Source organism: Hibiscus syriacus, unplaced genomic scaffold (assembly GCF_006381635.1).
Source record: "Hibiscus syriacus cultivar Baekdansim isolate YM2019G1 unplaced genomic scaffold, ASM638163v2 tig00116971_pilon, whole genome shotgun sequence".
NCBI classification, from domain to species: Eukaryota; Viridiplantae; Streptophyta; class Magnoliopsida; order Malvales; family Malvaceae; genus Hibiscus; species Hibiscus syriacus.
Window position 1 is genome coordinate 6,372,434 of NW_024063495.1, and position 72,089 is coordinate 6,444,522.

The 72,089-nt window shown below is 33.0% G+C and overlaps 4 protein-coding genes, 1 long non-coding RNA gene and 2 pseudogenes across 6 annotated transcripts; 2 read left to right on the forward strand and 5 right to left on the reverse strand.

Moving 5' to 3' along the window:
- Nucleotides 1-7,903: 7,903 nt before the first annotated feature.
- On the reverse strand, nt 7,904-9,256 carry LOC120191870 (annotated as a pseudogene).
- An 8,116-nt stretch (nt 9,257-17,372) lies between these two features.
- On the forward strand, nt 17,373-20,864 carry LOC120191955 (annotated as a pseudogene).
- Nucleotides 20,865-24,228: 3,364 nt separating this feature from the next.
- LOC120191683 lies at nt 24,229-26,740 on the reverse strand. The gene is made up of 9 exons (XM_039194598.1): nt 26,663-26,740; nt 26,476-26,538; nt 26,288-26,338; nt 26,082-26,140; nt 25,909-25,984; nt 25,722-25,823; nt 25,385-25,429; nt 25,169-25,272; nt 24,229-24,406 (listed from the first exon to the last, which is right to left on the reverse strand). Exons 4-9 carry the CDS (start codon nt 26,135-26,137, stop codon nt 24,382-24,384), a joined length of 408 nt encoding a protein of 135 aa, XP_039050529.1. The 5' UTR covers nt 26,138-26,140; nt 26,288-26,338; nt 26,476-26,538; nt 26,663-26,740; the 3' UTR covers nt 24,229-24,381.
- Nucleotides 26,668-29,228, reverse strand: LOC120191682 (protein TPX2-like). Its single transcript, XM_039194597.1, has 8 exons — nt 28,883-29,228; nt 28,536-28,771; nt 28,334-28,429; nt 27,922-28,081; nt 27,635-27,731; nt 27,111-27,161; nt 26,830-26,919; nt 26,668-26,741 (listed from the first exon to the last, which is right to left on the reverse strand). Exons 2-7 carry the CDS (start codon nt 28,723-28,725, stop codon nt 26,830-26,832), a joined length of 684 nt encoding a protein of 227 aa, XP_039050528.1. The 5' UTR covers nt 28,726-28,771; nt 28,883-29,228; the 3' UTR covers nt 26,668-26,741.
- A 6,396-nt stretch (nt 29,229-35,624) lies between these two features.
- On the forward strand, nt 35,625-39,453 carry LOC120191811 (65-kDa microtubule-associated protein 9-like). Its single transcript, XM_039194722.1, has 12 exons — nt 35,625-35,714; nt 35,878-36,084; nt 36,168-36,419; nt 36,514-36,723; nt 36,815-36,970; nt 37,081-37,234; nt 37,335-37,486; nt 37,570-37,657; nt 37,815-37,888; nt 38,143-38,217; nt 38,356-38,590; nt 39,005-39,453. Exons 1-12 carry the CDS (start codon nt 35,643-35,645, stop codon nt 39,397-39,399), a joined length of 2,070 nt encoding a protein of 689 aa, XP_039050653.1. The 5' UTR covers nt 35,625-35,642; the 3' UTR covers nt 39,400-39,453.
- Nucleotides 39,454-43,022: 3,569 nt separating this feature from the next.
- On the reverse strand, nt 43,023-45,574 carry LOC120191757. 2 transcript variants are annotated; one of them, XR_005522726.1, is made up of 5 exons: nt 44,903-45,574; nt 44,690-44,762; nt 44,552-44,613; nt 44,312-44,378; nt 43,023-43,300 (listed from the first exon to the last, which is right to left on the reverse strand). It is a non-coding gene; the product is annotated as an uncharacterized LOC120191757 (long non-coding RNA). The 2 variants fall into 2 exon arrangements; XR_005522725.1 differs by having other exon boundaries at nt 44,118-44,378.
- Nucleotides 45,575-70,121: 24,547 nt separating this feature from the next.
- LOC120191652 (protein ASPARTIC PROTEASE IN GUARD CELL 1-like) lies at nt 70,122-71,865 on the reverse strand. The gene has a single exon (XM_039194563.1). It carries the CDS (start codon nt 71,840-71,842, stop codon nt 70,373-70,375), a length of 1,470 nt encoding a protein of 489 aa, XP_039050494.1. The 5' UTR covers nt 71,843-71,865; the 3' UTR covers nt 70,122-70,372.
- Between the last annotated feature and the right edge of the window lie 224 nt (nt 71,866-72,089).

Consider the following 72,089-nt stretch of genomic DNA (forward strand, 5'->3'; position numbering starts at 1 on the left):
TACAACCTATATCGACACTTTATAATGTTGTGTCGGTACTTTATGTCCAGATTGGAATAAAAATGTGTCGATACCATTTAAAAAAGTGTCGGTAATTTGAAGTAACGCGGTTTTTCTTCCTTCATTCAAAATATTTATATGTACATACAATAGGAGTGATGTTGATACTTACGATATATTATATGGAGATCGTTGTCATTCCATTCCGTCTTCGAAAAAATCAGTTGATGTAGGCTGTGTGCTTGTCCTCAAACTAAGCTTGACTTGAGGACATGTTAGTTTGTTATGCCCCTCACCGTTGCAGTACCCACATCGCCTAATTTTCTTCTCGACCTTGTTCTTCGGCACTTCTTTTCGCTTGCGTGTTTTCGTTGAGGGTCACGAACATTGTTTACTACAATGCTCTGGTTGACTGAATGATTCAAACCAAACGAGTTTTCTAATTCTTCTTAGTTTTTCATCTCATCTCTTGCGGTTTTGAAAGACTCGTCTGTCTTTGATGCAATGTAGCATAACCTACTTGACGTTGAACGTAGAGCAGCGAACCTTGCTATTTGCATCACTTCTGGAGACATTCAAATCAATATAGCTGGTGCAGAAGCCTTCGCATCATTAGTCCACCTACTTTGAATCAAAGTCCCGGGCAAATATGTGTAGTCCAATTGCTTCAAAATGTGAAGTTGATGGCGACACGGAAGTCCAACGGTCTCGAATTTTTTGCAGGAGCAAATTAGAGTTTTCGTACGAGAATCAAAACTAATTTCAAATTTCCTATTTTTTTCTGCGTACTTTGACAAAATATAATGTTGACATTCATCTGATAAGGACTTAATCTCTGCCTCAATCCGGTACAATGTCTCCCGTATAAGTTTGGAACACACGAAAAGATTCGCGGGTAAAAATCGCAGCGGCATGGCTTTCAAGGTCGACCAGTTTTGTGATCTGGAAGGGCTTCGTATGGGAACTTAAGTAATCCGCTTTCAACTCGTTCATACGCATTCTACTAATTCCATCTTCAATTGCACGAACAGCATCTAAATATGTCTTCTTGTGTTTCAGTGCAATAGCTAGTGAATCATTCATAGACTCGCACCTTTGTGTTGAGCGAATATTGGCAAAGAAATGACCGGTTAGATATGCTTGTGCCCATAAGTGTCGTGTATTTCCCTTCTCAATCACCCATGGATGCTTTTGGACGTTGAATTCTGAAACAATCGAACGCCATTGAATATCAAATTCCTTGGTTGTCCACCAGGAAGCCATGCATTTTGAGAATGCTGCTGTAAACTTTGGGTCACCAATGTTAGCTTGTGCATTGCGAGAAAGATGCCAAGAACATAATCTGTGCTTAGCATAAGGGATAACATATTTGATAGCCCTCTGCATTGCCCTATCCCCATCGGTTACAACAGAAATAGGTGATTTATTCATCATGGCTTCTAAAAAATTCTGTAGCACCCACTCGAAAGATTGAGACGTTTCGTCAGCGATTATGGCAGTGGCAAACACAATTTTGTTATGGTGATGATTGACACCAACAATAGGCATAATTGGTCGACCATACAAATTATCTTTGTACGTTGTGTCGAACGCAATACATCACCGAAGCATGTGTAATCCGATCTCGATGTAGAATCCGACCAAATAAGATTATACAATGCCCCCGATTCGTCTACCGAGTATGTCATAAAAAACCCGGGATCATCATGTTTATAATCAAAGTAGGCAATAAGCGCATTCACATCCCATCGACGATTTCCTTTGCTTTACCTCTTTGAAGTGCATGTAGAGGTCTTTATGTGTAAATCCAACATTATGATAGCCCCCTGCCTGCTGCGTTAAATAGTTCATTACTTGTGACGTGCCAACACCGACCTTTCAATGTTGTTGCCTCATCGATATCAGCCTTACTTACAGCTCGATTAGAACGCATAAATGGTGTCATAGCAGATGTGCACAATGCATGATTATGTTTCTGATCAGACTTACTATAACCACTGATCGTTTGTATTGTTGCTGTAACTACGACTCTAGCCTTACATCCTGTTCTTGTGACTGGCGTATGAGCACGTTGACGATCAACAGTATTGACTTTTGATACTCGAAACCCTTCTTTGGAACAACAAAATTCTTGTGTCTTCACATTCCCTTCCACGTCAAGTCGTGTTGTTCCCTTACGTGCACTAAACCCATGTTCCCGTGCGAATCCCTTGTAAAAGTGCCAAGCTTGATCATGTGAACAGAAGAGCTGACCAACCAATCTGTCAGATTCATCAACATTATGTACTTCATGGCATTCCTCGGTTGGCTTAACATTGTCTACATCAGTATTATCCATGGCAAAATTTGTTGTGCAAGTTCAGTGCTCCAGGAGTTGATGGATATGTAAACGAAGGTTCATTTTGAACATGTTTCTGTCGTGCTGCTTTCAATAGGATGTGGCATTGGTAGTGGTAGTTAAAGGGGGGTACAACATTAATTCGCAGTACATATTTAGGTATGTACAATAAACTACAAGTATATTATCATTTTAAATTCGCAGTACACTGTTAAAAAAATTGAAACATAAATTACATAAGTTTTAAAAAAAGATCGATCATTTTTATAAAAAGTATGGACACTTTCAATATAATAGGTAAACATATGATGTAATAGGTAGTCCTTATATAATGTAATAGGTATCGTTATAATGTAATAGGTAGTGGTTATTGTAAAGTGTCTATCCTTTTTATAAAAGTGTCCATACTTTTTCACTGTGGAAAACATTAATTTAAGGTTATCTTTTGAGTGAGTTTTAAGATATTAATTTAGTATTATAGGCGTCTAATGATTTATTTTTTACGTTACGGTATATTATTATTAAATTAAAATTCTAAATAAATTTTATAAAATATAAAAAAAATCAAATAATTTTTTGTGCAAATGAAATTATTAAATCATATTGTAGGTGGAAAACATGAAACACTGTTAAAAAAATTGAAACATAAATTACATAAGTTTTAAAAAAAGTATCGATCCTTTTTATAAAAAGTATGGACACTTTCAATATAATAGGTAAACATATGATAATAGGTAGCCCTTATATAATGTAATAGGATCGTTTATATAATGTAATAGGTAGTGGTATATTGTAAAGTGTCTATCCTTTTTATAAAAGTGTCCATACTTTTTTCACTGTGGAAAACATTAATTTAAGGTTTCTTTTGAGTGAGTTTTAAGATATTAATTAGTAATTATAGGCGTCTAATGATTTATTTTTACGTTACGGTATATATTATTATTAAATTAAAAATTCTAAATAATATTTTAAATATAAAAACAATCAAATAATTTTTGTGCAAATGAAATTATTAAATCAATATTGTAGTGGAAAACATGAAACACTGTTAAAAAAATTGAAACATAAATTACATAAGTTTTAAAAAAAGTATCGATCCTTTTATAAAAAGTATGGACACTTTCAATATAATAGGTAAACTATGATGTAATAGGTAGTCCTTATATAATGTAATAGGTATCGTTTATATAATGTAATAGGTGGTTATATTGTAAAGTGTCTATCCTTTTTATAAAAGTGTCCATACTTTTTCACTGTGGAAAACATTAATTTAAGGTTATCTTTGAGTGAGTTTTAAGATATTATTAGTAATTATAGGCGTCTAATGATTTATTTTTACGTTACGATATATTATTATTAAATTAAAAATTCTAAATATTTTTTATAAAATATCAAAACAATCAAATAATTTTTTGTGCAAATGAAATTATTAAATTAATATTGTAGGTGGAAAACATGAAACACTGTTAAAGTATCGATCCTTTTTATAAAAAGTATGGACACTTTCAATATAATATAATGTAATAGGTAAATTTGCAATGCTATCGGTATAAATATACCGGTTTACTTATAAAATAGGTAAATATAAGCGCTACCTATTACATTATATAAGCGCTACCTAGTATGTTATTGTACTTTATAATATTTCCGGTTAAATAATATAACATAACGGTCTAAATTTTAACCGGTCACTTGTTTAACCGGTCACGCCGTATATTAGCCGTTTTTTAGGCGCCGCACCGCAGAACCACCCGCAGTTTACTCACACCTTTCTCAAAGGAAAACTAGTTTTATTATTATAGAAAATAGAGCATTAGGTTACATGAAAAGAAATTCACCGCACCATTAATGAGGGCCGTTGGACAGCCCTTAATGGTATGCCTAAACACATATCTTTACTTGTAGATTAATTTAACATCTAAGGACCGTCCACCCCTACATATATACGAAAAATAAAAGGAATAATACTTATGGAAGATAAAATATTTGAAATGAAGTCACTTCTCTATAACCGAAAGAATTTTTCTTCTCGAAGTTTCCTCTATCCTACCACGAGGCCCAATACATGGATAGCCAACTAGAGGAAGTTTCCTTTACTCCTTGCTACTCGAGTAAGCTGCGCCCAATATACCAAATTGGGCCGCTCAAACTCCGATATAAGTGAGCGTTTTAACATCCAGGGATATCACAACCTGTTTATCAAAACGTCAATGCTAATTAAGTTCTAACACCAGAATCTCACACCAAAAAAGCTTTAGGTGAAGTATGCAAATTATATCTCGGCTATAAGATATTACTTTGTTTAGTCTTCATAATATTAAAAGTTATAAAATGATCTTCCGATTATAGGATATTGTTTTATTGAGTTATTCGCATATTAAAAGTTACAAAATGACCTCCTGACTATTAATATGCCCCAAACTCGTCTTTTTCCATTAAAAAATTGATGACTGTCTGAGTTAGATGTTAACCTGTTGAGTAGAATAACAAAACAACATCCTATAATCGGGAGACTATTTAATAACTTTTAATACTCAGAAGACTCAACAAAACAATATCTTTTAGTTGGAGGGACCATATGTATACTTTACCCAAAGCTTTTTGGTTGTTGTGAGATTGGGGTGTTAGAGCTTAATTAACATTGACGTATTGATAAGCATGTCAGTGATATCCCTGGACGTTAAAAGGCTCAACTATATCAGAGTTTGAGCGGGCCAATTTGGTATATTGGGCGCGGCTTCCTCTTGAGTACCGAGGACCTATTAGGAGATTATTTTATAATTTTTAATAATCAGGAATTTAATAAAGTAATATAAAATTGGCCCAATATACCAAATTGGCCCGCTCAAACTCCGATGTAGTTGAGCCTTTTAACGTCCAGGGATATCACTGACATGCTTATCTTATAGCCTGAGTACCATTTATGTATTTTACAAAAAAAAACTATATATTATTTTTTTATGACAAAAGTATGAGATTTTGGAATGCTTTAGTTCATTTCTTTTCTATTCTTCCATATTAATTTTAGTATACATTCGTTTTATTGGCAAGGAGAGAGATCTTAGAGCTAGAATGTTCATTCGGTTAAAATGGTGGTCGACTGAACCGAATTAATCGAACTTTTTTTTTTAAAATATTAACCGAACCGAATAAATTTCGGTTAATTCGGTTAATTTTTGAATTAACCAAAATTTTTAAAATTTTCTAATTTATATAAAAATTAAATATTTTTTAATTCAAAAAAATAATTTACAATTAATTTAAATAATATATAATTATAAAATAAAAATTTTATATGGATTTTTTAATTAATTGATATTGATTTAGATTTAAAATTTATTGGATCTTAAATTATTAATTGAGTTTTAAATGGTTTGGGCTGAGCATATATGTTATATATAATATATTTAATATTTAAAATTTAATTTCGGTTAATTAACCGATTTTGAATCGAATTAACCGTTAACCGAATTCTAAAAAATTTATTAACCATTCTCTGACCGAACTAATTCGATGACCGACCAAATTAACTGAACTAATTTAGTTCGATCGATTAATTCAGTTAAAACAAAAAATGAACACCCCTACTTAGAGCAAAAAGGCCAAATACGAAGCTTTTGGACCCCTAAATTTAATTTAAGGGTAAAGTATAGTAATGGTCACTGAACATTTCTGAAACTTGCATTTAGGTCCCCCAACTTTTAAAACTTATAATACAGTCCCCCAACATTTATTCCGTTTGCAATATGGTCCCCCAACTTAAACCATTGTTAGAAAATTAGGGTAAATTATATAAACGGTCATTGAACTTTTCAGTCACTTGAATTTAGGTCCCTAACTTTTAAAACTTGCAAAACAGTCCCCCAATAATTTTATTTTCTTATTAAATATAGATGTATAGAAAATATAAATGATTCAATTTATATTTAAATGTATGAATCATTATATTTTTGATAATTTTATTTTTCTTGTATAACTAGTATTTAAAATGTTTATATTTAATCAAAATATTTCAATATACGAATAAAAATATATTTATAAATGTATATTTATATTTAGATGTATAAATAAAAATATATATTCATATATTAATGTATGAATCATTATATTTTTTGAATATTTTATTTTTAATAAGAAATTAAAATTATTAATTATATTAGAAATACTCAACTTAAGATATATATAATCATGAATTATAAATATGAAAAATATAATTATTAAATTTAGTTTAAAATATATAAATCTTAAATTATTCTTTTAAAATATTGTATCAACTAATATTTAAAAATATATTAAATCTATCAAACAATTTATCAAATATAATATTTTTTATTGTAAAAAAATATAATATTTTCCCATCATTTATTACTTTTAAATTTTTTGCCGAAGTTCAAATCTCATTATTTCCATTTTCCATTATATTCTTTTTTTTCTGGCATTGGTCATACTATTAGTATATGTATTATTGTATATCTCTTAACACAAACGATGGTGTAGCTTAGTGGCTCCACCCTGTATCTTTAATTTGCTTGACTCAGGTTTGAGTTTGCCCAAGACCCAAATTTTACTTCTTTGTAACTTAATTTTCTTCTAATTAGGTGGTGACATGTGTCACCAATAACACATATCATGATCATGTGTTAACACATGTCAGATCCAGGTTAAATGATTAATTTTTTAAATTTTATTTAATTTAGGACCAAATTGATAGCATATATAAATAATTAGGTGGTGACATGTGTCACCAATGACACTTGTCATGATCATGTGCTAACACATGTCAGATCCTAATTAAATGATTAATTTATTAAATTTTATTTAATTTAGGACCAAATTGATTATATAAATAATAAAGACTGAATGTATAATAATGTCAATTCCTTTTAACTGCCACATCATCATTTTTATCAATTGATAACGACTAGTGGCTTAGTTGAAACAGTTAAATAATTATGTTGTATGATTGATAAATTTAAAAGATCGATGACAAAAGTAAAAAGGGCTAGATAGTTAAGTTGTCAACCGAGTAGTTTACACTTTTATTTATACGTCAAAATAATATTTTATAAATTTAAAATTCGAATTATTTTAAACCTCTTCTATATCCTAACTACTTTTTTTAATTAAAAAATTTCTTCAACAAATAAGAATTATACTATTATATTTATATAAAAAATACGTATCACATGAAATAAGATGAAATTAAATAATAATAAATCTGACATAATTGATTTGAATTGAATTATTTTGGAATTTAGGGTTTAGAATGAAATTGAATTACTTTGGAAATTGGGGTTTAGAATGAAATTGAGGACTGTTTTGCAAGTTTTAAAAGTTGGGGGACCTAAATTCAAGTGTATGAAAAGTTCAATAACCGTTTATATAATTTACCCTAATTTTTAACGGTGGTTTAAGTTGGGGGATCATATTGCAAACGGAATAAATGTTGGGGGACTGTATTGCAAGTTTTAAAAGTTGAGAGACCTAAATGCAAGCTTCAGAAATGTTCAGTGACCATTATTATACTTTACCCTTAATTTAATCCAACATCTTCGTGACAATATATCAGGTTGGAAACCTTTGATCATCGGCCTCGACAGGATAAAAATGAGTACAATCATTCCATGGGTTACTTTTAGACACCCCAGCTGTTGTCCTTAAACACTTCAAAATCAAGCTACTGCACTTGAGCCCAGTACCCAATCCAAGAACCCAAACTTTATCGGCTTTCTTCACTCTCTCCTTGCCTTCCATGTAAGCCAGTTCATACCACAATGAAGACAATGACTGATTCCCGAACCTATGCAGTGTCATAAAAGCAGCTTCCACATCTCTTGCATGAAGCTTTAACCCTTGGGCCACCTCACTTATCAGTGCCTTCCCTGAAGTTGGCAAACAGAAGTGGTGAATCACACTCTTGAAACTCGGCATGTAAATTTCCCCCGATTTATCAAATAATTTCTTCCTTATGATCGACAAAACATGCCGTAGTTTCTCTGCGAATGGCAAGATTTGAGAGCCGAGGATTGTCATGTGTGACCTGAGAGTTTCTCCCACGGCTTGTAGTAAATCTTTCTTGAATGTAACCCCAAGTTTCCCACAGGAGTCTTCTTCACGGTATGCCGCGAAGTAAGCTCTATCGTCGAAGGCTCTTTGGGTTCTTAGACTGGATAAAACTTTATATTTCGATGTGTTTTTCGCTTCTTTTTTGTTCGTGAGGAGAATCCCAGCACTGCCCATCCTGAAGACCGAATTGAGGAATAACTTAGACTTCTCGTTACCGGGATCCCAACCGGAGGACAAAATCTCGGTGCTGAGAACAATAGCATTGGAGTTTTCGTGAGTTTTGAGAAGATTTAAGGCCAAATCAATACCATTAGCTCCTGCACTGCACCCCATACCAGAGAGACTATAGCTCTTAACATCACTTCTCATGGTGTATTTATTGACCACAAGGGAACAAAGAGATGGTGAGGGACAAAAGCCACTGCAGTTGACGATGAGTATATCGATGTCAAGAGGAGAAAGTTTGGTTTTTGATAAAAGATCATCCATTACAGGGAAGAACACCATTTCAGCTTCTTTGATCGATTCTTGGTGATGGGTTTTTGGAGGAATTCAATGTAAAGCTGGAGGAAGATATGTCTCTTGGCCTAGTCCGGAAGTGGTCAAGGTTTTAGCCATGAATTCTACACTTTGAGTGTAGAAAGATTCGATCACGGAGAGAATTTTTATGAAGTCAGAGAAAGAGACTTTGCAATTGCTTGGAGGTTTGAAACATGAGAAATCTACAAGATAAACAGGAAGGGGTCTAATTAGGTAGGTTTTGAGGGTGAAGAAAAGGAAGCAAGAGAGGGAGAATAAGTGGAAAAGCAGATTCCATTTTTGGAGGATACAGAAATCTTCAAAACAAAGCATGATGGAGATGGAGAGTGTTCATTAAATTTGCTAAGATAAATAGGGTTTGCTTAAATTCAGAAACAGCAGCAGTAGAATTTGAAGATATTGTGGAACCGAGTTTTCATTGCCTTGGAAGAAGGGTTTTAAATAGGGTATGCATTGGGATATTGTATGCAACATTAAAAAACATACATAAATATTATACAAACATATCCATCTAAAAAAACGTTTGACGGTGTTGTCAGAACCTTGACATGTTCAACACATTCCTAAAATGATGGATTATATCCATTTTGACCTTTGAGGGTCTGCACCAACACTTTCAAATGGTGGTTATATATACATGTTAACCTTTTTTCGGTGACTACTTAAGAAAGGTTTAGGCGTATTTCTTAAAGCATAAGGATCAAGTGGTTTTAAACTCAAACAACTTAATGCCCTAAAATGAAATACGAAAAAGATTAAGCAACTTCGAACTGGAGTATTGCTTGGGTGAATTCAATGAGTTTTGCAAAAATGAAAGAATAGAGAGACAATGCACTATTCATCATACACCACATGATCCTAAAGCATGGTCCCCCTTGACTAAAGCATGGCTTCGTCCCTAGGGAGGGGGTTTCTTCATCATCTCCATCATAGAGATCCCTCTTTCCACTTCCTTCTCCTTTACTCATATATCCCTCATTATGACTTCATCTCTATCATAAAGAAGCATCGACCATCAGTTGTTCCCTCACCCGTTACGGTTCTCCGTCCAAATTAGACGGGATGACTTATCAACAGTCGATGAGACAAGCTTGTTCCCATCAACAATTGGTGCAATGACCATGAACGAGCCGCACGGCTAAGAGAATTAGTCGAGATCCAGCCGAAAAAATAAAATAATTATCCTCGTAAACCCCAAAAATCAAAACAACCATCTCCACCTCTGGTCAATCCATTGTGGCAGACAAGAGCTACATATGACATAGAGAAGAAGAGAAAATAAGGGGACAGTACGAGCGACACCGCTTATCCCTCTCAACAAGACCGCTCCTCCAACGAATGGAGTGGAGCGTGTAAGCAACACCATTTTGAGCCTTACTTTTACACGCCCTCGAACCTTCCCAATTTAGACCTTGAACAACTCTGCTTGCCTAGTGGTCCGACCATATGAACGGAGAGCTTGTTTTGCAAAAAAGAACGTTACCAAACAAGCAACGGACGCCAATGCCTCGTCATGGTCATGGGTAGCATGAGAAGGCTTAGTAGAATGTACGAGGGAGCATCATTCGAAGCACAAGGAATCACACCTTGGAGAACAATATCTACAAGGGCAATATGGAAAGGCACGAAAAAATTCTACAACGAGCTTCCACTTTACCTCACAGGAATCAGCGAGCATCGCCTCACAGACATGTAATAATAGTTATTGCCTAACTTGGTCATCTTGGTACAATTTTAAGCTAAGATGAATATTTGTCAAAATTAATGGACTGAATTTCACAAGCTAATAAAAAGTCAAAACGGCATAAAGCTATTATTGGTGTTAGGAACCGTTTTTACAACTTGCCAAATTGAAGGAAAATTATCAATTAGATAATTATTTGTTTGATCCCTAAAGATAATGATTTATTTATAGTTTAGTCCCTAAAAGTCAACTATAAATACCCATTGTTATCATTTATGGAAAATGCACAAATCAAGTAAGGGAGAACAAAGAGTGGGAGTTTGGAGAGTATACCCTCGGGTATTCTTTCGAGTGTTCATTTAGTATGGTGAAATTTCTGGTCTTCTCTGCTCGTGGAATAAGATTAAAAGCTTAACCACGTAAAGTCTTATATCCTTTAATTTATTCTTTTCAGCACATATTTTCTTTTTACTTGCCTAAATTTGAATGTTGTCACAAATAATAAAAGTTAAAGAGTTTAAATTAATATATGATAAAATTAAATTTTAAAATTAAAAAAAAGTTATATTCTTTTTCTAAAAACTGTAAATTTCTAAATTAATATAATAATAAAATTATATTTTAACTTTTATAAAATTTAAAAATATCTGTCAACTTTGCTACTACAAATAATATAAGAGTAAAGTACACAAATTATCTCCCGATTATAGGACATTGCTTTGTTGAGTCCTCTGACTATAAGACGTTGTTTTGTTTAGTCCCCTGACTATAAGACACTATTTTTTTGAATCTTTAACTATTAAAAGTTACAAAATGATCAATCGACTATTCATATATTCCAAAATCGTCATTTTTCGTTAAAATTTTGACGCCGTCTGAGCTGGACGTTGACCTGTTGATTGAGATATGATAAAATCATGTCTAATGGCATCACCTTTGCTTTCAAGCAATGCTTCGTCAACGTGATGTTTCAAGAACTGACTCAACGATATAGTATAAACGAAGATTCGATCCACAAAATAAAACTAAAATGATTCTGAAAAAAGTCAAAATGTTAACATCCATCTCAAATAGCCGTCAATTTTTTAACAGAAAATTATGAGTTTGAGATATATGAATAGTTGGGTGACCATTTTATAACTTTTAATAGTAAGAGGACTCAAAAAAGTAACATCTTATAATCAATGGACCATTTTATAACATTTAATAATCAGAGGACTCAATAAAATAATACCCTATAATCAGGAGACCATTTATATATTTTTACCCTTAATATAAATACATGAAATTCAACACAAACAATCCTATAGAAAATTGGGTGTAAATTTATGAGCCCTGAGCAAGCATATGTGATGCATAGTTGGCGGTGGCTCAGCACATTTAATCCAAGACTCGTAGCGGAAACAACAGCCAAAATATTATATTACTACCATATAAGATGTGAACAATTTGTAAATAATTTAGAGTGAGTAAATAAAGGTTTTCGGTTAATATTTTTTTTATTTATATCGTAATTCATTATCTATTTTTCATTTAGATTGTAATTTGATTATCTATTAAAAATAAAATTCTTTTACCCTCTTGTAGATGAAAATCGTTAAGAAAAATGTCAACACCTGTAATAGAAATGGCATTCATGCGGCATGAGTCAACAGGCAATGGAGTAGTTAAACCTTAATGGCAGGATCGGATGCTATGGAGTAGTAAATTTGCTTGATGCAACGCAACATACATACACATTGATTGATGTTAGGATAAATTATGTATTTTTTCATCCAACTATTACTTTAGTTTTATTTTGGTCATTTAGTTATTATTTTTTAAATCATATTTAAAGTAACATTTTAATTATCTATTGTTAAAAAATTAATGATAACACTGATATATACTATGAGATAATATCACATTATCATTGAAAATAATTATATTACATTAATAATTCTGTTTATTTTCTAATAGCGGATAACCAAAACGAAATTAAAATACAACATTAAGTATACTTTTAAAAAAATAATTGGATAGCTTAATACGAAATTTATCTTTAATATAATTGCAAGGAGCTTTATCCCTAAAAAAACCAAAAGATAGATAGCAAGTGAATCGCGTAGAAAATGGTGTCAAAGACCATGCATGCTTTCTTTATGCTCATAACTCAGTTGGCGTATAGCTTCCACGAATATTAAATATCGGTCAAAATCGGCATTATTTGTACTTCTATTTCTTCTTCTTCTTCTTCTTCTTTTGAGTTTCCCGGGCTGTCAGAGAAATAAATATGTTGGTTGAAACATTGAGATATGGGAAGCAAATGCAGGATCGTGGAGGTGGATATGTATCAGAAATAAATACTGTGTATAATGGAATGAATCTGCCTGTCTCGAACCAAGCATTTCCTCAATTCTCTAAACTTCTGGGGTATTACTGAGAAAAAAAATATTTATCAATCTAATATTTGTTTTGCTAGAATGTTATCATATTCACACCAAAAAGAAAAATACAATAAAAAATTATATTAGAAAAAAGTTTAAAATTTATAACTGAAAATGTTACGTACAAAATAATATTTTTAGTATATTCAATTTAAAATGTTATGTTATTAAAAAAATTTAATTACAACTAATTTTTATTATGTTAACAAATTGTATTTTAAAATTTCTTATTTTCATACGATGCTGTTATGTCTCGGAAGTGGTCGTAGACCGACAACGAGTTTCACGGATTAAAGTTTATCATAACTCAATTTCGTAACATTACTAGGATTCTCTACCAAGAAAACCCAGATGTGAGGACGAGTTTTTTTTACTGTTGAAGTAATGAAATTCGATTAGTTCATATCGAATTTTATATAAATTCATTATGAAAACAATATTTTTAATTTAATTTACTTCATTTCATTCGCAACGTCAAAATTTAAACTGCTTGTAAAACTCCACAAAATTCTACCACGAGCCAACAAACAATTAATAATACAGCCCATACAGCCTTGGTAAACCGAGGGCTTTCTAAAATTTTTAAATCTTTTGTCTGATTTAATTCCTTTGATTAGGTATTTCTGTCAATGTTTTATTGATAATTGGTATTCGCTTTGCTTTTGGAATGGCAAGGCCAGGTGTGTTGTTGATTTATTATATTTGTAATCTTTTAAAAGTTTATGTTAAACAAACGATAATCCGAATAATAGATCAGTAAATAATAATTAAAATAAGTAGATATTGTTATTAGATTGAACAAAATAAAATAAACACATAACTAAATTAAAGAATAAAATTATTTATTTGTATATAGAAATAGAATCAGATGAACAAAGTCAGATAAACAAAAGAAGATTTTTTATTGATGTATGTATAAACAGTTTCTTTAAAATAATTTGTCATTTCCTCGGTGCTTTGAGTAATGTTGGTCATTAGTCTCTTAGGATATGACAATAAGTAATCATAAGCACAACAATAGTAAATAGTCAAGCACAATCTTACTTTTGTCTATCACTAGAAAGAATGAATTTCGAAATAATTTTCTAAGCATTTTTTCTTTTCTCAAAGTTGTTTCTAAATTGTCTCAACCAGCGTTTATATAGTGGAGAGGAAAAAAATTGAAAGGTTAAAACCGTTTGATGAAGAGACTCGACCTTTGATGGAGAGAATTGTTAAAAATCTAATAGATATGATTAAAAGGATGCACCTTTGAACTTAAATTTAACAAGTCTATTCACCAAGTGACATGACTTATTATTATCATTATATTCACCAAATTACATAACTTATTATTATCATCAATATTACTAATTTATCCATTATTTTTTTAACATTCCCAATGAATAATTGATGATTCAAAAGATTAACTCATAATGATAGATTTGCATTTGATATTTACATATAGAATAGGTAGGCCCCCTTTAAACATTCCCTTTTAAAAATATGGTTTTATTCAACCAGCGTTTATATAGTGGAGAGGAAAAAAATTGAAAGGTTAAAACCGTTTGATGAAGACTCGACCTTTGATGGAGAGAATTGTTAAAAATCTAATAGATATGATTAAAAGGATGCACCTTTGAACTTAAATTTAACAAGTCTATTCACCAAGTGACATGACTTATTATTATCATTTATATTCACCAAATTACATAACTTATTATTATCATCAATATTACTAAATTTATCCATTATTTTTTTAACATTCCCAAATGAATAAGATTGATGATTCAAAAAGATTAACTCAATATAATGATAGATTTTGCATTTGATATTTACATATAGAATAGGTAGGCCCCCTTTAAACATTCCCTTTTAAAAATATGGTTATATTACTAGCTATCCAATAAACGCGATGTCCTTAAATTATCATATCATTTGTGTAAGCGATGACATATATTACTGAAAAGGCTTCAGTTCTCATGGTTTTATTCATATAGTCATGGATATCTTTTGGTTCTGCAATAGCTTAGAGAATTATATCTCAATAGTCTCCTTGAAGCGACTCCACTTCACTCTCACATAGATGATTTTTGTTGTTTGACTCATCGAAATACATAGTAATCATTAAAAAGCATTGGTTAACCTTTTTTTTTTTACATTTTAATCATTGTTTTCATCATAGGAATAAACTTGGGATAAAAACCTCACAATGACCTCACAAGGTTTTTGCAAGTAGATTGTCTCATAGAACCTAGATCTTGGGATCTCTAGTCAAATAGATTGAATTTTCCTTCATATTGTGCCTTAACAATTCATTGGGTTCTATTATATTCCTCTTAATATTTTATCAACTTTATCTCGATTTAACCCTTTCATTAGTAGATCTGCAATGTTATCTTATGATATTACAAAATCAATGAAGAGAACTCCAATGATATTGTGTCGACTACGTATGTGTCTTCACTTACCATCATTCATTACGTTTCGTGTTCTACCAATTGTTAATTGGTTATTATAATACATACATATTTTAGACCTACGCTTTGGTTATTTAAGAATATCCTTAAAAAATTGTAGCCATTTTGTCTCTTTTCCTATATTATCGATAAAAAACCAAAATTATGTTATCATAAATGACAAGATCAAACTATATAAAAATTGAATAAATTAAAAAGTACCACTTCTCCTATATTGAGAAGAGTATCATGAATCAATATTTGCTTCCACTTATAAAGTATGTTTATGAAACATGTTTGTTTTATACTTAAGGTATATTGAATGATAATCTTCGTTTTTGTGATTTGAATGATTAAATCTTTAATTTGATTTGTTTCCACTCAATATGCAGATTTAGGATCGTCTTTCGATTCGCGTCGGGGTCTAATGTGCACTCAAAATATTCGGGTTAACTGATGTGGCCGGGTATAGAATATTACGTTGTCGGTAATCAAAATTGGAAAACAAATAAGATTGATGATGTTTTTTTTTGCATAAGAAAAATTAATTTGGTGACTAAAATAGAAAAGAAGCAATAAGTTGATGACTATTAATATAATTTACCCTAAAAAATATGATGAAACTTATTAAAATTTAAGTGTGACTTATAATCTTTCTTAGTTATTGACAATGTATACATAACTACTTAAACTCAAGTATTCAAAAAAGAATAACATTATATTTTACTTTTTATACCCCAATAAGTTCAAATATTGTTTGAACTTAATTATCCTCAAAATAAAAATACATCTGGTTTGTAGTGCAAGCAATTAATATTGGAAAAAAAAAAACTAAAAAGATATTCGATGATATACCGTGAGGATAAATTACACCTATCATCATTTAATTATCTTTTCATTCATATTTTGATTATTAAAATCTAAAACTTTTTAATGCAATCATCCATCTTTTGAATTAGTCTTATTTTAGTCACTCTGTCGTTAAAATAATTGACGACATTATGACATGACAACTAATACCAAAACGACATTGTTTTGATCTAAATAAAAAATTATTCATTTTCTTTTCCCCTCATTCCTTCTTTATTCTTCTTCTTTATTCTCCTATTTTCTTTCCATTTCTCTTCTCAACCTGAACAAAATCATATTCAAGTCACCACAATGATTGTAGTTCTGACCACCACCAACCACTATCGTCGGAGGTCGATAACTCTAAAGAATTTCTCACTAAACGTGTCCTAACATTTTGAATGTGAATCTGATGTTCATTTAACTAAAAAACATCTTGAATTTTATAAATTTAACGTTATACCATCTTAACTCTCTAACCTTCAAAGATATGAACTATTTTTGGGTAATTAAACTTAGAAGACGTAACTCCCTAAAACATTATGTTCCAAGAGCACCATATAGAATAACAACATGACCCATAGTATATGAGTTAAAATGAACGTGATCAAATTCATATAATTCATCTGCTGAAAGGAGTCTCCATTGTTGGCAACCAACAAATGAAAGCAAGACGTATTCAATGATAAGCAATTTTTGGCCATTTCAAACTTAAAAAAATGATTTTTAATAAACAAAACACTCATACATAAAGAGCCACATTTCATTTTCTACATCAAAGAGCAACTCCTCACCATTCACCAATGTCCACCCAACAACGTTTCCCACATCAACGGACTACTATTGAGAAAACGAATTAATGGGTAAATTTAATTATTAAATTGAAAAATTTAAACTTGAGGGACCAAAATAGGATTGTGAAGAAAGTAGAGTAGTGAATTAAGTAATTTACCCATACCGTCATAATTTTCCACGTGGCATACTAGAAAGAGCGAAGGAAAAGAGAGTCAGAGTCCGAAATAGTAGCGCTGCGTAACTTGAAGAAATCGCGATTCGCCTCGCTTGGCTTCCGAATTCCTCGCCCTCACCTGAGTCAACCGAGTTATTGAACTGGGAAAAATCAGAAGGAATTTTAACCAGCAAGACAACAGCATTTTCAAAAGCGTTATTAATGGCGGAGCAAGCTGTTGAGCTTCGGTGCCAGCGAATCGGCTGCAACGCTACGTTCACAGAAGACGATAATCCTGAGGGTTCCTGCTGTTTCCACGATTCGGTATTTATACCCTCCTCTAATTACCCGTTTTCAGCCTATATTACACTTTTTTTTCTCATAGCCTGTGATGGAGATTTTAATTTCACTGGGTTACTTGTCGTATTGAGCAGCTAATTGTAATGCCCAAATCAAAAATTAGATATATATTATTCCTCTTGATAACTAGTACTTAGTTTTGAGATGCAACAATTTGAATCTTCCCCTCGGTTAGTATTTGAGATTAGATTTAAATTGGTTGAAATACTATAGAAACCCTAGAGACTGCTTTACCTTTTCTTAATCTGGCCTTTACTATGCTTTGAATTGTACCCAAATTTTCTTTTATTCAAATAAAATGGATTTTGGTTAATGGTTTATTAAGGTATAAATAGGAGGTGGTGATTTGGGTGTTGTCGAAATGGAGATATAAAGTTCAGTCTTTTTATTATTATTCTGGCCTTTGATTTATTTTGCTTGCATAGATTACCCTTGCAATATGATAGTTATACCATCTATTATCTTTACATTTTGAATTTAGTGTATTCTTAAAAAAACTAAAGTTAACCCTAGATTTGTTTAATTTAATATTTGCTTTTCCTCCCCATTTATGCTTAAAATCATGAGGGTTTCTGCTTATGATAGTTATACCTCCCTCCCTTGCAGTTTAAAAAATATATCTTGGATTTATGTGGTATGTTTTTTACAGTGATTATTATCAGCTTGTATTTATCCATTTCACCCCTTCCTGATATAAGGATTTCTTAACCATAGAGAATAATGACTTTGCAGTGCCTGTCACGATTAAGTATGGATTTCGGAATGTTATTACATCTTGTGAATCATTCTGATTTTTTTCCTTTTTTTTTGTCTTGCATGTTGGCTCGATTCCTTTGTATTGGTGAATTTATGCAAAAAGGGTGTAAGTATAAATTTATTAAAATAAATAATTTTTTTTCTTTTGAAATTATCTTTTCTACCATCAGTTTGAGCTAATACTGCAAACTTACATTCCTTTCCAGCCAATATTTCATGATGGAATGAAAGAATGGAGCTGTTGCAAAAAACGAAGTCATGATTTCAGCTTATTCCTAGAAATTCCTGGGTAAGTATTGCTCTTAATTCTTTTAGGTCTTGTACTATGATTTGTACTTCTTTTCTGAGTAGGTAATAATAATATGGAGAAGGATTGAATGTTTGGGATCCTCAATTCTATGGAGAAGGAAGTTATCTGCTCGATTAAATTTAATCATTCGTTTGCGTCTAGTCATTGTATGTTTTTTCCTAATGCAGATGTAAGACAGGTAAACACACAACGGAGAAGCCAGTGTTGAATAAGCCAGCTGCTACTAAGACGCTTCGAACTCCTACTCCTGTTGCAACTCTTTCAGCCAGTGCAACATCAAAAGAATCTTGCCCTAGGTGCTTTCAGGGTTTCTTTTGCTCTGATCATGGTATGGTCAAAGTTCTTTCTCATGCTGTTTTTCTCTAGATTATAAAAGAAATCATGTTATTAGCCATATTAAAAAACTAAAAAATGTTATTTAGGTCTCTTACAATGAATATTATCTTAAATAGGGCACAATGGCACATTATAATCTTAGCAGGGAAAATCTTAACATATCGTTTTATGGGCATTCCTTTACTTTGGTCAATGTATTTACATCATGCCTCAAGTGGGTTAAATGAAATTGTAAGAGCATCCATCACCCCCCCATACACACAAAAAACCCCCCCAAAAAAATCCAGTATTTATCTTGAGAAATTGGCACGGCTTTTAGTTATCTCATGAAATTAACTATTTTAGTTTCCCTTTCTACTTTATGATTATCTTCCAACAATTTTTTGAGTAAAACAAAACAATACATGCCAGAACAGGAAAATTATTGGAGTCTTTATGTCTGAACCATGGAGTCTTTCAGAAACCTGATTATTTTTAGTTGCTGGTTTCCAAGAAAAGCAAAAACGTTACTGGGCCATGTTGTTCAGCTTTGAGCTTTACATTTTGCAAGCAATAATATCCAGAATATTTTATGCGTCTTAGAAGTTGAAGTATTCGGAAACCTGGATATGATTAATGGTTGGTTTCTGAGTTCTTCAGTTTTGGGCTAAAAATATGTTGGCAGTCCCTACTGAATACAGTAATCCTTGTAGATTTGGTATTGGTGCAAACAAGTAAAATTGATTTCAATGTTAATGGAAAAACCATCTACATGATGACATGGATTTCTAAGTTCTGACAAAGCAAGAGTTGGAATCTAACAATAGAGACAGCTCAACATTTAGATTGTTTTTCATTAATATTGTTATCAAATTTACTTGTTTGCACCATATGATGATGAAATTACTTGGTTATATTATATAAATTAAATTGTACTTTTACTGTGGTATGCTGACTGCTTAGGAACTTCAAACTAAGTTTCTGAGGTTTATATTTTGCAAGCGCCAAGTGTAATATTCAAATATTATGTGCATCTTAGAATTTGCAATCATCAGTTATTTCTTAATAGTAGATAAAAGTGGTGATCTTGTTCTAATATGTTGCTATACTATCATATATAGAGCTGAAGTTGTCTATCTCGTAGGTTCACAACCCAAAGCACAGAACCCCAGGCCGGTTGCACCTGCAAACAGCAGTGCAGATGTCAAGGAGTCTTCTCCACTCAAGAAGATAGTTGACATAAACCATCCTCAGACATGCAAAAATAAAGGATGTGGTAAAGTTTTCAAAGAAATTGATAACCATGAGACTGCATGTAGTTACCATCCCGGACCTGCTGTTTTCCATGATCGAGTGAGAGGGGTATGCTATATAATCCGTTTTTATGATTAAATGCTGCAATTTAATAAATATTTTAAATATTGTTTGCTATCCTTTTCTATTCTTACCCTACGTCATTCATTCTTTTTTCTTTGCAGTGGAAGTGCTGCGACATGTATGTAAAGGAATTTGATGAGTTTATGACCATTCCCACCATGCAAGAAGGGATGGCATGACGCAGATCCAGTGCCTTAGCCCTTAGGCCATAAGCATGAGGAGTACTAAGTTCTTGTCATCTTAAAGAGGTTTCTTTTTTCTTTTCCTTTGTTTCCTTATATTTTTTAAGGCACTCTCCGATTACTTACAGCAACTGTAATCTAGGATATGCATTGTCTGTGTTGGAAATGTTCTTTTTGCACTCATCTCTCAACTAAAACGTTTGAGACTCTACAGTGGTTAATTGTTTTATATGAACATGGTATTCGAAATGTGAAATTGGATTGTTCATGTCAACCACCTGATATTCAAAGAGTTTCCAAAGGGTTGAAGATTTTGTGCATCAGTTTGAGAAATTTGTTTTGATACATCTATTTTCGTCGGCAAATTGTCTTTGAGAATGTTTAAACTCAGGACATATATATATACACACACACACACACACACAGAGAAAAGGGATCTACTTGCATTTTGACAATTTGATCATTGCATTTTTTCTCTATTTATATAGATTATGCGTGTCAATTTTTACACTCATCCTTAACTTTTGTAATTGTTTGCTAGTTGGTGGCTACAGTTTCCCTTACCGTTGCACTTAACATTTACCTTCCCCTAACAAAGGAACCTTGTCCTCAAGGTTGCCCTGCCCTATATTGTTGTTCTCGAGCATGAGTGGGAGAAGAGTGATCTGCTGAAGTGGATGACCCTTGAAAATTCACTACCAACCTTTGAAAAGTTTTGAGAGTTCCAGCATGTACCCCACTGACCGAGTCATGAAACTCCCTGAGTAGCAGCTGGTTCCCCAGGAATAATATTTCTTCCTTGAACCAGTATCAACCCATTGTTGTCGCTAAAATTTTGATAATCATTTGTCCCTTTGTTGAATCTGCTCTCGAATCTTTCTCATCTCTATATCCTACTTGCTTTGCATGTCTTCAAGTATCCCAAACACAGTTATAAAGGATGCCATTAACGCAACATTACCTTCTTGTGACAAAGCATCGACCATCGCATTTAATTTTCTTGACTTGCGTACATCTCCCCCCTATGATAGGTTGATGCCCCCTATTTATCCGTGCACTAAACGTCTGGTTTTAATATGCGAGTGATTGGTTTTCATGCGTCAAAACTGCCCCTATTTTTGCACCTGAAGCATCAGTCTCTACCATGAACACTGTCAAAGCGGGGTAGCCTTGATACTAGAGTAAAACAAAGACAACTTCAGTTGATCATAAGCCTTTTAGGCTGCGTTCCATTTAAAGGACTGCCTTTTTCTAAGGAGGTCAATTAATGGTACAGCCACATTAGCATACCCTTCAATAAATCTCTGGTAGTAGCCGGCAGTGCCCAAGAGTCCCCGAATATCCTTTACTGAAGTTGGTACTGGCCAATACTGTATAGCTTTTATATCGTTTCGATCCACTTTTAGGCCTAGACTTGTTACTATATGGCTTAAGTATTATACTTTCGAAACTTTTAGCTACAACTTTGTATCCTTTAGCACTTGCAGAACAACTTAAATGTTCTTCACATGCTTGTGCTAGTCCTTACTGAACATCACGATGTCCTCCAAAAAATTAAAACAAATTTTCACAGGACTGGATAGAAATTTTCGTCCGTCATTGACTGAAACGTTAATGGTGCGTTGGTAAACCCGAATGGAATTATGACCAACTCATAATGCCCTTCATATGTGCGAGAGGTTGTCTTTGGTAAATCCGCTAATAGAACCTGATATGATGATAACCTACCAAGAGATCACAAGATTCAAACCTTAGAAAAATAATTTGCTGCTCTAAGTTCATCAAACAATTCATCTATCATCAGGATAGGGAACTTATCTTTAACGATAGTTGCGTTTAAGTGTTTTGTAGTCTATGCAGAACCTCTATGTGCCGTCCTTTTTTTACTAGCAAGACCGCTGAGGAAAAAGGGTTGTTGCTCCTTTGAATTAAACATCCTTCCAACATTTGCTTTACCCGTCGCTCGATCTCACCCTGCTGAAAATTTGGATACCGATAAGGTTTCACATTGACCGGTGGTTTTCCTGGTTCCAAGTAAACAGCATGACCAATCTCCCTGATAGGAGGCAAAGCCTTGGCGCAGCAAACCCCTCCCCCCCGGACTCTTTTAGCAACTGAAGTATTTCTTCTCGATCTTCCTCGACTACAAACTCAAACTTAGGTTGTATTTGTAATCGATAGAAACCTGCAATGGCATCGGTGTCAATCATTTGTAGTCCATTGTAACTCAAATGTCAAATTGGAGAAGTCCATTGTAACTACTGCTCCTAGGGCGGCCATCTAAGCTACTCCTAAAATTAATTCAGTTTCTTCTAATGACATGACATAAAAATTAAATGAAGCTAATGGCTGCTCCCCTAAACTCTTTTATAAAGCTCATCAGTTGCCAACCTTCTACACCAAATCTATTACCTCACCATTTGTCATTCTTGCTCACTCATCATCATTTATAAAAAAAATAGTTGAGGTTCCTTGCATTTATACCTCGGTACTAATGGGGCCTCACAGTAGTAGCACACGTCTTTGTCGGGTCTAACTTGTGCTTCAGCAGCAGATATTCGATAAGGAGCAAGGGGATTAGCTTGTTGCGTCTAACTTTTGCTTCAGCAGCGGATGTGGCAACTGACATCACAATAGTAGCACTGTCCTTTGTTGCATTTAGGCCTGATAACCCCTTTGGTTCGTTAGCAAAGTGTGCGGGGCATGTCAGTTTTTACCTCATTTAATTTCTTCTCGTGGAAACCGACTTGGGCGAGAACTTCATGCATAGAAGTGGGTTGTTGGGCCAATACCTCATTCTCAATGTCCAATCGAAGCCCAGACATAAAACATTGTGTTAAAAAATCTACGACTTCCACGCTTGATTAAACATGTTCACGCCCTAATCCTTGAATCCTTTGGCTTATGAACGAGTAATGGAACCCTTAGGTAGCTTTATTGATGCGTACAAGGTTCCATGAGTTTCTTTATCAGCCGTACTCGCATCACATGACACAAGAAGAGAAGTAATTTTCTGGAGAAAAAAAGAAGAAACATCCTTTATTTAAATATTTTTGAATATACAATGAATGTGGTGGTTGCCTTTCATCCCTATATGATTCCTGTGAATCTAAACTCTCCCCTTTGATTTTTGCAGATGCTCTCTTTCTAAATCTCGGCTACCTATTTGCATCAAAGAGGAATTCTAAAAATTTAACTCTCAATATTTCAATATTCTATCAATTTAACCCCTCTTCCTTTCTATTCTTCTCCCTCACCATCTTCACCCTTCCACTATTCCTCCATTAATAAACACCATCTTACTCTATTTACATATTTATTATTTTGATTAGAACTATTATCAAGTGTATGACTTTACTTTTAATTAATGCTAAAGTTTCATTCGACTGATTACAGGAAATATTTTAAACATTTTATCAATTAAATTTGGCTCAACTTGATGGGGATATTTTAGCATGCCTAGTGTGTAAAGATGTTTCCATAAAGAGTGGAGGACCAGCTTTACTAGTTTCCTCAAATTTAACATTTAGACACGTATACAGCTTTCATGATGAACATTTCATGCTCCTTTTCTCCTTTTCTGGAAATCATGAAAAAAGCTAACACAAATCTCACGACTGCTGTACATTGCTATATCTTCCAAAAGTCTTTATTTTCTTATCAAGGAATAGAATAAATACAATTCAATTATTTATGTACAAGTATCCACTGTTGTCAACAAAAACATGCTTGCTGTTTTGCCCGCTTTCGAAGCGTGAGAAGAAGGTGACAACCGAAACTGCTGAGGGACTTCAGACTACATCAAGTCTCAACCTCCTGTGACAAAAAAAAAAAAGAGTAAATGAAGATAATATGATTCGTGTTCTTAAATGCCATATTCAATAGATCATTCATTTATCCTCTATATGCATCAAAATGTGAGTACATATATAAATACATATCTATAAACTTGTCAAAGATATGCAATGTAAATACTAGCTGAAATATATATGTTAATGAGTGATGAATAGAGAGATGATTTGGTTTCAACCATAAATCAGAAAACATGGCCTAATGGCCTAATTCAAGACTATCTTGTTCATTTCAAACACTCTACCCTTCCCCAAAACCACAAGAAAAGTGCTTCAGTTGCAGAAACCAAAAAATGGCAGCCTGGTCAGATTAGAATGTCTTGGGCTAAGTAAGTCATCAAATGTTCATATGGATTTAATTATTGAATTTCCGATGATAAGAAATAGTCATCAATCGTCAAGACACTGCAGAGCCCATAATCCAGATATCTGACCTGTTTCACATGTGAAAATCTTTAGATGCAAGAGAATTCTAAAACTAAAAACAGAACTGTTTTTGTCAACAGGCTAGTTTGTGTTTAATTATTGATCCATCAAGCTAAATTACAAACAACGGCATAAATTTAACTAGCACAGCCTTTAATCTCGGAAAAAGTAGCAAAAGCTGTTGAGGCCAAGATGTTATAGCAAAAAAGGAAGAAAAACAAATTGATAGATCGAAGTTACTGACAAAAGTAGGGAGGAAAAAAACGAGCATCTCAAATCCTACAGGGTAAATAGGCTATACCTACTAATGTTATCTTGTCGCCCTTTTCCAATATTCTTTTCTCTTCTACACTGGTACTGCATTTGTCCATTCTTCTGCAAATGTTCTTTGACCACTTTCACGGTCTACAAATTCCACATTTTATATTCAATGTTAATGCAAGGATCAGGAGGAAGATGTGTCAAATTACTTCAATTCTGTGAACTAGTGGGTGAATATAATCATCATTCAATGTACCTGATGCTGCAGAAGCAGAGTACCTGGCTCATTTTCTTTCAATCCCTTAATTCAACAAGTGGAAGAACTTAATAAGAATATAATTCATTGACATGTTTTAGCTTCCGAAAAATAAAAAATTTGATGGAACCGACTTCAGAAATAGCCATTTTTTCTTTGGACATTTCAGAAGATGGTGAGAGGTGGATATGCATGCAAGCGAGCAGCAAAATATTATCAAACCCAAATCAAGAGCAGATTAAGGATGATTAAGGTGTGGATATTCCAAAAACATTTTAGATGGTTCATTTCAGGCTAAAGGTTGCTGAATAAATATTGGAAAAAGTAAGATGTATACCTTATTTAATAGCTCCTTTGCTGGTTCATTTGGAAGCCTCGTTGTGGCTGTTTTTTGGTTCATATTCTGAAGGACACCATTTGCACCTTTACTAGAAGTTACCTGAAAAGCCAATAAAGTGTTTCTGCATTCAATAATTACTTTTAATAAAATATCTGTAGAACAAGAATTGGTACATCCGAACAACCTTCTTATCAGGAGAACAAGCTTTAGATTTGTTAACAGCTTCATGTTTCTCCTCTAATGAATTGATAGACTTGAAGCTTTGCAAACAAAGGAAAAGAACATCAAGAGATTGAAGGAAAACAAAAGCTTCAAAGAGAAAAAACTGAGTCAAGCTAAAAGTCAAAGTAATATTACCTTCTGAGGCCTGTGTTTTCATTTCTTGAAGTTGACACATACATAGCTACTTTCATTGCCTGCAAAGAGGATTGTTAACTCTTAAGTCCCAAAAATTATAAAAAGTACTGAGTACTGACATGTAGAACCCAAATTGGGTTAAAACTTGAGAGAACACTTAAAAATAATACGAGAGCAGTATATAAATAAAATTATAAATAACCCACCGTATTATATGCATGCTGCTTGGCTCTCTCAGATGTCCTTAGATGAAACACCTAAAACAATGAAAAAAAAGTACATTCTATGTCACAAAATTATCCAGAAAAGGGTCATGCAGGATTTCTCAATAAAATGCCAATAAAGGCAACCATAAGAGGAGACAAAATAGTAAGTTCCTTTGGCTATCAAATACCTGAAACTCCGGTGGCTGAGGCAGGCTTTTCTTGGGAAGGGGAAATGAAGGTGCCTCAAGAATCTATCAAGTCCAAATAAAATATTGAGACTACACATTCAACATCAAAGATCCTAGAAACTTCTCCAAAAAATTATGTTCCAGAAAATTTCAAGTAAAATATTTTTTTAGATCTAAAAGTACTAACTTTTTTGTTTAAGGGGAGTGCTTTAAACAAATGAACATTTGATTTTGCATTTCCATCTGACTCTGCCTTATCTTTAGACCTGAAATTATCACCATTTGGTTATCAGCTTTTATGCAAAGTAAAAAAAAAAAAAAATCTCGGGGTGAATGATAGGAAATCAATTGCACCTATGTCTCTGAGCCCTTCTTGCTGTTTGTAGCTCTGGTTCTCTTGGTTGTGACTTTAGGTTTAATATGAATATTATCAAGAGATTGGACCTGGACAACAAACTCAGAGAGTTTAGAAAACTGATAATGTTAACTCAATCGTTATTACAGATTTATTGTCCCTGCAAACACATACACATGGTGATGGCATGTTTAAATAATCCCCGGGTAGTTAGCAAAAAAAGAAAAATACAATTGACATTAGTCTAACAAAAAAACACTTTCTTAATTCAACAACTTACTGTTTTCAGTTTCTTGTGCACAAACTTAGATTGATGCTTCAAATGTGCAGCCTGCTTTGCAAAAAATATAATTATTGAACATCCTCTTAGACCAAAATCCAATGGTTAGCAAACAAATTTCAGCTATATATGCAGTTTCAAATAAAATAAAAAACAATAGTGAAGTAACATGTAACACTAACAAAAAACCAAAGCAGAAACAAAGCTATATGTCATGATACATACAACTAAGAAGGAGGGGGACAACAATATCATCAACCAAATTACAGCTTGGGTTACAATATACTCTTGGCCATAACATATTCAAAGTGTATATTGCTTTCTTAGAATCCCTATCACTTAAAATCTGACCAGGCAGATTATTTCCATTTTCAACATCACATGGAAAATTATAGGAGGTAAACTCTAACATTCTCACAAGTGAATCATAATGATTGGTCTGGTTCCATAAACACAGACCATTTGAACCACAATACAGGTAAACAAGGTCCAATCTTATATGAGATAAACATAAGTGACAGCACCTTGCATAAGTAACCTTCTTCCAGCTTTTGTCTTTTGGTAGCATCATCTTCATTGCAGGAAGGACTCTTATTGAATCTGTCAGCAGGCTTTTGTAAGCTGTGTAGTAAAGGAACCAAGTTAAAACCTTTTAATTTATCATGACTACAATAGAGATTTTTTTTTTGGGTTGAAAATAACTACAATAGAGAATTAAACCTTGAATTTGAGGCCAAAATTCAAATTAAAGAAGATTTCTAACAACCAATGTCAGAGCATATAATGGTATCCAATAATAATAGAGTAATACCTTTTCTGAAATTGATTGGAAAGAACCATTCGAGATTGATTTTGCTTCGCCAAGTAACTTGCTGTAGGTTTCATCAACGTTGAACTCCTAGATAGAGATGCCTTGACCAGAGAATCAATTTTGGCCCCCAGATTACCTTCGTGGCACGGATCACATGCTTCTGATCCACAAATAAAACGAGGGATGGAAGAATATTAGTACATTGCATTTCTAGGCTCTCTTTTATTTATCATTGATTTTTTGGCAGATTATTAAAAAAGATCTTTTCTTCAAAAAGAAACCATATTAATAATCTCTACAAATTGACTCTGCAAAATCAAACAAAAGTTGCAAAGAAAAGCACCAATTATAAACTACCATCCTAATTAAACAAAAAACAGAAGAAGAAAAAATCATGAATACAGGAATATACCTCCATTATATTCATCACATTCTGTTGAGCAATTGTCATATTCTCCATCCTCATTTATATCACATTCACATCTCCATTTCAACTTTATTACCAAAGCTGAAAATTAAAACATATTAAAAGATTATCAGAAGAGTTACCAATAAAAACGATGTGATAGCGTAATGATTCGATCATAAAAAACAAAACACAAGAAAAGGCTTACGCGAAGACGGATAGCTTCCAGCTGATTCAAACCAGAGTTCGGCTTCTTTAACCTCCCAGTCAGTTTCTGGGCAACTGAAATCATAGCATTGCGGTGCATCAAACTCGTACTCGATATCAAAAAACTGTCCAACCTCAATCGATTCTTCGATGGAATAAAATTGCTCCTCTTCAGCGATTTCAGCAACCATTCTTTTTCTTTTCTGTGTGTGTGTGTGTGTTTCACCCAAATCTTCTCTGCAAAACCACGGAATTTAAGACACCCACAATTAATGGACAAATAAGAAAAAAGGAATACCCACAATTCAAACATTTCTTTTCATTTTTATTCGTGCAATATTTTCTTACATAATCTCGATATACTTTTATTTCCTTTAAAACCGGAGCTCGTTGATTTGTTTGTTTCCCAATAACCAACAAAGAAGAAATCGTCGTGAAATTGCGAAACCACTCTCTCTCTCTCTCTATCCGTCGAACTTGTTCCAAAAATTGAGAGAGAGAGCTGTTAAACTTTCAAAAATCCATTGGATTTGGCCTTTCCCCCTTCTGTGTCTAAAGTGAGAGCAAACTAGGAAGCAAGGAAAAGGAAAGAAGAGAAAGAAATGAACTGGATTGATGAATTGAATGGGTGAAACCATAATTTTGTAAGTGGAGGGAAGGGGTTGTTAGTTGGTACAATACAAAATTGCTTCGTAGTATAGAAGGGAACGGCGAGAGAACCGGCAGATGAACGAAAGAAAGCATGGAATGCGAGAAAAGTCAATAAGGCAAAATCAAACCGATGTCCATTTTATAGAAAAGCCAACGAAGCAAACAACCAAGGATAATTTATCCAAAACAAAAAGGATAGTGTTATATATTAAAATAAAATAAATAAAAGAAATGATTTATTCTAAGAACGGGCCAACTTAGCTAAAGTAATCCAGGATGGTGCTTCAGGCTCCTTAAGGTGGCCCAGGGTGTGCTGGTGGCGCCCAAGGTGGCCCACCATGGTACAAACATCATCTTGGCTGATCGACTTGTACTTGACCTCGATCGCGGACTGGCGATCCATGACATTCTCCCCTATTGGATCTAGAAACGTCCTCATCGTGTGACTAGAGTGGTACTGATCTATCTACCTCTTGAATTGTCAAATGCCATCTGCTTGTTGCGTCCCTCCATATAAACCGCTTGCCTCAACTCATGTTGCCAAATAACATCACAACCCCTGGCGTCATTGCATACAAAATGCATTAGCCATCCTTTTTCCATTGAGTCCGATGACTCTTTCTACAATGGCCTTTCTTCCATGAAGTTCAGTGCTCCTTCTACCTTGCCAGTTGGTGGTAGATTTGTGGGTTCTATGCCCCACACTGGCTTGGGTTCATTCAATCCTTCTTTGGTTGTGTCCCCAATGGTAGCCTTGGAAATGATGTTCATATACTTCGAAACATCTTCGACAAGCTAAATGGTTGCGAGCGTCTTGGTCTCTTTTCCTTATCTCAAACCAATGGCACATCAATTTACCGTTTTTGGATCCAAGATACACATGACATTTTGGGACGAAATGAAAAGAACATCAATGTGGTCAAGGAAACTTAAACCAATGACGTAATAAAATCATCCAGATATATTACATTGAAGTATTCGTTGGCGTTCCAACCACCAATCTCTAACTCTACCTTACGCACCACTCCAACTATTGGAACTCCCTCGGAATTAACAGTCTTGATCACACCTTTCACTGGCTTAACTTTGAGACCAATATTATCGATAACTTTCTTGGACATGAACAGGCAAGTTGCCTCAGTGTCCACTAGAGCACTCTTCAATTGTCCCACAGCGCTGATGTTTCCATACATCAACTCTTTCTGCTTTTGGCATCCATTCGCCTTGACAAAACTCTTTACCATGGTACCAAGCCCCACAGCCTCATCGATCGTAGGCTCGTCTTCCTTCTTGGGCAATTCGACTTGGTCTGAGCTATTTTATAACTCTCATGAACCCTTGCCTTGGTGGCTATTCGGTTGTTTCATCTTTCTTGTTGACTAGACGATATTGATCCTCGCAATTATGTCAAGTTTGTTTTCTCTTTCCTTAAATCGTCATCTTTATCGATGATGGCCATCAATTTGGCCTTCTTGGGCCAATCATTTACCACGTGCTCACCATTACAAAGATAACATTTGAATGGTTTGTCCTTCTTCTTCCACCATGGCCTTCTTTGCTTGTAAGTCCTTTTCTTTGATGACTTCTCATCGTCACTTGAAGACTTCTCGAATCCCTCCTTGGACAGCACATCACAGTCTCTCCCACCCTTACATTTAAATTTAGGCTTTGGTATGGAAGACTTGGTATTCTTGACTTTTAATTCTGATATGGATTTAGCCACGACCAGTGCTTTGGAGAGTTCTTGGATTCCTCTACTTTGTATCTCCATTTTGGCCCATCGTTGAAGTCCATCCATAAAAGCAAATTAGCCCTAATCTTCACTCATGTTTGGGATTTGGAGTTTGAGCTCGGTGAATTGTTTGACATACTCATGGGTTGAACGGTCAAGTTTAAGTTGTCACAACTTTGCTCGTGCCTCATGTTAAGTGTTCTTCGGGTAAAATTATTCTTTGAATTCGATTTGGAATTCTTTCCACGTCTTAATGGAAAGCTCCTTACTCTCTTCCTCATAACATATATGTTACCACCATAGAAGAGCGACATCAGTCAAATAAATAAAAGAAATATTTACCTTCTCGGTATCATCAATGATATCCATGGCTCGAAAGTACTAATTCATTCTCCAAATGGAGTTCTTTACATCTTGGGCAACCCTTATCCCCTTGAACTTATTCGGTCTAGGGATATCAATATGGGGTTTAGACGCCCTACCCCAGCTAGCACTATGTGCTTCACTGAGGCCTAGTAAATGAGTGGCTCGTTCTTGAGCTCTTTCACTTCCTCCACCATCTCAACTTTCATAGTGATTGTTTGCTTCCTCATGTGTTCTTTCATCTCTTCCTTCAAATCCATCATCGCAGCTTCAAGGGAATTGTCTCGTTGCTCCAACTTCTCAAATGCCTAGTTGAGAATCCTTGTACCTCGTACCTTACTCCGTCCTCCAAGGACTCTAACTTCACAAAACGTTGCTTCATCTCGTCCTAGGTCTCCTTAACTTCCTTCATGAAATTTTTAAGTTTGGCGACCCTCTTTTTTAAGGATACAACGACATCCTTAGAATTCGTTCGCTTCTTATCGGTAGTCCGGTTCCCATCCCCTCAACTGTTGAGATCTCACCTTGTTGTTGTGGGGCCATCTCTCTCCTTCGAAACATGATCTGATACCACTTGTCACGGGACTAAAGTATCGACTAGTTAATCTGTGCAGCCTTAGACGATTTCTGAAAGAAATGTCGCTTAAGTCAGCCTGAACAACTTAAGTGAAAAGACTTAGATCAAAATGTGGAAGCAACAACAACTTCGAGAGGAAATAACTCACGACAAAAATAATAGATTTGAGAGAATGCTTAACTTTATTCCTTAAAACTGAAATGAAAAATAAGATGGGTGCTATGCCATCATAACATACTTTTATAAAATTTGATATGTATTAGTCAGTCAATAGATCATATATCATTGATTAATTAAAAATGTTTAATATAAAAAGGTGCCAAAATTATACCCTTTTTCTCATTTAGGCCCCTGAATGTTTTTTCATTCAATTTAGTTGTCTAAAGTTACAGATGTTATCATTTTAAGTTTTTCGAATGTAATGACCGTTAAAAAAGTCTGTTAAGTGACACATGTTATGTTTAGAAGATTTTGAAAATTTTATTTAAAATAAAAAAAAAATTATTTATTAAAAACCCCAAAATTTTTGAAAATTATAAAAAATACCCAAAACTTTAAAAACATTAATTCTAATCCATATACCTAAAACACCCTTAACTCTTCTTCCCGCCATTCTTCTTCTAGGAAATCAGTTCTTTCCCCATGTCTATGTTTCGTCTTATTCAAAATAGGGTAAGCCAACTTTTCGAGCCAAGGACTCCTCAGAAGAAGATAAGAAAACAAAAACAAGTCCAGGCTTAAACCAACATCGGTTGTCGGCGAACCAAAACGTGGTGTTGTTTTCAAAAGTATGTGCAAAGCTAGAGTTTTTGCAAACTAGAAGGTCGGGTTTATCAGGTTTTGGGTCATCAAATGGAGGTTCGATCAACTGCAACGGTTGCAAGAACGATGGTCGACGTGGGCATGAAGATTGAAAGAAAAAAATTTCATTTGAATCCAGAGAGATGACGACTTTAAATCTAATAATGAGAAAATAAAATGTGCTACGAGAGAAGATAAAGAAAACGTTATAAGATGGATAAAATCATCTATTTTTTTTATAAGAAAAGGGTAAGATTAATTAAATAAAAAATAATATAATTAAATTATACGGGATGAAAGGGAAGAAAAGAAAAATGAAAAAGATAAAAAAAATTAACAGTTGATCAATTCAAGACTAATATTATCGTTAGTGGTGAAAAGTTATATATATATAAAAGAGCAACGCAAGAAAAAGAAAGAAAGAGAAATAACAACGAGGATTAATTAATTAAATTTAAATCAAGCCAAAATATAAATAAAATTTTTGAAGGTGAATAAAAAATCATATTTATTTTTATTAGATAAATGAGTTCAAACAGTTTATGTTTTATTTCAATCATATTTAAAATCCATAGAGAAAGGTCTATAAATACAAATATGTAACCCAAATATTTTACGAAGTTATCCCTATTTCTAATATATTACCTTCAATATTTTTATTTTTGGCTTAAATATATGAAATATAATTGGAAATTTCATTTTTTTTTAATTTTCAAAGTCCAATAGTTTTGGAATTATTTTATGAAAAGTTCAAAGACTCTTAATCATTTGATAATAAACACTTATACCTCTAACATATGCGGCGGTCGAACTCGATACTTCAAAAGATAACAATAAATTATAAATATATTTTTTAAATATTATCTCAATTAGGGTTGTAAATGAGACGAGACAGATCGTGAGCTACTCGATATCGACTCAATAAAGGCTCGATAAATACTCGGATCGAATGGACTCAACTCGAGTTCTTAACGAGCCGAAACGAGCTACTTAATATTCGACTCGAAAATCTCGTGAGCAGCTCGAAAATATAATGTATTAAGATTTTATTTTTTTAAAAATAAATCATTAATAATATTAATATTTATGTATTGATTTTTTTTAAATACAATAGGATTTTCATGTATTACTTCAGCACAATTTTTTCATCAACAAAATAAAATCAAAAAGAATTTTAACTATATAAATCAAATTTAAGTAAATAATTTAAACTTACTAATCTTCCCATGAAATTAAAGAGAACATATTTGTTATACAAACTTGGATAAATTACGTATTTAGTCACCCACTTATTACTGCAGTTCTGTGCTGATTACCAAACTATTTTTTCAAATCATATCTTATGTTATGATTGGTTCTATTTTGGTCACTCGTTATTAAAAAATTAATGGTAATACCTACAATTCATTATAAGGTAATTTCATGACATCATTGAAAAAAATGATAAAAAAACATTATCACATTAGTGGTTCTGTTTATTTTTTAATGACAGGTGACCAAAACAAAAATAAAATGTAACGTTAAGTATGATTTTAAGAAAATAATTGACTAGTGACCAAAACGGAATAATAAGAATAGGTGGATGACTAAATATGTAGTTTAGCCTAAAAACTTTAGTAACAGATCAGCGCTATCCAATGGTTTTTTTTTCCCATAAACGCCAACGCAGTCATTGACCTCAAACCTCAATTCGCGCGTCTTTGTGGGCACGCCTTTCATTTTATTCTCTAAATCAAAAAAATTTGTTTCTATGAAACAAACACAAATCTTCTGAGAGGGAATAACTGTTCCTCTTAATCTCTTTTTCTTCAGGTTTGTCTTCAACTCTGCACTTCTCTTTCCCGTCAATTTCTTTTTAAGTTTGGCTCACGAGAAAATGTGAGATAAAAATCGAGACGAGAGCTTAAAGCTTTTTTTTTTATAGGAATTGAAGGCCTCATTAAAAACCTCCTTCTTGATTAAAGGGGCTTATAGAGAGCTTAAAGCTTTTATCTCCTGTTCTTCAATTTTCGTGAAAATGGAGAATTCCTATATTTTCTAATGATATTGTAATTGTTCATTGTCAATTAATTGGTGATCAGTAATTTAAATTTTTACATTTAATCATGATTTAGTGTATAGAGAGGTGAACAAGGTCGTTAAAATTGGTTCATTAATCTTCACGTGAAAAGCTAGGTCAATAGCTTTGGAGGTTGGAATTGATTGACTTACGACAAAGTTTAGAAACGAAAAAAAACCCGAAAACTAGACGAGACCTTAATGTTTATATCCCCCTGTTTCACTTTTCGTGAAAACTGAGGCTAATTCTTGTATTTTTTGTTATTATAGTGTTACTGTTAATCTTGAATAATTTTTTGGTGATTGATAACTTAAAGTATTAGAATGAAGTCATGTTTTTTGTGTTATTGAATGGTAAACAAGGTTGTTAAACACTTTGGAATTAGGTTATCTTATTGTCATGGATCAAATATCAGTTTTCCCCTTTTCCTTGCATTTTCATCCGAAGATGTCATTTGTAATCAATTCTTAGTTTAAATTTCATTTTAATTTAAGTTAGAAAACTATGGAAATCCAGAATGCTGTATATATTATATAAGATAGTAAAAAAATTACTGTCTTAGGACAACCACTACATCGAATTTGGATGTAGCTGCTACAGATTCTTTAATTTCAACTTATAATACTCCATAAAAAGGTTTCTTCATGTTAGAAATTTAGAGTTGGGATAAAAATAATTAGCGATGTTAATGTTACAATGCAAGCTTAAAGCCTGTGCTTATATACTTTCTGTCACTTTTTGTTTTTGCAGTTTCATTGTTCTTGCTTGTCATTCTTCCTGCTAAAATTTATCTGAACGGCCATTTTATACCATCTGAAATTTCATATCTGCTTTTTTTATTCTCCTAGCTTGCTCTAGGTGCATAATTTGGGATCATTTCTGATATGAAGATATTGGTTTTGTCAGGAATTAATGAATTATTTTCATGTCTACTCCGCGAATTGGTCCACTTGTTCAATTAGAAACAACTTGTACAACCCTTCTAGGTGAACTTCAGGTATTGTGGAACATTCCACACAGAAGATACCTTAAATCTTTTATTTTTGTCTCTTGGAAAGATAATTCCCAGTTCAAATATGCCTCTTCCCTGTTTATATTCTAAAAATTTGAACATTAATCTAATATTTACAATTTAATGGTTCCTTGAAAAACAACATTAGATCATTTGGGATGAAATCGGGGAGACAGATGCTGACAGAGATGAAATGCTGCTTGAGCTTGAACGAGAGTATGTGGAAGTTTACAGAAGAAAGGTAGATCACGCAAAGCTCTCTAAAGCTAATATGAGGCAGACAATTGCTGATAATGAAGCTGAACTAGCTGCTATCTGTTCAGCAATGGGGGAGAGGCCAGTGCATGTTAGGCAGGTCAGGAATGAAAGAACAATAAATTCTGGATGAAAAGATTCCTATTAGATTCAACTATTTACTTATGGTTCAAACATTTTCAGTCGGATCTAAAAGTTGGAAACTTGAAGGAAAAGCTCGGGAAAATTCTTCTGCAGGTGGAGGAGATGAAGAAAAGGAAGATAGAAAGAATAAATCATTTCATAGACGTCCTGGACCAAATACAAATGATAAGAAATGAGATAAGTGGATCCACGGAATCAGTTTCCTCAGAAACACTTGTAGATGAAACTGACTTGTCCTTGTTGAAGCTTGAAGAATTGCACAGACAGCTCCATGAACTTCAGAAAGCGAAGGTCAGATTTCTTAATTTTTCAATTCTTTATTGTTTCCACCTCATGAAGGCTCTTAGTTATCTTTTGCTTGCTGACTCATCTCTCTCTTCTGCAGAGTAATCGTCTGAAGCAGGTTAAGGACCTCCTTAACATGTTGAACTCCCTCTGCTCAGTGATGGGTATGGATTTCAAGCTCATAGTTACCGAGGTCCATCCTAGTTTAGGTGACTTTGAAGGATTGAGGAGTATTAGCAATAATACGATTGAGCTGTTAGGTACAACAATAAATAGCTTGCGGGAAGTTAAGATACAGAGGATGGAAAGGGTAAAAATGAATTTTAGTATTTTGCGTTCTGCAAAATCATTGGCCTCTCCTTTCTCTCTGATTATAATAGTGATTCTTTGATACTTTAAAGCTGCAAGATCTTGCAACTACCATGTTGGAGTTGTGGAATCTGATGGATACACCGATTGAGGAGCAACAGAAATTTCAGAATGTTACACGTAACGTAGCTGCTTCAGAAGATGAAATTACTGAAACCAACACTCTCTCTGAGGATTTTATCAACAATGTAAGCAATACATGTTTAAAGGGGCCGGTTTAGCTGATCTTCTCTTGGTTCTATAAATGTAAGTGCTTTACTCTGGACTAATAGAGAAATAAATATGTTATACTGTGTAGGTTGATGCAGAAGTTTCTCGGTTGGAAGAGTTAAAGTCCAGCAAAATGAAAGAGCTTGTCCTCAAGAAGAGATCAGAGCTAAAGGATCTCTGTAGGAAGACACACCTGGTTCCGGACACTGAATTAGAAGATGTCATTGAAGCTATTGAGCCTGGTACATGCTAATGATATATCATTTTCATCAGACCATTTATTATGTCAAATTTTTTTCTCCCCTTTTTCTAGTCAGTGTCATTCTTACTTTATATCTTTAGGAGTTGTTGATGCTGCAACCAATCTAGAACAAATTGAACTTTGTATTGCTAAGGTTAAAGAGGAAGCTTTTAGCAGAAAAGAAATACTTGAAAAGGTCAGTAAATGGTTGGCGGCATGTGAGGAGGAGTGTTGGCTTGAGGAATATAACAGGGTGAGCATTTTTGTAATCTCTTCTGAATTTTTTTCTTTTGGTCCTAGGATGGTAACCTTGCTTCATTGTATGTTATTTTACAGGACGAAAACCGATATAATTTTGGAAAAGGAACTCATATTTCACTCAAGCGTGCTGAGAAGGCTCGTGCCTTAGTTAATAAACTTCCAGGTACATTTGTCACAAAACTAAACGTAGATTTGTAATTACCATTTCACACCATGCTGCCCAAATTTTGAAATTTCTTCCATTGAATTTCTATTTTCTACCTGTTTTGAGTAGGATTAGTTAACATGGTGTTGAAACTGTTCTATTTCAATTAATACAGGAATGACTGAGGCATTGACTTCAAAGACCATGGCTTGGGAAGAGGAGAGAGAGACTGCATTTTTGTATGATGGTGTGCGTACTCTAATAACTTACCCCCTTTGATATTCATGTTACATATTTGCTAACACTTTAAGTATCCAACTGTAGACCTAATGATATTAGACGGCAGTGAAGAAATACAAGCATGATTCAGTTAATATATCAAAATCTATATGACATAAATTATTATCACGTCAAAATTTATATAAATATGAAATGCAAGTATGACACGAAAACAATAATCAAATTGCAAGGTCAGTCCAACTGACCAATTCTACACTATCCAGATTTCTCTCCTTTCTATGCTCGAAAATTACGCTACTTTGCGAGAGGAGATAGAGAAACAACGGCATAAGTTGCGGGTAAGATAACTAAACTCATTTCCCAATCACACTGCATACGTCAATATTGTTTCGCCAATTTATGAAACTAGGCTATATGTAATTATGTGGCAATTTCCTTGTTGAAGCTGATCTTAATAGTCATTTTTTGTTGATCAGGACCAGAAGAAACTTCAGGGACAGATAATAGTGGAGCCAGGGGTACTTCATCTTTCAAAACTAAGCCTATCAAAGCCGCAGAGTGCAAAAAAGTGTTCCAAGCAGTATAGCTTTAAAAGAACCGCCCTGGGACCAAGGACTCCTCAAATACGTTCTAACAAGAAAACTGAGCTTATGTTTCAAAATGACTGTTTAAATCATCGGCAGGATGATGCCATTCCAGCTTTCCCAGCTTGTAAGTTCTCTATCCATCCTTGTTACAATCAGAACTTCTCAGTTAGACTTGCCAATCCGTGTATTCATGTTGTATCCGTGTTTAAGATTAGTCAGAATCTTAACTTTCCCTGACACCAGAAGAATTTTATCTACCCAAAACTGATTTATAGATTTATTTCTCGGTTTAACTTTGTAGCTGCTCAGGAAGGCTACATATTGTTGTAAAAATTTATCACATTAATAATTTGTGTTATATATATATATATATATTGATATGTTTGTATATTTGTACCGTATTTTATAATTAACAGTTCTAATCTCAACTGCTTCATACGGTAACCAACCATCAAAATTTGTACTTACTGCTAAAGCACCTTTGATTCTTGCTGGATGAGCCAAAATGTATGAAACCTTACACTTTCTCTATTTGCAGTTAAAAGAGGCCTGGGAACTGCCGACACTCCCTTTCGAAAGCACTCGTCAAATGCTGTAATTGCTAATGAAGTAGAGTCGCCACTGGTTCATAAGCCATTCTCGCCCATCTATCCATCATCAAAAGCCAATATGACAAACAAGCTAGAAGATAACGGTGAAGGTAAAACTTTACAGAAAACGGTCCCTACCAATGATCTGTCCAACACCCCGACTTGCTTGAAGATAAATTCTTCGGTCTACGAAGAAAACCGGATGCCGAGGGCAATGCATTCAATGGCAACAACCCGATGCAGACAGACACGACACAAGCTCCAACAACACAAACTCCGGAGAACAATGATACGAAGCCAGTCGAAGGAAATCATGAAGAGAACGAGGAGTCGATTGAAGTAAACAAGGCTTGCTTGTATCCGCTCAGATAAACAGATAACATTGATGATACAAGTATGATCATCTTCAAAACCTTATTATAACTTGAAACTGAATCAAAATTGAGTTAATTTTTTTATTCTTTATTTTATTCTCATGTTTATAATTTTGGCTGTTGTGCTGTGAATTGCGAGGTTGTAAAATCCCAGTTTTTCCGTCATGAAGTTCAACAGCATAATCCAGAATTATAAAATGTAAATCTGCTGTTAATGTACATTAAGTTATTATTTTCTTTCCTTTTTGTACCCATTTTTATATTAATTTGCTTCTTACATTTCGTTTTTTTTCTGCCTTCCCTGCTCTTTTGTTTAGTTAAATTTAACCATAATTCATCTTATTAAAAATTTATTTTCATAATTTTATAATCCTCGAACTTCCTTATGTAGACGATAAATTTAAGACTTTAAAATGTTATTATTTTTAAATGATTTATAATTATTTTATTTGAAAAATAATTATTTTAGAGAACTTTTTATTATTAGAATGTTGAGTTTAAAAATAATTTTGTTAACAATAAATATAAAAAATACGTAGGATATCATTAAAATATATTCTGAGAAAAAATTAAAAATATATATAATAATTTTCATAGTAGAAAAATACTTGTTAAAATTAAATAAAACCAATAATTTAATTTTAGTAATATAAAATTCACTCTAAAATCAATCATAAAATTAGGACTAAATTAAATTAAAATTAAGACTAAATTGATAGAATATGTAAGTATTAAGGACCAAATGTATAATTATTCCAATTTTATTAAATGACACATCACCATCTCCGTTAGAAGTTAGCGGCCAGTGATTTGATTGAACCATTTAAATAGTTGGGTGGTCTGATTGATTAAATCAAAACATCGGTGGTAAAAATGAAATCGGACAATAGTTAAATAGTCACTCGTATAATTTACCCTATAATATAAAAAGAAGAATAAAACATACACTATTTTATTATTTATCACATTGATAAAAAGTAGGTAATAACAAAAATAAATTATTCGTTCACTTCAATTTAATTATCAGATTAAAATAGAGTTAATATTCAGTCCGAATCAGATTTAGATAAATTAAATTCAAGTTAATTTTAGTTCGAGTATTTGTGCTTCTCCATTTTCTTGTTTTGGTTTTGCTCTCTGTGTCTTGGTGGTGTCATTTCTTGAGTTGCGTTATTGCTTGGATGAGAGCTTGGATTGCAACAGGGATCAGTGCTCGTGTGTTGGTTGGGTCTCTGCCTCCAAACTCTATTTTGCAGGGCTCGCATGTTGGATTTCTTCCCTCTAAGGTGTTATCCTTTTCGTGGTTTTACCTTTGCTCAGCCAATGCTGCTGGTAACCTTTGTTTAAAAAATAGGTAGGGTAGTAGGCTGCCCCAACGCTAGGTTGAGAGTAACTTCCGTAGAAAACCTCCGACACTTATGAATTGCCTCCCGTGGGACTCGATCCCAAGACCACAAGGTGCTGGTAACCTTTGTTTGCGTCTCTTTAAAGATAGTTGCTGGCCTTTATATTTCACTGCTGTGCATGCATCATGGATGGTTTTAGTTCTGATTTTCTTGAGTCTTAGAACGTTTCTTTGCTTGTGGTAACGGTTTTAATCGATTCGCTGCTGGTGCGATTGGTTGAGTATCGATTACATTTTGTTTTGTGCAACGTTTTGCGGCTCGTTTGTAATGGCTCTCGATCGATGTAATTTTGGCCTGGACACTCTTTTTCCTCCATTTAAATTTTAGGAACGAGGTTCATTCCAAAATTATTATTCTTGTATGTTCCTTCTGCTATTAATAACATACAAGAATCTTCTTTAAAAAAAAACTAAACTTTGAATCAGTTTCCATTTAGTGTGATTTGTTTTGAATTTTAGATCAAATTTAAGTAATCACGTTTGGGTTGAGACCCAATCTGGAATCAAGTAAATTATTTTAGATAATCAAATTCTTTCAAATTGCAGTGTAATAAAAGCCAACTTACAAAGTTCATATATCAATTTGGACGGATTAAGGCTTTCAGATTGTAGCATAAAGTGATAGAAGGCCCAAATATAAACCCTAAACACAAGACACATTATAAAAGTGATAAGAGGCTACGACTTATTATTAGGGTCCGTTTGTTTCACTGAAAATAGTTTTCAGAAAATGAACTATATTTTCAGAAAACATTTTTTAGAAAACATTTTACATTGTTTGGATGTTGCATTGTAAAATGTTTTATACTGTTTTGTTAGTTTTTCTGAAAACAATTTACGAAATCTGTTTTTTTAGTAAAAATGTATATATTTTTTATATTTTTCTTGTTATTTTCCTTTTAAAATTTTTTAAGTTATTTTTATAAAATTGTATTTTATAAAATTTTGAAATTAAATGTTTTATTTCTATAAGTACACCAAATTAAATTTGTAGATAATATAATAATTTATGTTGATTGTGTTATAAATACACAATTTTAGGTTTGAAGTATTCATGATACTTTATTTATTAGCATTTTCAAAATTAAATTTTAACTTATAATTAATATTATATGTAGGTTTAATTGATATAATCTTGATAATGTATTAAAAATATATTATCAAAGTAAATAATTAAAATTACATCATTATTAAAACAACAATAGTAGTACATCATTATTAAAAAATTGAGTTTACTTAATAGGAAGGAAATATAGGAAGAAAGAAGGTAAGAGATCATCATTTTCTATTCTAATGTATTAAAATAAGAGAAAATAATCTCAGTGACCGAAAATACCTTATAACATACAATTTTAACTAACTTTTTTTGGATTTGCCAAAATGACCAACAAATTCGCAACGCGATCTCAAATTCGCAACCCAGGTTCCAAATTCGTAAAGCGAAAGTCAAATTCGCAACACAGAAGTCAAATTCGCAACGCGAAAGTCAAATTCGTAACGCAAAAGTTAAATTCGCAACGCGAAAGTTAAATTCGCAACGCGATACTCCAAAATAGCAATGCATTTGTTTCTTAAGAATTTTCTCTAAAAATATAGTATCCGTGCGGACGTGTCGAAGACACGTATTACCACGACCACGACCACGACGAGATAGACGGCGACGGCGGTGCGCGAGAGTCCCCCTTATTCTCTTTCACTCAATAAGAAAGTGGGAATTCAAGCCTTAAATACCCATTCCCAATAGTGTTTCCAATACTATGTGGGATTGAGTATTACCAACACTTGTTTCCAATGCTAAGTTGAAATATTTAACATTTAACATTTGAAAGTTGGAACACATTTAACCAAGTGAACATCCTTTCGGTGGCCAAGATAATTAAGTTGGAACACATTTAATCAATGCTTGAGAAGGCAATGTACTTGGCGAAAATTGAGTTAAGAAACAAATGCATTGCGATTTTGGACTATCGCGTTGCGAATTTCGACTTTCGCGTTGCGAATTTGAATTCTCGTTGCGAATTTGAGATCGCGTTGCGAATTTGTTGGTCATTTTGACAAATCCAAAAAAAATTGGTTAAAATCGTATATTATAAGACATTTTCGGTCACTGAGATTATTTTCTCTTAAAATAATTCATTTGAAGTGTTTAGACAAGAGAAAAATGAAGAAGTTGAAAGTAAAATTTACATTTCATAATGTTCATGTCACAATTGAACTTCCACGGTTACATTATTTATTCTTCAAATATCGAAACCCATGCTTCACTCCTTAGTATTGTAGCACACTAAATACACAATGGGCCGAAAATTGAGGATCTACTTATACGAAAGCTTCCATACCTCCCGTAAATTAGAGGATGCTGTGGCTGGTTGAGACTTCTCCAAAAGAGTTGCATTTACATTTGGGATGGTGAGACACCGGAGTACCACAATATTGAAGTCCTGAAAATGCACTTCAGCTGCACCCTGAAGATAGATAAAAATGATGATGAAACTTTACCAAATACTCCCATCACAACATAGTTTGGTCAAGTATGCATGAATTTACTATGAGACAAGAAAATATCCCAGGAAGTCAGTGGCCACATCCAAGCTGAAAACAATTAGATGAAACTCAGCAAACAAAACAGGCCAAGATATTAATGACATCTATCTAGATCTATATTCACAAATTCAATATTTCAAGTCATCATTATTAGAAGTCAAATCTAACAACGACAGTTTCTTCAAGTCAAATTGTCCGGGTGATAAGAACCTAACCAGAAACCAAAGCTGAATACTACGTATGCTAGAAATATTAGAACGTTAATAATGTATTACAAAAATTCGTATGCCACTCTAGTAATATGTAAGTACATTTTCCACATTCAAGCCAGAGGGACCTGAAAAAAAAAAACAGCTATAAAGCATAAGCTACACTGATTTATGTAGAAAATCATCACACACAAAACCAGTACGAAATAAAATTTCCCCTGAACAACATATGGGTGTTGGCCAGTGTCCACGGTAACACATAAGTCAACTAATCGAGCTATTAGTGTGTCAAAAAAAGGTTGGAAGTAAAAACCAATGACTTTGTGCAGGCATGAATTATCGTTCCACTTTGTTTTTTTTAAGAATATTAGTAAACACATAGCAACATGGCATTTCACTAGGATCTCTAATAATAACACAAACAATCTATCAAGTCAGTGAGGATGACAATCAAGATTCCAGAAGTGAAGCCAATATCTTGGAGTGCCATTTTTGAGCCATATACAATCAATTAGAATTAGGAACCCACCTCTAACACTCTTTCCCCTCAAGTGATAGATGGTCATTTTGAATCTCGGATTGCAGAGCTTTAACAATATATCATCACCATGTGTTCGTTATTTGAAAAGATGCTCAAAATGCATTCATCAGAACAAGAAAATCAATATGAGAGCAAAAAAATGAAGTATGGTAAAAAGATAAAAGAGGAACATCATTACAAACCTTCATAGATTCCAGGGACTAAATCAGAGTTATGCAATCCAAGAACCTCATCAATACTCACCCTTCCCTAAAGAATGGAAGACTTAGAGTTTAGCATTTTCGAATTTATAAAGATAATATCAATCTACAAGAGAACTTTGATAAATTTAATGGATTCTTATTCATTTCTAAAACTACTTCAATACAAGCTTCATTCTTGTTCTCTTTAATAAAAAAAGGTTCAAAGGTTCAAAGGTTCACCTTGAGTAAGTAAGGCCGCCTAAATTGACAGGCTCCACAGTGTAATTCACAGAAGAAGAAATCTACTTCAAATACAAAATCAACAAATCAAAAAAAAATTTACTCAAAAATCAAGGTTAAAAGTTTAGAAATAGGAACCTCCGAGGAGAGGACTTCGATGGAGGGAGGAGGAGGTTGCAGCCTCCGATGACTCCAAAACCCTAAACCCAAACTAGGTTTACCATCAACAGATGAAAACAATTGAAGTTATTAGGAATAACTCTGATTTGCAAGGAAAAACATAAACAATAAATCGAGGTTACAGATCTATCTCAAAGAAGAAGAACCGAGAAGATGAAAAGAGAGATTTACCTGATAAGATGACCGTACGCCTGAGTCAGTTTCGCCAGTGAGAAAGAGGCCACGGGATCGCGACTGATTTTGGGTGTGGAGAGAGGTAAGGGAAAATATGAAGGAGCGTCTGGAAAATGATTTACCCTTTTTCAAAGGGTAAGTTGTTTTACGGAGTTTGGGGCTGATTTTTACGTTGACCGTAAAATAATTTACGTTGACTCCATGTACCTAACAATACCGGGAAACAGAGAAGCCTCACTACCGCCGCTGCCGCCATGGGTCGTATGCACAGTCGCAGGTATCTTTCTCCTCCTCCTCATCTATTCCTTTTTCTGTGTATATATATACACTTCTGTTGTTTACATTGTTTAACATTTTTCCTTTTGTTGCAATAAGGGAATTTCCGCCTCAGCTCTGCCTTATAAGAGATCCCACCAAGCTGGCTCAAGGTCTCTTCTCAATACGTTAGTAATCTAAGCTCTTTTTCAGATTCCTTTCTGATAGAAGTGCCCTTGATTTTTTTTCTTCTTATGATTGAACGATAATGTGTTCGGGTCGAGGAAAACATTTGCAAGTTCGCAAAGAAGGGCTTGACCCCATCTCGGATTGGTGTCGTTCTTCGTGATTCTCATGGTATTGTTCAGGTTAAGAGCGTCACTGGTAGCAACATCTTGCGTATCCTCAAGGCCTACGATATCATTTTCTTCTTTCATTTCATCTTATGGTTTCATCAATTTTGGTTTTCTTATATTAGTATGATTAACCTAATGTATCCATAGGTCTCGACCCTGAAATTTCTCTAGGATTTGTATCACCTCATCAAGAAGGTTGTTGCCATCCACAAGCATTTGGAGAGGAACAGGAAGGACAAGGATTCCAAGTTCAGGTTGATCCTTGTTGAGAGCAGGATTCACAGACTTGCAAAACAAAGAAGTTTCCTCCTGTCTGGTAATAGTAAGTTTGCATTTTAATGTTGGATATAGTGATTTCATCATGAGGTTTTGTTTGTGAGGAGTTAAAATACGACTAAAAAATGACGTGATTGGTTAAATAGTTGATCGGTTAAAAGTATTACCGTAAATGTTATATGTTTTTACCAGAAATATTATTTGTGTTGGTAATAATAATGGTAATAACTGATAATATAATTGTTGTATGTAATTTTTTTGACTTAAACATAACCGGTTAATTACTGGAAATATTATCAACCATAATAACATAACAAGTAGCGTTTATTTAACGTAATAGATAGAGACTTTTTTAAAGTTGATTAGGTCTTAGAAATCCAACGATAACAAAATATGTTAATTACTTAATTTGTTATCAATATTATCAATATATTAGGTAACACATAAAATGTTTCCAAAGTTTAAGCTGATAGAGCCTTAGAACGATAACAAAATAAGTTAATTACTAGAAACATTATCAACTACAATAACATAACAAGTAGCGCTTATTTAATTTAATAGGTAGCGCTTGCTTAAAGTTGATGTGGTTTTAGAAATCTGATGATAACAAAATATGTTAATTACTTAATTTATTTTCAATATTATCAACATATTAACGTGTACATTTTTAATTTACATATTACTTTAAAGTAATAGACTTTGAAATTATAAGTATTGATACTTATATGATTGTATCGATACTTGTACATTTACGCCTATTTTTATTATACCAGTAGAAACGTTTACCATGTACATTGTTAATTTACCTATTACTTTAAAGTAATAATTTTCGAAATTATATGTATAATACTTGGACATTTACGCCGTACATTGTTAATGATGTGTATGGATAAAAAATATACACACAATATAACTAAACCAAACATACAAAACAATATTATACATAATAATCATGTCATCAATAAATAAATTAAACATGTTCTAATTGTCTACCCATAAAGAAATTAAACCGAAGAAAAATGTTATTTCTTAAAAAGTCCGGAACATTAGACATCTTCGCCAAATTTTTCAAATACTCGCGAATTTTTCGCCTTTTTCTAAGGGCATATATAAATAATTGAAATTAACAAACTAAACATGTTAATAATGTAATAATAAACCAATTGCGTATAAGTGGGCATAAATTTGTGTCATACCTAAAGCATTGTTGTTCAAAGATAAACTGTCAAAGAGATGTGGACAAATGTAACTATATTGTTATATAAATACATAAATTGTGAATGAACAAATTTATCAACATATAGCTTAACAGAAAGAACATATGGCAAACATATAACTTACTGGATTATACATAATTATTTTTGCTGAATCATACACCAATACTGTATTTACTGGGTTGTATTCAGTATACGCATTCCAAACATCTTGCAGATCTTTACAATATGTTACTTATTTTTTTGCACTTTCCTTAATCTTGTTTATAGAAATAGTTAAACATAAATTTATAGTAATCATAAACAAATAAAAGTAAGCTACACAAAAAACATGCATCTTACCCAAATGAATATAAATTGGTCAGACAATAAAGGTAGTTTATCAAGTGCACAATCAATGTTAATGCCTGAAATTGTTAACAATTACCACGAGAAACATCCAATTATAAATTATCCATATATCTATAGTAATTCAATATCTTAAATGTGTTTACCTCAACTTCGAAGATCAAATGGCAACAACAAAGTTTTTTAAACAAAAGTGAAGAAATCCATATACATCTAGTCTAAGTATAATATCTAGAACATGAACAAAATTACATTTAAATAATACGTTTATAGGTTAAAATAATGTATAGAAATGAAACAATTTTAAAACTTTTGGTATTTTTTGAAAAGTAGGCAAGGACTCTATTGGTATTATAAAAAATGACAAGTTTTCTTGCCGATGGTGTTGTAGACACCATAAATTTTTTTGGTACTTCATCTTCATCATCTGTAATGTCATCCTATTCATTCAACATTTGATTTTTCACCGCCTTCTCCACCACTGTTATTAGAAAAGTAAATACATTTTAAAACATATAAATATTTAGAACATAAAACATGAAATACCTAACTCGTATGATGTCGTTGAAGGAATTCGTTACACAAGTTGGAGACTTCATAACGTAATGATGAAATATCAGCACACATTTCCCTAATTTGGTCATTAATGTTCCTCACACGAGAATCAAAATGTTCACAGAAATTAACTATGTATTCCATCACTGACTTCATTGTAATATCCTCTTCAGCCCTAGTCTCTTCTATCGGAGCGTTTTTCATCGGTTGTTGGTCATCATTGTCAATAGGGTCCAATTGCTCTTTCTCTTGTTTTGCTCTAATGCCATCTTTTTTAGTCCAACCGACATTTTCAATAAATCTGTATATGGCTTTAGTCATGGATAACATGTCAAACAATCCGTTATAAGTATTTTTTTTTATCCATTCACATAATGCATTATTTTCAATTTTAATGTACTCAAACATATCAAACAATAATTGTATATCAAATATTTTAATATTCCTATCCATAATACAACATATGACTTACACAGTAAAGATTTCATTCTAATGGGGCACTGTAAAAAGTCCATTATAAGATGTGACTTTCTTGACTCTTCTTTCATTTGCATGTACATTATCAATTTACCTATTACTTTAAAGTAATAGGTTTCAAAATTACAAGTATCAATACTTTATATATGTGTATCCATACATTTTGTGTGCAAATTGTTTAAGAAGCATTCTGGAATAAAAGTATCGATACTTGGTATTTGCGTATATTATCAATCTACTGGATTGAATCCATTTCATCTAGCTCATGAAGCTAGAATAATCGTAAACCGAAAACGTCTAAGAGAAACATACCTGAAGGAGACTGATTATTTGCTTGCGTAAATAATAAGTATCGATACTTTTATATAGGTATGGAAACTTTTATTTCAGTATGCTTCTCAAACAATTTGTACGCAAAACGTATCGATACACATATATAAAGTATCGATACTTGGAATTTTGAAACTTATTACTTTAAAGTAATATGTTAATTAACAATGTAAATGGTAAAAGTCTACCGATATATTGATAATAGGCGTAAATACAATGTATCGATACTTTTATATAGATATATATACTTTTATTCCAGTATGATTCTCAAACAATTTGCATGCAAAATGTATCGATACACACATATAAAATATCGATACTTATAATTTCAAAACACATTACTTTAAAATAATAGGTAAATTAACATTGTACATGGTAAACTTTTACCAGTATAATGAAAATAGGCGTAAAATGTCCAAGTATCGATACTCATATACAAAGTATCGATACTTATAATTTCGAAACCTATTACTTTAAAGTAATATGTAAATTAACAATGTAAACGATAAAAGTTTCTACCAGTATAATGAAAATAGGCATAAATGTACAAGTATCAATATTGTCATATAAGTATATGTTAGAGTATGCCCAAAGACCAATCATATGATAATTGTAATAATACTTTTATTTACCGATTTTATTGAATAAAGACATTGCCGCTATTATTTATATATATATATATATATATGTGTGTTTAACATAAACTCAAAGATAATAAAGTCCATATAATGACATAATTGTTATTATTAAAAGATCCCTAGTCAAGTATTATTATGGGCATGAACAATAATAATACGCTAAAGACTAACATGTTATTGATTGATGACAATGAGTTGTTATTGAGATAGAGATGTCAGAATTGATACATGATTATATTGTTAGAGAACAATGTATTAGATTGACCGACCATGAGCATATGTCTTGGATTATTATGTGACAGTCATAACATTGCTCATGGTAATGACTATATGTATGATCCTCAGACTTGAGATCAATACTATCCCAACATATCTTGTTGTATGTTTTGATGCAGCTAAACAAGCTTCGTAACTGGTTGATCTATAAAGACTGTTATTGAATATATCTCAGTGGGTGTGTATGATTAAGATAGGATTTGTCCTTCCTACATAATAGGAAATATATCACAGACCACTTGATTGAGTAAGACTAGAAACGCATGGCCATGCACGAATAAGTTGATATGAGATATCATAAACTATTCGTTAATTAAAGTCTACTCTAGATATCAAGAAACAATAGATGGGCTATACAAGTGTGACTATTCCAAGACTTGTGCCTATTCTAGATATAAAGGACATAAGGATGTAATACATAAAAGAGTAATCACCAAGATGATATGTCGAATCATATTTTCTTGTAACTTAGGTGACAATGATATATTGCTAGATATCACTCATTGTATGTAATATTAGAATTGTTCTAATAATTACTGCCAACGTTACAAGAACCTACAAGGTCACACCCTAGGATTGAAACGAGCAAAGATGTATAATTGTTGTACGTTACTAAAATATATATATAGAGTTAATTAAATATATGTTTTAATAATCATGAATATTTAATTTTAATTAATTAAATATAGATTTAATTAATTTGAAATAATAAAATCCCTAATATGATTAGGGTAACTTGGATATAAGAGGATTATTAAATTCCAATTAATTAAATATATATTTAATTAATTTGAAATAATAAAACCCTAATATGATTAGGGTAACTTGGCTCTAAAAGGGCGTGTTAGGTCTAGCAGCCATTGTACAACACACACTCAAAACCTTCAGCCATTTTCTCTTAAAAGAGTTTTGGGGAAAACAAAGATTGCTCTCAATCGGGTGAACTGAGTAGAGGCCGAGATGTGATTTCGTGGAGGCTTAAGATTCGAACCGATCTAACACAACCAGTATTTCACTGTTGTCCTTGCTGTTTTTCAAGGAACCCACTGTAAGTATTCGCATATCTTCCTCCCGATTTCAATTTTTCGTACTTGGATCGCTGGTGAGACCGTCGAGTTTTGTTTCCGCTGCGCCATGGGGTGCACTGACCGTCCCAACAGTGGCATCAGAGCCACTTGTACGATCTGATTTTGGGTTAAATTTTTGGTTGACGATGTATGAGATGCATGTTCTAGTTTTATCGATTTCAGTAAATATGTTGCTATGATTGTTCGAATTGATACCCACAACGATTAATTATTAATTTGTTAATATGTTTTTCAATCAATTTGTTGCTGGATGATCTATGGGAGTACGATAGCATATCGCGTTTAGCAGTGGAACAATGGTTGTTCCGATACAGAAAACCTTCGGGATTGAAAATCCCAAAAGAATGATTCTGTTGATAATTGCTATCAAATCGTTAAGTTTTTCATGGAAACAGAAGTACTATTTTTTCAAAAATAATCCTACCGACCGTCGCGGTATGACCTAAGAGCACTAGGGGCTCCACCTCTTGACCCCTTATCAAAAGTACAAATTGAAGGCCCATATTAATATTTTTAACAAAGGCGTAACAACGTGTGTATATATATATGATATGTTTGTTTTGCACGGTGTTTGATATGCATGGTTATAGCCCTTGTTCAATTCACAATGGTTTTTTTAAAATACGGTCTGCGAGCCGTGCCTTTCTATATCTCTGTTGTATTTCTCTTCTCATCTTGCCCCCTCGTATGTAAAACGAGTTTCTTTTAAAATTGTAAATCTATGAAGATTCACAATGAGTAGAAGAATGGCGAGAAGATGCCTAGAGAGTAGTCTTAGGCTTTAGGGTTCTTGGTTCTCCCATTGGCTTGGGATGGGTCACCTTAGTCATTGGTTTGGGCTATAACCATTGCATCTTATTTATTGCTATATTTGTTATGTATGCAATGCATCAAATGATGTAATAAGAATAAATATTGATGAGATCAATAAGGGCCTAATATTAAAACGAACAACGATGAGATAATTACGCAAATCCCTCTTTATAATCTAAGTTAACTTAACCGTCCAATATTTACCCTCGTTAAGGCTTTGATCGATATTGTGTGGGCTTTGCCAAAGCATTGGCACATAAATCTATCTTGGTTAAACGCGAAGAATAAGCAAGTGATATTCACCGGTTGAAATATTGGTAATAATTTAGCTAGGTTATTCTAATATGATTAGAAACCTAGAGGTTAAATATTTGGATAAGTCATGAGATGACTTGAACAAAAGTTGTTCACAAAAAATGAGGAGTTACATTAGATGTAACTAGTCAAGTGTTACTTACCTAAATAATCAATATCCTAAAAGAAAAGCCAAAGCTGATTTAGGAAATTGATGTATTAGGGATCCTCACCCACTAGAAAAATTTTCGTTGAATTTTTTTGAAATTAAAACAAAGAGGGTTTTTAATTTTGAATAAAATAGTGGGAGTAATTTGTAAATAAAGTCATATTTATAAATTTTAAATTTGGTAAATTTACTTACTTTAATATTTCCATTGTTGTAGATTTAATGGCAAACAACACTTTATCACTGCGATCACTCCTTGAGAAGGATAAACTTAATGGCATAAACTTCCTTGACTGGTTTCGTAATTTGAGAATTGTTTTCAAACAGGAAAGGAAGGAATATGTCATTGAGGAACCTGTTCATGATGAACCGACAACTAATGCTTCAACAGTTGACAAAGACAAATTCAAGAAACATATGGATGATATGTTAGATGTTGGATGTCTAATGCTTGCTACCATGACTCCTGAGCTTCAGAAGCAATATGAGGACATGGTTGCATATGAGATGATTCAAAATCTCAAAGAAATATATGAAGGGCAAGCACGTCAAGAGAGATATGAGACCTCTAAAGCTCTATTTCAATGCAAAATGATAGATGGAACTCTTGTAGGAGCTCATGTCATCAAGATGATGGGCTATATCCGAACGTTGGAAAAACTGGGATTTCCTCTCAAAGATGAATTGGCTACCGATATTATCCTGCAATCGTTGCCAGATAGCTTTAGCCAATTTTTCCTTAATTTCAACATGAATGAAATTAATAAAAATTTGCCACAGTTACTTGGCATGTTACGAACTGCTGAAAGTAACATGAAAAAGGTTGGACCTAAGCCCATTCTGATGGTCCACAAGGACAAAGGAAAGGGAAAGAAAAAAGTAGTGGCAAAGTCTAAGGGAAATGGTAAGACCAAACCAAAAGGGAAAAATTCATTTAAACCCAAAGGAGAGTTATCAAAGAAGGAAAATGTTTCCATTGCGATAAGACCGGACACTGAAAGGGAAACTGCCCTGTTTACCTTGAAGAGGTCAATAAGGCAAAAGCAAATGGAACGTTTGTTTCATGTATTTATGTTATTGATGTTAATTTGTCAACATCTACTTCTTGGGTATTAGATACCAGTTGTGGTTCTCATATTTGTACTTCTGTACAGGGACTACAAAAGAGAAGGAATCTGACTAAAGGAGACGTGGACCTACGAGTGGGAAATGGAGCAAGAGTTGATGTATTATCTATAGGGACATATGTTTATCTTTGCCTAGTGGACTTGATTTAAATTTAGAGGATTGTTATTATGTGCCTAGTTTGACTAATAGCATTATTTCTATTTCTTGTTTGGACAAGATTGGCTTTGAGATTATTATTAAGAATAATTGTTGTTTTTTTTATCTCGATAGTGTTTTTTATGGTTCGACACAATTGGTTAATGGTCTCTATATTTTGGATCAAGATAACCATTTATAACATAAATACTAAGAAATCAAAAACAAATGACTCGAATCAAACTTATCTTTGGCATTGTCATTTAGGCCATATAAGTGAGAAACACATATCAAAACTCCATAAAAATGGATTCTTAGATTCATTTGTTTTCGAACAATATGATGTATGTGAATCTTGCTTGTTGGGAAAAATGACTAAAGCTCCTTTTAATAGTAAAGGTGAGCGAGCAAGTGATTTATTGGGGTTAATACATAGTGATATATGTGGACCAATGAATACACAAGCCAGAGGTGGATTCCATTACTTCGTTACTTTTACCGATGACTTCAGTTGGTATGGGTATATTTATCTTATGCACCATAAATCTGAAGCCCTTGAAAAGTTTAAGGAATTTAAAAATAAAGTACAAAATCAACTAGGAAAGAATATTAAGGCACTTCGATCAGATCGAGGTGGAGAATACTTAATCATAGAGTTTGATGAACTCCTAAAAGAATGTGAGATTGTCTCACAGCTTACACCACCTGGTACACCACAGTGGAATGGAGTTTCTGAAAGAAGGAATCAAACACTGTTAGATATGGTTCGATCGATGATGAGTCATAGTGATCTTCCAACTTCTTTTTGGGGACATACACTTGAAACAACCACTTTCACACTAAATCGTGTTCCATCTAAATCGGATCAAAAGGAACCATACGAGATATGGACTGGGAAACGTCCCAGTATGTCTTTTATAAAGATTTGGGGTTGTGAATCTTATATAAAACATCAGATGTCTACAAAGCTCGAACCTAAATCTCATAAGTGTATATTTGTTGGATATCCTAAATAAACTAAGGGATATTATTTCTTCAACCCTAACGAGAACAAAGTGTTTGTTGCTCGAACATGAGTTTTTCTCGAAAGAGAATTTCTCTCAAAGAAAGGGAAGGGCAAATATATTGAACTTGGAGAAGTTCAAGAACAATAAATAAATGAACCTGAAGCTGAGCATGTTTCATAAGTTGTTGAGGAGCATTCAACATATTTAGAAACACAATCACTGTATAGATCCATAAGAGAACATCGTGCACCTAAGAGATTTGGATTTCTCGTTACGACACATGGAGATGTTCTTCTTATGGATCAAGATGAGCCCAGGACTTATCAAGAGGCAGTGTCTAGCCCAGACTCTAAGAAATGACTTGAAGACATGAGATCTGAGATGGATTCCATGTTAGTAAACCAAGTATGGACTTTGGTTGAACCACCTGAAGGGGTCAAACCTATAGGGTGTAAATGGTTTTTCAAGAAGAAAACCCACATAGATGGTAATGTACAAACATACAAGGGGCGATTAGTCGTTAAAGGTTTTCGACAAGCTCATGGTGTAGACTATGAAGAAACATTCTCCCCTGTAGCTATGTTTAAGTTCATCCGGATCCTGCTCGCAATAGATGCATTCTATGATTATGAAATCTAGCAAATGGATGTCAAAACCGCCTTCCTTAATGGAAAACTTGAAGAGGATGTGTATATGACATAAACAGAAGGTTTTGTCTTTCCAGGAAATACTGGAAAGGTTTGTAAGCTACAGAGGTCTATTTATGGACTAAAGCAAACTTCTCGAAGTTGGAATCTTCGTTTCAATGATGCAATCAAAGAGTTTGGTTTTATCAAAAATGAAGATGAGCCTTGTGTTTATAAGAAGGCTAGTGAGAGCATTGTTTCTTTCCTAATCTTATATGTAGACTACATACTCATCATAGGAAATGATATACCTACTTTACAGTCTGTTAAGACTTGGTTAAGTAGTTGTTTTTCTATAAAAGATTTGGGTGGGGCAGCGTATATCTTAGGAGTTAAGATCTATAGAGATAGATCAAGACGACTTCTAGGTCTGAGTCAAAGTACATATATATACAAAGTGCTGAAAAGGTTCAGTATGGAAGAATCCAAGAAAGGATTTTTACCTATGAGACATGGCATTTCCCTTTCTAAGGAAATGTGTCCTTCAACTCCACTAGAAAGAGAACGGAAGAATAAGATTCCATATGCTTCGGCTATTGGTTCTATAATATATGTCATGATATGTACTCGACCAGATGTATCGTATGATCTAAGCATGACGAGTCAGTATCAAGAAAACCCTGGTGAAAATCACTGGGTTGCGGTTAAAAATATCCTTAAGTACTTAAGAAGCACTAAGGATAAATTTCTTGTCTATGGAGGGGAGGAAGAACTTAGTATAAAAGGCTATACTGATGCCAGCTTCCAAACTGACAAGGATGACTCACGATCGCAATCGGGTTTTGTGTTTTGTTTTAATGGTGGTGCTGTGAGCTGGAAAAGTTCGAAGCAAGACACAGTAGCCAATTCTACAATAGAGGCTGAATACATTGCAGCCAGTGAAGAAGCAAAAGAGGCTGTTTGGATCAAGAAGTTCATATATGAATTAGGGGTTATTCCCAGTATATCAGATATTGTAGAACTCTGTTGTGACAATAATGGAGCCATTGCACAAGCAAAGGAACCAAGATCTCATCAACGATCTAAACATATTCTTAGGCACTTTCATCTCATTCGAGAGATCATTTATCGAGGAGATGTGTAAATATGTAGAGTACATGTAACATCCTCAATATCGGGTTAGTGATCAAATTGTAAAGTTTCAGAATTTGGTGACTAGAGTAGAACAATGGATTAGTTCAATGATTTATTTGGAAATAAATCATAAAAGTTATTAGTAATTATTAGATTAAGTAAAGGGCAAAATGATCATTTGACATGATTTTTTTTTATTTTCCCTTATAAGATAAGGAAACCACGTGGGAAGAGGGAAAAGAAGTTCCAGAGTTCTCTTCATCTTTCTTCTTCCTTCACGCGTGAAAACCAAGAACCAAAGGTGAGTTTTCTAATTATTGGGTTTTTGGTTTAATTTAAGATTGGTTTTTGTTTATTAGATGATAACTAAGCTTAAGGAAAACTTAAGTTATCTTAAAATCAAAGTATGATGGAGTTAGGAGGGATTAAAGATTTGAGGTTCTTAGAAGAAATCTTGAAATAGAGTTCATAACTTGAATTGGAAGTTAAATTTGACTTGTCATCAATCTAATTAAGAGATATGAAGTAATAAAATTGGATTTGGAGCATGTTAGAAATTGAGTATGATTCTTGAATTTCATAAGGAGGATAAGATTTTGAAGTTAAAGATGGCTTATATGGATATAAATTGGTTTAAGCATGTGTATATGAATTAAGAACATGAAAGGGTATGAAAGATGAAGTATTTGAGTTGATTTGAGTGGATTTTCGAGCTTAAAAATGAATTCTGGGCTATGTGCATCGATGCATATTCAATGTGCACCGATGTATCATGGGTAAATTTCCAGAAATTGTTCAGTGTGTATCGATGCACAGGAAGTGCATCGATGCACCCCTTAAAAATGGAAACATCGAATGCAATTAATGCATCGATGCATAAGGAGTGCATCGATGCACATGTTAAGGGATGCATCGATACACTGTAGAATATATCGATGCACTTCAAGGGAAATTGAAATAGACATTTCATTTGGTCTAAGAAATGATATATTAGAGTATATCAATGGGATACTGATATGTATCAATGTATGATTATGTAGATATCGAACACGAACAAGGTCCGGAACGATCCTCAAGTTAAGATTCGATCGAAAGAAAAGAAATCATAAAAGTGGATTGGAACTTAGTGAGGCCAAGGTTAGTGCATATTATTAGATTGTGTATATTATTATATGGAAATTAGACTTGTGATAAGTTTGTTTCCAATATTTTATATGTTTGCATGAATGGAAGCATGATTAAGTTTGTATTATGTGTATATGCTTTGTTCATATTATATGTTATGAGGTGTGAATTTATATGATATGGGTTATTTGAAAACGAAATAGGTAACTATATGTGAGCCTTATGAGCTGTATGAATATGTGAAATAAGTTATAAGGTCACGAATCATGTATAATAGTAAATGTTGTATGTGATAACCATAGAAAGGAAATAAGTTAAGTGATCATTAACATGTAAATATATGTTTAGATGAAGATATAATAGCAAAACATAAATTACATGAGTCAAGTTTATGGAAACTATTATAATTTACTTAGAGTATTAAATGAAAAGTGAGATAAACTAACTAGCATTGATTTATAGGACAATATGAAAATAAAATATCAATTAGGAGATCTGTACATAAAAAATGATAATCATATGAGAGATAAGCTGTATGAGAAAGATTAATGTGCTTAGATGAGCTATGATATAGAAATTACATGGTAAAGATCTATGAAGTCATAGGAAAAGGTTATAAGAGTATTGTAAACTTGAATTAAGAGAATATAAGAAATTTGTATATAAATGCATTTATATAAGTGATATATGTTAGTATGCTACAATATATGTTATAGGATCTATGTAAGCATAAGAGAACAAAATATGAGCTAGGGGTTATGAATATAAATGATAATATGATTATGTACAATAAATTAGGAATTATGATCTAGGTGTTTATAGGTCTATAAAAAGATATAAGAACATTATATATAAGCTACAAAATAGGAACTGTGGGATTTTAGTGCTATATAACATTATCTATGTTATTAAGTACAAATGTGATATCCATATATGACAATGATTTGTGAAATTGTATGAAAATGTGATATGATCTACATGATAATAAATCATGTGAATTATATGGAAGTGATTTATGTGTACATGTCTGATATGTCTTACATGATATGTATGATTTCATAAGAAATGACATGAGCTATATGATTACATGATTATAAGAGATCAGATATGCGATAAGAGATAAGTGTTATGAATGTGTGAAAATGAAATGACATAGATAATAATGCCCATGTTATGTGTCATGAGAGCTAGGGGTATAGTTGGCATGACAAGAGTCGAGGGTCTACGCGGTCCTTCGGGACATATATGTATTCCTTGGAACATGTGTGATGTCTTTTGAGACACATACTTGATCCTTTGTATATGTATATGATTCTTAAGGAATTTTCTACGTGGTCCTTAGGGACATTTTATATGGAACTTCGGTGAAATTCTACGTGGCACTACGGTGCATTTCTACGCGGCACTTTGGTGCATTTATACGAGCTGTGGTGACAACATTTGTGCACAACCTCTATAGACTCACATATCTATAGTTCTCACATGTGTACATGGGCTAATAAAAATATAATATTAATAAACTTGATATGATGATATGTTTGTTTCCTTGTGAAATGTTAAGTGTGATATATGATTGTAAAAATGGTAATTACAGAATCAATGATAGTGATAAGCATGAAGATGATGATATAGTTGCTTCTGTGTATGTGTTTTATGATAGGACATATATGATTACATGTTAAAGTTTCTGTGAATGATTATAATTGATTTACATGATGATATAGTAACAAGTTTACAAGATAAATGATATAAATATAAGAGATCATCGGAACTTGAGATAAGAGATATGAATAATAATGACATATGTGGATATATGTATTTGTTAACTGTAAAAGTGTATGAAGTGTATGAATGATAGTAGTAATTTTTTATGTATGATTATTAGTTAAAGTTTGCATTATATGTTTAGTTACCTCACTAAGTCATAGACTTAGCGTGTGATTGTTTCACACGTAGGTTACAGAAGCAAGAAGAGAAACGAAGAAGAGCAAGACAGGTCAACATCTCCCTTACAAAATTTCAGATCAGAAAATAGATGATTTAAATGTGTTTGGTTAATTTGAATACAGTTGGCATGTACTAAGTGATTGAGTTGAATATGCTCTGATCGATTTTGGTTATTTTGATCAATTTATGTAGATAAATCGCTTTTAATGGAAGTTTTAAATTTTCTTTGAATTTTGGTCAATAATCAAAGTTTGAAAAATCAATATAACACCTCAGACTCGTAATCGAGTCGGGTACGGGTCTGAGGGTGTTACATTTAATGGTATCAGAGCTACGGTTTAGTCGATTCTCGGTATAAACCGGAGTCTAGAGTGTTGTATAATGTATACATGCCAACAAAATAGCAAAAATTTATGATATGAAATTGTAAGGAATATGATGTCTTGCTGATAGAATAAGTTTAATAGAATACAATAGAAATTTGATTATAAGAAATGACAAAGTGAATCGATAATTAACAAATTTGATGGTGATAGCAATTCACCTGCCCTGGCCAGGCAGGATGAAGAGCAGAAACCTCAGAAAGTGTCTTATAAGATTAAATGTTGATTTTAGAAATTGAAATCATATCTGAATAGTGATAAAAGGTTTTCACTGTTTCGAATCGAAAAAGTGATATGAAGAAGTTTTGTTATAAAGTGAATAAGATAGAATATGGTGAACAAGTGTCACTATAAGGACGTTAAGAAGATCAAATGATTGGGTCAGAATTGCCAAAGAGTTCAAGGATAAGTGCATCAGCGATAAGTGTATAAGGTATATGAAGCCAGAGTTTATGAGTTTGATACAGAGGGAAATCATAATGTGTATGGACAAGAGTACAGTTTGATGAGTAGAGTGAAAGGTTGTGAAGCTAATTTAAATGAAAATGATGCATACAAGTGATGTATAGAGAGCTGGTGCCTAGATTAAAAGAAGTGCTATAGGTGTTGAAATGGTTTCCTTTTCAAAAAGTGGTTATTGCGTTAAGGTTCTGGAGAGAACTCAGAATGATTAAAGGAACTAGTAAATCAGCACTATCGAAGAGAGATAGAGATTATGATTTTCAACTACAAACTTGGTTGGAATTGGTTGTATTCCAAGTTAAAAGATCAAATTGGAGGAATGACTTCAGAGTTTTGCTAGAAATTATACAAAGTGAAGAATAAGAAGTCTTTTAAATGGATCAAGTGATGTGGATACTGTTTTGCATTCTAGAAGGAAAAAGTTAGCGTTGGCTAACAAGAACATGTGATGGGAATGTACTGGAAGTATAAAATTATAAGATATTTTCAGGATATGATAACCAAATATAAAATGGATCTGGATACAGTTGTATATTTGGACCATAGTAAGGTGATATAGTAAAAGAAATAAGGATTTGTATATTTGAGTAAAGCTGATGATTGATAAGAAGATTTCAAGAATGAGTATATCGATGATCATATTATAAGACAAAGGAAGTCAGAATGTTGAGTTTGAGTAACGGAAATTTTAGGATGTATGAGAATAGAGGTGGAATTGACAAGATAAATAAACTAATTTTGAGATAATTTCGTTTGGAAAGGATGTATATGATTGGTTGACTAGGGATTGTTCCCTAGATTGAATAGATATTATTGATTAGCTATCAGAGTAAAAGTAATAGAGTTATAAGATTGGAGGAAAAGATAAAGTTGAGTTAATCAATTCTGATGTGGATTTGAATATAGTTGTGTATTCTGATAAGATAATTATGATGTAGACAAGGAGAAAAGTAATTGTATGGAGCTTTAAGGAAGAAAAATACAAGTATAAGAGATAGTAAAGAATGAAGTTCTGTATAAGAATGGGTTATCAAAGTTATGAGGATGCAATGAAGATTGGTACACATAGATGAGTATAGGTGATAGGACAAGAGTATATGAATATGAAAGGAAAGATATGATTTATGTATAAGGAGATTTCAATTTGGAATGAATAAAGGAATAATGGAATAAAGAAATGAAATGATTGAGTTTAAGAGAGCATATATGATGAAGGTTATATGGAAGTGTAGATGATAAGTTTGATATAGAAGTACGAAAAATGTGCAAGGTGATGTGAAAAGATTCTTTAAAGTGTATGTTAATCGTATTTGTAGAAGATTTAATATTGGGTTCTTGGTCAAATGATGATGGAAAACGAGTTTGGTTATTGTTATAAGGTAATTAGAGATGGATTTACGAGGTTAAGTGATGAAAATGGATGTTTCTGTCTATGTGATTAGTGACATTATATGAAATTTTAGGAAAGGTCAAAGGAAAATCCATAATGGAATGAAAGAAAAGACATAAATGGATTAAAGTTACTATTGACTGTTTATATGATAAGTGATAGTAGATGAACATATAAGGGAAAAAGATAATTGAAAAGAATAAATGAAGGAAAGATTAAATAAATGAGGTAGCATGAGAACATTAGAAGATATGTTCTTATGGATATGTTCAGTGAAAATTCGAGGATGAATTTTCTTAAAAAGAGGGGAGATTTGTAACATCCTCAATACCGGGTTAGTGATCAAATTGTAAAGTTTCAGAATTTGATGACTAGAGTAGAACAACGGATTAGTTTAATGATTTATTTAGAAATAAATCATAAAAGTTGTTAGTAATTATTAGATTAAGTAAAGGGCAAAAGGGTTATTTGACATGAAAGATTTTTTTATTTTCCCTTATAAGATAAGGAAACCACGTGGGAAGAGGGAAAAGAAGTTCCAGAGTTCTCTTCATCTTTCTTCTTCCTTCACGCGTGAAAACCAAGAGCCAAAGGTGAGTTTTCTGATTATTGGGTTTTTGGTTAAATTTAAGATTGGTTTTTGATTATTAGATGATAACTAAGCTTAAGGAAAGTTTAAGCTATCTTAAAATCAAAATATGATGGTGTTAGGAGGGATTAAAGATTTGAGGTTCTTAGAAGAAATCTTGAAATAGAGTTCATAACTTGAATTAGAAGTTAAATTTGACTTGTCATCAATCTAATTAAGAGATATGAAGTAATAAAATTGGATTTAGAGCATGTTAGAAATTGAGTATGATTCTTGAATTTCATAAGGATGATAAGATTTTGAAGTTAAAGATGACTTATATGGATATAAATTGGTTTAAGCATGTGTATATGAATTAAGAACATGAAAGGGGATGAAAGATGAAGTATTTGAGTTGATTTGAGTGTATTTTCGGGCTTAAAAAATGAATTCTGGGCTATGTGCATCGATGCACATTCAATGTGCACCGATGCATCAAGGGTAAATTTCCAGAAATTGTTCAGCGTGTATCGATGCACAGGAAGTGCATCGATGCACCCCTTAAAAATGAAAACATCGAATGTAATTAATGCATCGATGCATAAGGAGTGCATCGATGCATAAGGAGTGCATCGATGCATATGTTAAGAGATGCATCGATACACTGTAGAATGCATCGATGCACTTCAAGGGAAATTGAAATAGATATTTCTTTTGGTCTAAGAAATGATAGATTATAGTATATCAATGGGATACTAATATGTATCAATGTATGATTATGTAGATATCGATCACGAACAAGGTCCGAAACGATCCTCAAGTTAAGATTCGATCGAAAGAAATGAAATCATAAAAGTGGATTGGAACTTAGTGAGGCCAAGGTAAGTGTATATTATTAGATTGTGTATATTATTATATGGAAATTAGACTTGTGATAAGTCTGTTTCCAATATTTTATATGTTTGAATGAATGGAAGCATGATTAAGTTTGTATTATGTGTATATGCTTTGTTCATATTATATGTTATGAGGTATGAATTTATATGATATGGGTTATTTGGAAACGAAATAGGTAACTATATGTGAACCTTATGAGCTGTATGAATATGTGAAATAAGTTATAAGGTCACGAATCATGTATAATAGTAAATGTTGTATGTGATAACCATAGAAAGGAAATAAGTTAAGTGATCATGAACATGTAAATATATGTTTAGATGAAGATATAATAGCAAAACATAAATTACATGAGTCAAGTTTATGGAAACTATTATAATTTACTTAGAGTATTAAATGAAAAGTGAGATAAACTAACTAGCATTGATTTATAGGACAATATGAAAATAAAATATCAATTAGGAGATCTGTACATAAAAAATGATAATCATATGAGAGATAAGTTGTATGAGAAAGATTAATGTGCTTAGATGAGCTATGATATAGAAATTACATGGTAAAGATCTATGAAGTCATAGGAAAAAGTTATAAGAGTAATGTAAACTTGAATTAAGAGAATATAAGAAATTTGTATATAAATGCATTTATATAAGTGATATATGTTAGTATGCTACAATATATGTTATAGGATCTATGTAAGCATAAGAGAACAAAATATGAGCTAGGGGTTATGAATATAAATGATAATATGATTATGTACAATAAATTAGGAATTATGATCTAGGTGTTTATAGGTCTATAAAAAGATATAAGAAAATTATATATAAGCTACGAAATAGGAACTGTGGGATTTTAGTGCTATATAACATTATCTATGTTATTAAGTACAAATGTGATATCCATATATGACAATGATTTGTGAAATTGTATGAAAATGTGATATGATCTACATGATAATAAATCATGTGAATTATATGGAAGTGATTTGTGTGTACATGTCTGATATGTCTTACATGATATGTATGATTTCACAAGAAATGACATGAGCTATGTGATTACATGATTATAAGATATCAGACATGCGATAAGAGATAAGTGTTATGAATGTGTGAATATGAAATAACATAGATAATAATGCCCATGCTATGTGTCATGAGAGCTAGGGGTATAGTTGGCATGCCAAGAGTCGAGGGTCTACGTGGTCCTTCGGGACATATATGTATTCCTTGGAACATGTGTGATGTCTTTTGAGACACATACTTGATCCTTTGTATATGTATATAATTCTTAAGGAATTTTCTACGTGGTCCTTAGGGACATTTTATATGGCACTTTGGTGCAATTCTACGTGGCATTACGGTGCATTTCTACGTGGCACTTCAGTGCATTTATACGAGCTGTGGTGACAGTATTTGTGCACATCCTCTATAGACTCACATATCTATAGTTCTCATATGTGTACATGGGCTAATAAAAAGATAATATTAATAAACTTGATATGATGATATGTTTGTTTCCTTGTGAAATATTATGTGTGATATATGATTGTAAAAATGGTAATTACAGAATCAATGATAGTGATAAGCATGAAGATGATGATATAGTTGCTTCTGTGTATGTGTTTTATGATAGGACATATATGAGTACATGTTAAAGTATCTGTGAATGATTATAATTGATTTACATGATGATATAGTAACAAGTTTACAAGATAAATGATATAAATATAAGAGATCCTCGGAACTTGAGATAAGAGATATGAATAATAATGACATATGTGGATATATGTATTTGTTAACTGTAAAAGTGTATGAAGTGTATGAATGATAGTAGTAATTGTTTATGTATGATTATTAGTTAAAGTTTGCATTATATGTTTAGTTGCCTCACTAAGTCATAGACTTAGCGTGTGATTGTTTCACACGTAGGTTACAGAAGCAAGAAGAGAAGCGAAGAAGAGCAAGACAGGTCAGCATCTCCCTTACAAAATTTCAGATCAGAAAATAGATGATTTAAATGTGTTTGGTTAATTTGAATACAATTGGCATGTACTAAGTGATTGAGTTGAATATGCTCTGATCGATTTTGGTTATTTTGATCAATTTATGTAGGTAAATAGCTTTTAATGGAAGTTTTAATTTTTCTTTGAATTTTGGCCAAGAGTCAAAGTTTGAAAAGTCAATGTGACACCTCAGACTCGTAATCTGGTCGGTATTAGATATGTGAGTGATTGGTCTTAGTGCAAGTGGGAGATTGTTAGAGTATGCCCAAAGACTAATCATATGATGATTGTAATAATACTTTTATTTACCGATTTTATTGAATAAAGGCATTGCCGCTATTATTTTCATTTATATATGTGTGTTTAACATAAACTGAAAGATAATAAAGTCCATATAATGACATAATTGTTATTATTAAAAGATCCCTAGTCAAGTATTATTATAGGCATGGACAATAATAATATGCTTAAGACTAACATGTTATTGATTGATGACAATGAGTTGTTATTGACATAGAGATGTCAGAATTGATACATGATTATATTATTAGAGAACAATGTATTGGATTGACCGACCATGAGCATATGTCTTGGATTATTATGTGACATTCATAACATTGCTCATGGTGATGACTATATGTATGATCCTCAGACTTGAGATCAATACTATCCCAACATATCTTGTTGTATGTTTTGATGCAGCTAAACAAGCTCCGTAACTGGTTGCTCTATAAAGACTGTTATTGAATATATCTTAGTGGGTGTGTATGATTAAGATAGGATTTGTCCTTCCTACATAATAAGAAATATATCACAGGCCACTTGATTGAGTAAGACTAGAAACGCATGGTCATGCTCGAATAAGTTGATATGAGATACATAAACTATTCGTTAATTAAAGTATACTCTAGATATCAAGAAACAATAGATGGGCTATACAAGTGTGACTATTCCAAGACTTGTGCCTATTCTAGATATAAAGGACATAATGATATAATACATAAAAGAGTAATCACCAAGATGATATGTCGAATCATATTTTCTTGTAACTTAGGTGACAATGATATATTGCTAGATATCACTCATTGTATGTAATATTAGAATTGTTCTAATAATTACTGCCAACGTTACAAGAACCTACAAGGTCACACCCTAGGATTGAAACGAGCAAAGATGTACAATTGTTGTACGTTACTAAAATATATATCTAGAGTTAATTAAATATATGTTTTAATAATCCTGAATATTTAATTTCAATTAATTAAATATAGATTTAATTAATTTGAAATAATAAAATCCCTAATATGATTAGGGTAACTTGGATATAAGAGGATTATTAAATTCCAATTAATTAAATATAGATTTAATTAATTTGAAATAATAAAACCCTAATATGATTAGGGTAACTTGGCTATAAAAGGGTGTGTTAGGTCTAGCAGCCATTGTACAACACACACTCAAAACCTTCAGCCGTTTTCTCTCAAAAGAGTTTTGGGGAAAACAAAGATTGCTCTTAATCGGGTGAACTGAGTAGAGGCCGAGACGTGATTTCGTGGAGGCTTAAGATTCAAAGCGATCTAACACAACCAATATTCACTGTTGTCCTTGCTGTTTTTCAAGGAAACCACTGTAAGTATTCGCATCTCTTCCTCCCGATTTCAGTTTTTCATACTTGGATCGCTGGTGAGACCGTCAAATTTTGTTTCCGCTACGCCATGGGGTGCGCCGACCGTCCCAATAGTATCGATACTTATAATTTCGAAATTTATTACTTTAAAGTAATAGCTAAATTAACAATGTACATGATAATATGTTGATAATATTAAAAATAAATTAAGTAATTAACATATTTTGTTATCGTCGGATTTCTAAGGTCTCATCAACTTTAAACAGACGCTACCTATTACATTAAATAAGCGCTACTTGTTATGTTATTATGGTTTATAATATTTACATTAATTAACTTATGTTATTATCGTCGGATTTCTAAGGCTCCATCAACTTAAACTTTGGTAACATTTTAGGCGTTACCTAATATGTTGATAATATTGATAACAAATTAAGTAATTAGCCTATTTTGTTATCGTTAGATTTCTAAGGTCCCATCAGCTTTTAAAAGACACTACCTATTATGTTAAATAAGCGCTACTTGTTATGTTATTATGGTTGATAATATTTCTAGTAATTAACCGGTTATGTTAAAGTAAAAAAAATTGGCGCATTTTACATACAATAATGATATTGCCGGTTATTACCATTATTATTACCAACACAAATTATATTTCCAGTGAAAACATATAACATTTACAGTAGTGCTTTTAATCGGTCATCTATTTAACTAGTCACGCCGTTTTTTTAGCCGTATTTTAACCGTTCACAGCAGAACCTCCGATGCATTTGTGCTCACTGTTTGCAGTCCGATAATGGTTTTTACGCAATTTCAAGATTGATCTCTGAGCATTTTTTCTCCAATTAATGTCTAATTGGTCAACTCGAATTGTTTATTATATTCCTCTATGCATGTTATTTTTGGCTCTGATGTGTGCAGTGCAGTATGTTATGGTGGTTCCAGGGTTGAACTTAAGAGTTATCACTATGCTTGCATAATTCTATTTATATGTGAATCTCTTAGACTGAGTTGCATGGAATCCATTCAGAATTTGCGGGAAGTATTAGAAACTATGTACAAGATCCATTTCGGTAAATGTTTTGATATGTGTTGTCATGTATTAACATCTAAAGCCATAGCATTAGATCATTTGAAACATTTTAACTTGCCCTCCATTTGTTTTGATTGTTTTCTTCGTGCTGTCCTTTGTTATAGATGTGCCATGTGTGTCTATTCCTATATGTCTTGACTGTATATATATGTTTCCTTAGAAGCTTTTTATGTTGCTATACTGATTCGACTTCTTGGTTTGCAGCGAATCTACAACTGCCAGCACTCTTGCTGCTTAAGCGTGTGGGGTGGTGCAATTTTGGGGTCATCTGGGTTGGATATGCTTTGAGGGAGGTTAGATTGAGTTTTATTGTTCTAGTGAGAAATTTCATGATATAAGACTCTTATTTATAGCTGTTAAAATTCTTATTCCGTCTGAAAAGATAGTCGGGAACTTGTTTGACAATTGAAACAATAAATCTTTTTAAAGTTTTGAAACCTAAAGTGCAGCCTTTCAATACATTGAATGAGCTTAGCCCTTCTTTGGCCACTTGAAGTGGTTAGTGTTAGCTGATTAATGTGTTTTAAGAGGCATTTTAGTGTCATTCTCTTGTGCTATTAACGACCATAACATGAGATTTGGTTTCTCAACTTTCCCAAGTATTCCAATTGCTGGTCCTTATAATGGTTTTAAAACAAATCCTTTCATTTCGTGCATTCAAAAGATTAATCATTTTGACTCGACTTGATCTTGAATTTATTTTGAGTTATAATTTTATAAACCTAACTCGACTCGAAAAAATTTCAAGTTCAAATTGAGTTATAAAATACAACTCGAATAACTTGAAATTTTTAGTTATTAGTGGATTGATTTTTAAGTTTGAGTCTTTCGAATTTGATATATGTATATCACATGAAAAAAATGAATAAATATCTACATATTGATTATAGAAAATCATTTAAATTGGAAGCAAATAATATCATAATATTATAAATATTTACAATTAAATTTAAATCGAAATAAGAACAACTCGATTTGACTCAAATTTTATAAATTATGTCCAACATTAAAAAATTTCAAATCAAATTTGAGTTATAAAATTGGACTTATCAATTTGAATAACTCAAAAAAAAAAAATTACCCGTAAACCTTCGTACTTCCGGTGATGAATCTGATTGTTGATTTTGCTGAAATATTGAAGCTTTATCTGTGTTGAGCTGCTATCTTCTATGCTTTGAAAGGTTAACGATGGTGAGGCTGCTTGGCTTACTGTAGGGCAGACCATGATAGGAATCCAGACATATCAGAACATGCATTATATAAGGAAAAAGTCATCTTCTTTGATGCATCTTCAATTTAAGTGTCCTCCACTTTTCTTTGAATCAGGGGGTGTCCAAAAAACAAGATAAAGATATATATTTATGAATAATAAAAAGAAGAAAGTTAAATCCTCTAAATTTTAAGGGTGGATATATGATACATTAAATATATAATTTTATGTATCATCAATGAATCAGATAAACAATATATTATTAAAAACAATTCTACTTTTAACATTTTATAGAAGATGCGTATTGTCACTATTTTACTTTTTTTTCTAGTGAAATTTTAACTTTATTTTAATTATTTTTGTAGATAATTAGTTTAAACATACATCAAACAAAAATTTTAAAGGTAAAACACATTAATTGTCACAAAAATATTTTCTTGAAATAATCTTTTTGATTAACGAAGTTTCAGAAGTTGTAAAATGATTATTGAATTTATTGAGTTATTATAAAATGGTCATTAATTTTTTTTTCTTGATCAACATAAACACGACAAAAAAATTAGAATTTCAAATGAATTATACTGCTCCAAGAAGAGTGTAAACTGGAATCTAGTAAAGTATGTTGCATTGTCATGTGGTAAAGAAATATGAACATTTTCATTTCATTTTATTTACATTATTATTTGATACATCTTTAAAAGGTGTTTAGATGATGTCAAATGAATTTTTATTTATTTATAATTTTTAAATATATTTAAAAACAACTTTAATATTATCTGAATTTTACTGGTAAAATTATTTTTACCAAAAATATATTAAATTATATATTTATTTTTAATGTAATAGGTGTATTTAACTTATTTTACAATTTCAAGAAAAATAAAAGAAACTGAGCAGAACTTAAATCCTATTATAAAAAAAAAAAATTGATCTTATAATTTTGCAAGCAATAGAATTATCTACAAACCTTGGCAACTTAATTTAAACTTAAAAAACAATTATAAAAAATATAATATATTCGGTTCTCAATAAAAAAAATTATAAAAAAATAATATTTCTAATTAAAAAATAATATAAAAATAACATTTTAGATTACATTCAATTTAAAATATTATAATTTTTAGTACATTTCCAATTATAACTAAAAATTATTATTTTATAACCTTAAATTAGGATGCATATTAGTTTATTGCATCTGGATTGGCGGGAAATGGTGGGACCCGGATCAAAGTTGCTGTGGAATCTTGTTCGTGTCATCTAATAAGCGACGATACAAATATTATAAAGCTTGCCGAAAATGGTACCAACATACCCACTGGAGGTGGGACCATACATCACCCGTGTCTTAATTTATTTAGTTTCAGAAAAAGTAATACTTATTTAACGAAATTAATAAAAGTGAAAATAAAAAACTAATATTATCATGAAATTCTGGACTGATTTTACAATGAATAAGTAAAATATTCTACTACTAAAGTTAATGCAGATTTAAAACCCTAAAGTTTGTTTCTTTCCCTTTGGTATTTGTTCGAGTGGGACCCAACCTTCTTTTAATCTGCTGCCCCACTCGACTGAATGTAAAACAAAATCTTACTAGTTAAACCCCTTTTTTTAACCAGAGATTAAAAGGCTGTAAATTATGTCTTAACATTGATGTGAAGAGAAGCCGATCCTATTATCAACCAAATCGAAGCTGACACGTGTCCCCTGCTGTTGCACGTTACCGATGATCGACATAGACGACGACGTAGGAGCAAACGCGAAGCAAAACGTACCCGACGAGTCCAGGGGTATTAGATAGTTGTTAGCGGGTAAATCCAGCGATTTCCCACCGCCGAAATGAAACGACACCGTTGGCACCTTCACGCTGCTCCTCGAAGACAGGTCGTAACACGTGTCGAACAACGCCACCCCGCTCGTGCTCGGCAAGTCCTTCGTCAGTTTCACGAACGCGTCTCGGAGCGCGTTGTACGCCTGAGTTTGCAGCCGAGTTATGGCGGTCCCGCAGTCTATGATAACACCTCCTTCGCCCGAATCGTCCATGTCGAAGAGCTCTGGGGCGATTTGAACCGGTTGGCCTCCTACACTGAACCCGGTCAGACCGACGTAATAAAACGTATCGATCTTCACGCTCTTCATTAATGGAGCGACCACCGAGTCGGCTGGTAAGCCGGAGTTGAAATCCAAAGTCGACGAACCGCTCGAGTCACGATCCACTAAACAGTAAGAAAACGATGTCGCTTTGATCTGCGAACTTAAAGACAAGGTTCCACCGCCGAGTCCAAGCAAACCCGCCGCTCCAACAAACAAGCCTTCATTATCATGGCCACAACCCAAAGCGATGCCTTTGATGTTCCCGGAGTTACCGAACGACACTGTTTCGGTGACGAAATCACCGACAGTATATGACCCATCGCCGTACGAGACTTGGTATAAGCATTTCCCTCTACGGCAAGCGGTAACTTCTAGAGAAGTACACTGCCTCGACTTGCAAGTAATAGGACTGTAAGTGGAGGATTCGGATGGGTTAAAAATGGGGTCGGATTGTTGGTAACAGTCGGCACAGGGTTCACATTGGATCCAGTTAACATCACTCCCGGTATCGAGAACCACGTAGTATTGTTTAGCCGGGCTACCGACTCCGACCCGGGTGAAATAATCCCCACTCCCTTGGCTTGTCCCGGAAATAATCGGCGTAGAAAGCGCCTCAGCTTGGATCTTGGTCGGCACCGGCTTCAGCTCAGATTTCTCGACTCCATTAAGGGCAAAGAGGAGTTTGGTAGTGAGTGAGTCGACTCGGGAAGAGTCACGCTCGAGTCGGGATAGCACAAGATTTTTGTAGTCGGTGTGGTGGGTTTTGTGCAAGGATCCCCGAGAGTGGAGTGGAACAGAGAAAACAGAAGAGGAAGAAGAGTTGGAGAAAAGGGGTTGGTTTTGGGCCTGAGAGAAAGGTTCTACACATTGTGGATCGAAGGAGAGAATATGTTGAGCCTGTTGAAGAGACGAAGCGACATCGAGGGTAGTCGTGGTGGTCTCGGGAGAGAGACGAGCGAGAGAAGTGAATAGAAAAGAGAAGAGGAGAAGGAAGTGGATTGAAGAAGAAGAATAAGCCATGTTTGGGTTGGGGAGTGTGGAGAGTTGGGTTTTAATATGGTAGGGAAGGTCACGTCAAGCTTGTTGTATCTGAGACGGAGGAGCTTTGAACCAAACTCTGCTTTTTCATCGTCGATAAAACAAAAAACGGAAAGACATGTAGGGACGTAGTCAGGTTGCTTAAGCCTTAAGCACAATTATGGATTTTATTCCCTCATCTCGTTGATTGATCGAGGGTAAAGTATAGTAATGGTCACTGAACATTTCT

Excerpts from the sequence above, each read along its gene's own strand:
- LOC120191683 (XM_039194598.1), bottom strand. The coding sequence starts at position 26,137 with ATGAAAGTAGCTATGTATGTGTCAACTTCAAGAAATGAAAACACAGGC. Across the intron at positions 25,824-25,908 it reads CTTGTTCTCCTGATAAGAAG|GTAACTTCTAGTAAAGGTGC; the intron begins GTTGTTCGGATG and ends TTGGCTTTTCAG. Across the intron at positions 24,407-25,168 it reads CGACAAGATAACATTAGTAG|GAGGTTGAGACTTGATGTAG; the intron begins GTATAGCCTATT and ends TTTTTGTCACAG.
- LOC120191811 (XM_039194722.1), top strand. The coding sequence starts at position 35,643 with ATGTCTACTCCGCGAATTGGTCCACTTGTTCAATTAGAAACAACTTGT. Across the intron at positions 36,971-37,080 it reads CTGAGGATTTTATCAACAAT|GTTGATGCAGAAGTTTCTCG; the intron begins GTAAGCAATACA and ends TATACTGTGTAG. Across the intron at positions 37,658-37,814 it reads CTTAGTTAATAAACTTCCAG|GAATGACTGAGGCATTGACT; the intron begins GTACATTTGTCA and ends CAATTAATACAG.
- LOC120191682 (XM_039194597.1), bottom strand. The coding sequence starts at position 28,725 with ATGGTTGCTGAAATCGCTGAAGAGGAGCAATTTTATTCCATCGAAGAA. Across the intron at positions 28,082-28,333 it reads ATGTGATGAATATAATGGAG|AAGCATGTGATCCGTGCCAC; the intron begins GTATATTCCTGT and ends TTTGTGGATCAG. Across the intron at positions 27,162-27,634 it reads AAGAAGGTTACTTATGCAAG|GCTGCACATTTGAAGCATCA; the intron begins GTGCTGTCACTT and ends TTTGCAAAGCAG.
- LOC120191652 (XM_039194563.1), bottom strand. The coding sequence starts at position 71,842 with ATGGCTTATTCTTCTTCTTCAATCCACTTCCTTCTCCTCTTCTCTTTT.